The 56,665-nt window shown below is 43.5% G+C and overlaps 1 protein-coding gene across 1 annotated transcript; it reads right to left on the bottom strand.

The window, feature by feature from the left end:
• Positions 1–1,992: 1,992 nt before the first annotated feature.
• COL17A1 (collagen type XVII alpha 1 chain) lies at positions 1,993–56,421 on the bottom strand. The gene is made up of 55 exons (XM_036735765.1): positions 56,370–56,421; positions 54,329–54,373; positions 52,329–52,433; positions 51,171–51,296; positions 50,337–50,384; positions 48,933–48,968; positions 47,393–47,440; positions 46,606–46,749; positions 45,192–45,350; positions 44,247–44,318; positions 43,279–43,356; positions 42,297–42,371; positions 40,370–40,528; positions 38,101–38,190; positions 36,774–36,818; positions 34,812–35,003; positions 33,031–33,234; positions 32,204–32,233; positions 31,707–31,733; positions 30,926–30,952; positions 30,734–30,796; positions 29,700–29,804; positions 28,148–28,210; positions 27,121–27,156; positions 25,928–25,981; positions 25,411–25,446; positions 24,669–24,704; positions 23,378–23,440; positions 21,526–21,561; positions 21,153–21,224; positions 19,921–19,947; positions 18,514–18,549; positions 16,859–16,894; positions 16,471–16,551; positions 15,458–15,493; positions 14,300–14,353; positions 13,965–14,006; positions 13,665–13,718; positions 13,269–13,328; positions 12,831–12,857; positions 12,534–12,566; positions 12,367–12,450; positions 11,941–11,991; positions 11,193–11,306; positions 9,401–9,538; positions 8,815–8,880; positions 8,092–8,232; positions 7,285–7,374; positions 7,022–7,132; positions 5,744–5,890; positions 4,987–5,379; positions 4,099–4,236; positions 3,477–3,530; positions 3,101–3,181; positions 1,993–2,255 (listed from the first exon to the last, which is right to left on the bottom strand). The coding sequence occupies exons 1-55, from the start codon at positions 56,419–56,421 to the stop codon at positions 2,200–2,202; spliced, it is 4,476 nt and encodes a 1,491-aa protein (XP_036591660.1). The 3' UTR covers positions 1,993–2,199.
• Between the last annotated feature and the right edge of the window lie 244 nt (positions 56,422–56,665).

The following is a 56,665-nucleotide window of genomic DNA, read 5'->3' as shown; positions in this document are numbered from 1 at the left end:
GGGAGGCACAGTTAAAATTATTTCTAAATAATCTCTCATCTATAAAAGGAAGGGATTGAACTGGATGATTTCCAAATTTCTAAATCCTCAGTCATTCACTGAACGCCAGCTACGAGTGAGGGCTTTTGCAGGTCTGAACTTCTGCCTTCAGAAAACGCACAACACTTTGGGTTATTTCATTCTAACATATTAAGTAGTTAGGACAAATGTTAGCAGTCTGATAAAACAAGGTCGAAGTTGTCAGGTCCTTAGTTGTAGCACTTGGTTACAGTCGTGTTAGAAAAGGAAACTGACTCAGTTTTTTGGTGAAGAACACAAAATTTTGTGATATTTTGAAAAGCAGAAGTGTATCGTATCTAGAAATAAAGCTTTCTTTCACAGTAAAACTCAAGTTGTTAGTAGTTTTTATATGTTCTCAGAGCCTTTTTGTGCAAGATTAATTTGTAATAGTATCCAATGTGATATAAGAAGGTAGATTAGCTAGCTGTGTGGTGTAGTGAATTGTGTTATGGTACATAACTGCAAAGACTAATTTTTATTTAATGGATATTAGTAATGATGCTTTTCCAGGAGAATCTTGAATTAGTCCCTGAGATGCACAGGCAGACCACATAGTATATAAACCATCTAGCTTATCAGAGAAATACACCCAGTTTACCTGAGTTTAACCTGGTGATGTGTAAGGGAAGAATCACAGCAGCTGGCAGGTTTGATGCTCTTAAGTGAGACCAAGTATAAAAAGCTAATGTAGATAGAGATATAGTATGTATAGATCTTTGTCCATTTTGACTTTTAATTTTAGTGAGACTTTTGATGGATGTGTATTATTCTTGAACTAAACCTGCCCTAATTCCTTCCCACCAGATTGTCCCAAAGTAAATTAACACAGTAATTGAAAGGAATCTAATTGCTCTCTTATGTACATGCCAATTCCCAAGTTGTTAAGTAAGGCTCCCTGGACAACTTTCTTTTGTGGTACACTCAGGTAGGAGCTGGGTTCCAAGTAATTATAGATAAAAGTCTAGTTTTAAAGACTATAGATTAATTGTAATGGTATGGAAGGTGCAGTTAAAGTTATTCCTAAGTACCATGTTTGGGCCCAGTTAACACATAGAACATTATCTGTTTCACTTTTCCTGTTCACCAATAAGATTCAGCAAATAGATTGTGTACAATTGATAAACTTTAATTGGAAACTAACAATTGAAACAACTTCAACTTGACCACATACAGATGTTTTAAAAGTTTAAAAAAAATTTCAAAGTGCTTAAATTAATCTGATCCTGACAGTCTCCCCCCTCCTTTCCACCCCATACACATCCCCCCATAGTCAGAAATAGGCATTTCAGAACTGAAGCAATTTGTCCAGTGTCTAGTACTTCCGGTCCCCACCCCACATGAACTCTTTGGCCACCTCTTTTTGTCTGTAGTTTATTAATAGCCTAACATGAGCCATTAGAAATGAAGATAGACATTTGGTGCCTGGTGATACTCAAATATATGTTACTTTTTCTTGTTCAAGTAAAAACATATTCAAAAGAAATAATAAAAATTGGAAACCCTGCTTAACTGTGTGTCTCCTCCTAGAGGAGGATTTAAGTCTGTGGCTTTCTAGTGTTCTTCCCAGTAACTTAAATGGATCAGTTTTCCTTAGCTCTCTTCTCTTTGACTAGGGAGAGCAGGTAGAAATGCAGGCAGGGAACAGCTAAAAAAAAACACCTCGGATATGTTAACTGGGACAAAGCAGTGAAGCCACCCACCACCAAGAACTACTTCAAGGAAGAAAACTCCCTGTCTTTTGAACTCAATTTAAAACCATTTAAAAGTTAAGCCACAGCAAAGGTAAAGAATCCCTAGAATCATGACTGAAAGTCATAGAAAAATTTGAGTCCATGACTTCCCTTGGTTGATACCTGGGAAGCGTTTGTTGTAAACTCTCAAGTGGCTATGAAATGTGAGCTCAGTACTAAGGAGCAGATAAGTCCCCAAAAATGTTACTTAAGGTTTATTCAGCCTGAGGAGTTATCCACATGCTGTTACATGAGAGCCAAACCAGCATCAGTGAGGCAATTTCAGATTACGAGACTATTATTTCTTGACCTGAACTATCTGGTTTTTTGACTTAAGATGTCCTAAAAGGAAGCCCATCCTTGCTCCAGGAATGAGCTCAGTATGCTTTAATACTGAGTGTATGTATCCTCATGGTTTGACAGCAATGCTTCTCCTCCTCCTCCTTCCAACATAGACTTGTTCACCTGGAAGTTAGGAAGAGAAAAACATACAGGAAGATTAACTTAGGAGCACTATGCATTTGTTGTCATTGTCTCACCCACAAAGATGGCTAAACTTTTTTGGACTGGATTTGTGATTTCATTGTTTTAGGGAGTTGCAGGTAAGGTGAGGAACTGCAGGTGGGTATCAGAAGGTAATTCACAGCCCAAAAGTGTCAGGGTCGATTTAAGCCGAGATCTTACTAACTGATGCCAGTTTTGTATACGTTAATACCACATTGCTTCTCTGAGCTCATTTTAAGAATAGCAATTGTATTGTGAATACTTTTCTTTCGCCAGAATAGGGAGTTTTCTTTGTTGCTTTGAGTCAATCTCCTTGATTTTTGAACATGAAACTTTTCTTGATTCTCCCAGCTGAAAAAGCACTCTCCTCAAATTTTCTTATAGAGCTTACTAGCTTTCCTTTGTCCATTATCACCTACTATGCATCATATCTGTGTGCATGCACATCCCCTTTATCTCTTTTGTTATGGTACCTAAAACAGTACCATCTACATAGAAGGTACTTAGTGTTCATTGAATTGTACACTCCCTATGCAGAGACTTCCTTGCCAGGGGACCTTTTGGAAACTTGCTGTTGAAATTTCAAACCCATTCTTAATTCAGCTTTGAATAAAGTTCTTTTTTAAACAGAAAGATACATTTGTTAAATATTAGGCCAGATGTACCAAAGTTAGAAAAATTCTGACAGTAGATTTTGTTCAGGGTAAAATAAATCATTTTGAAAAGAAAGAGTAACACGTTTTGATAAAAAAAGCTTTGGCTGTCTTTCACCATTCAAAAGTCCCATTTCCCCAGATAGAATTTACCTTTGTCTCCCTTGTCTCCTTTTTGTCCTCTGGGGCCTGGAGGTCCAGGTCTACCAGGATTGCCAGCTGGTCCCCTGTCACCTGGAGGGATAAATGAATCCTGGTATTATGTGCGGGAGTGGCCAAGGGCAAGTAACTGGGCGGGGATAAACCCATAAGAGTAATTTCACAGTTAACTGAAGTAGTGTTACTCATGTAGTAATAATGAGCAGCCAACGTAAGGAAGTCTTTACTTTGGATTAACAGTGCCTTTTGTCTCATAATGGTGAAAAAGGATTATCAAATTTCCAGGATAGCCGCTGGAAGTGGTACCTATTTGCCATTTTTTTTTTTTAAACAGGGCAAGTGAGTGGTCCCTCCCACTCTTGATACTTACCTTGGGGCCCTGGAAAGCCTCTATCTCCCTTTGGTCCTGGAATTGTCCCATAGGCTACAAAAAGGAAACAGGAGTAAGGCACGAATGAAGTCTCCTGCTACCCTCTGCTCAAGAGAGATCTGCAGTAACGGTTTTCCTCACCCTTGTTTGTGTTGGAGGATTGTAGCAAAAGCATTAAATATAGGTTTTGTAACAGATTTTAGCTCAAATAGTAGATAAGTGGGTGAGGAGGATTTAAAGCATCCTTCCCTTAAAATCCTCTTGTGTTTGCTTAGCCCCTGAAGCCCTGGTTGGGTAAATGGAAAAGAAAACCAGTAGATCGTATAGGTCCTAGTTTTCATGGCCGTAGAAAAGAACAAAGCAAAACAAGCCCATCTCAAGTCATTGTTCTTGTCTATTGACTTCATTCTTCGGAGAAGACACCGAGCCTGAGTAACAATGAAGCATTAGTGCTAGGGGGGGGAAAGCTTGCAAATCTTTCTGATTTCAGAACTAAATACCTAAGACTTTTGCAGAGGGTAGAGAGAGGGAGAACACTATTGGCTTCCCAGGAGTCTTGGGGGTGGGGTGGGGAATCTGCACCCAGAGAAGTCCTGGGCTGTATTACCAGGGGAGCCCTTACTTCGGAAGAAGTCCATGAGGTCCGCAGTCACATTGCCGTAGGTCGCAAATACCTTGCTGATACCAGGAGGGCCTTGGGGCCCAGGCTGGCCTGGTGGGCCTTGTACAGTGTAAGCCATACCTTGTAGCAGACCCTGACCTGCAAAACAAATACTTGGGCTAATGAAAGAATGTCTGGGGGTCCTTCTGAAGACAGTCACACCATTTTATAGGCAGAGGAAGCCCTGAGGACTGGAATAAACTCCTCTCACATCCTTCGCTCCCAACATTTGGACTCCTCCAAAGGCACAAGACTTATTTACTTGCCCTTGGAAAGCCCAAGGCCTGGAGAAGTTAAACCTGGTTCTCTACTTTTCCTAAGGACATGAACTGTTTTCTGCAGTAAGAAGCTCTGACCCCTAGGCATTTTGTTTGCAAAATCAGAGCATTAGAGAATCACAGAATTTAGAACTAGAAGAGACCTTAGAAATCATCCAAACCCCTCCCCTTGTTTTACAGATGGGGCACCTGAGGCCCAGAAAGGGACATGACTTGCCCAAGGTCACATAGGTACTAGAGGAAGCAGTAGAGTTGGGCTTCAAACTTTGGTTCTCTGATGCCAAATCCAGAGTTTTTTCATAATGCCAGTATACTCTGGTGAACTATATCCCTCTCAGGTATGGCTAAGGGATTCAATCTGAAAAATGACTCCCAGTTACAGGGACCCTGGACCTTCTTTGTATCTGGAGAATTGACAAGAGCTGCCAAATAGTCTGGCTGTTAAATGACTGGGGCCATAGCCTTTTCTGTCTTACACTCTAGGGCTTACATCTCCACATGTTTGGGTCCTTGGGAAGTCAAGGGAGATGCCAAGGGTAATGAGGTCCTGAGGATGGGGGTTGTTACTCACGCTGCAAACTCTCTGACACACGCACAGCCAGTTCATTGTAATCCAGGTCCCCAGTGAAGCCTGCACCAAAAACTCTGCCTTCAGTGCCATACGTGCCCCCGTCTCCTGCTGCTGCTCCATAGCCTCCACCAGTGCCTACATCTGTGCCATAGGGGCCACCATCTCCCAAGGTTGCACCATAAGCTCCTCCTCCACCTAGGGAGGATCCTCCGTTGGATCCTCCTGCTCCCAGTGAGGAGCTGTAGGAGGTACTCCGGCTGACAGAAGAACCATAAGAGTTGCTGCTTCCCCGGCTATAGAAACCATCAGCTTCCCTTAGCCGACCATCTCCTGGAGGACCCTGAGGCCCCGGGGGGCCAGGAGGTCCCACTATGAAGCTTCGGACATCAGGACCTATTGAACAGAACACAATGATAGTAGCAGCTTCTGTCTCAGGGAGGAAGAGAAATGTAAAAGCCGTCGGAGGACTTTCTCTAAAGCTCTCAAGGCATGTTTCCAATTGTTTCCTATCAAGGAGATCACTTCTGTAGGGGCATTAACAGATGGTTCTCTTTTTCATGTGGAATCAGGATGTGGGATGGTGTGGGGTGGGGAGAGAGAGGAGTCATAAACGCCTCAGATTTACCTTGGGAATGGAACCCTAGGCTCTTAGTACAACTTCCTCTGCAAATAATGGAAGCTTAGCTGTGATGGGACTCTGACTTGTAGAGGGGTTGTGGGAATGGGGCTGGATGGAGGAGACGGGTAGGTCACCTACTTGTGAGATAGCTAATCAATTCACTCCGGAAACTATCACTGTTCTCAGCTGCATAGGTCGCCAAAGCTGCTGAAACCCCAGGAGGGCCACGGGGGCCTGGAGGACCAGGCGGGCCAGGAGGACCAGAGACCGAAGAGAGTCCTGCACCTGTAGATGGAGTACAGGAGAGGGACATTAGGAAGATGTACTGATGAGAAAGTAGAGCCTTTCCTTGACTGGTTTATGGGCTCTGCTCAACTCAAATCCCTGGGAGAGAAAGGACAAAACCCGATGAAAGGGACAGGAGGAAGGACCATCAGGAACCTGTGGATCATGTTGCAGGGAGGGGATCATACATGATTTAGGGACAGAAACAACTTCTGTGCTTCTCTTTAGACATCAGCTGAAATTGCCTGTATCATCCTGCCCCTTTCCACGTACCACTTCCCCTCCCCTACCCCCCCTTCGAGTTTCCTCAAGCTCACATTGGACTCCCCCTCAAATCCTTTGGCCACTCAGGGGTCTCTGGAAAACGTTTAGCATTTACTTATGCACTATCTCATATTGTTCTTGATGTGTTGGGGTGTGTGTGTGTGTGTGTGTGCTTTTTTCTCTTTAACAACTTTTAAAATTTCTAGAGACCAATCTATTTCTCAGTGGCTCCCAAAGTGTACCTGAGTGCAATGTTTGAGGCACAGACACTCAATAAATGTTTGAGAATTGGTTGATTGGTTTTTTCATTTCCTTCCCTGATAAAGTTGAGGTAGATCTTGTTAGAGGCTAGTGTGGGGCCTTGAAAAGAGTGCCAGGCTTCAAGCTGAAAGATCTGCAAGAATCAGTTCCTCCACCACTTAGTTTTGTTACCGTGGGTAGATCACTTGCCAGAGGTGGAGAACCTCTGGCCTTAAGGCCACCTGTGGCCTTCTAGGTCCTTGAGTGCGGCCCTTTAACTGAATCCAAACCTCACAGAACAAATCCCCTTAATAGAAGGATTTGTTCTGTAAAATTTGGACTTAGTCAAAAGGCTGCACCCAAGGACCTAGAAGGGCACATGTTGTCTCAAGGCCACAGGTTCCCCATCCCTGATTAGCCTTTCTAAACCCAGTTTTCTCCTCTAAAAATTGGAGATGTTAAAACTTGCATTGCCTAACTCATAAGATTGTTGTAAGGATCTGATTAAATATATATGAAGGTGCATTATGATTTTGAAGTATTCTAGACATGTAAGCCTCTATCCCCTATATTCTTCCACAGTCCTTTATCCCCTCCCCTCCCCAACCCCCATACCGAGGCTCTTACTCTGCAGGTAAGATGAAAGTTCCTCCATGCTGAGACTGGACCAGGAGCTTCCTGAAGGTCCTGGGGGTCCAGGGGGTCCAGGAGGTCCGATAATACCACTAAATTCAGACCCTGGAATGAAAAGGAAGAATAGGGAGTCATGATCTAGTGCAGGGGTGGGGACCCTGTGGCCTCAAGGCCAAGGCCACAGTGTCCCCACTCCTGAGGGGGTGCCATCTTCTATTGTATGTCAGAATGGTTCTGTGTTCCAAATTTAGCCTTACCTCGGAGCAGAGACAATAGGTCCTGGTAGGATGTTCCTGGCAGACCCGGGGGACCAGGGGGACCAGGGAGTCCAATACTAATCCCAGAACCTAGGAAAAGGAAACAAGAGACATATTGAACACTGATCAGATAAGGAGAGGAAAACAAGACACAGGAACGTGAAGGTAAAAGAGGAGAGGGTCACTAAGTGTCAAAGAAAAACAGGAAAGAATAATTTCAGCACATTCCACCATGCTGTTGAGTTTGCAAAGCACTTTCCTTATAACCCCATGAGGTAGGTAGTATACATATTCTCATTTTACCCTTGAGGAAAATGAGGCTCATAGGCTTATAGGGGTTAAGAGGGATTCTCACAGCCAGTAACTATTAGAGGCAATATTCAAACTCAGGCATTCTGGCTCCAAGACTTGTGCTAATGGAAACATCATACTATACTGTTTCTCATGGATAAGAAAGACGAAAGAGATTAAAGCAGAGATTCTTCAACTGTTTTTGTGTATCATGGACCCCTCTAGCAGTCTGGTGAAGCTTGTGGATCCTTTCTCATAGTAATGCCTTTTAAATGAACCTGTGGTCCTAAATTGTTCCCCAAACTCATCCCCAGCTCCACTCCAGAATTTGGGGATGATAGTTGAATTGTCATGAGGCCATGGTCCTGTACTTTTCTGAATGTCTATCTGTATCTTCCATTCAGTCTCAGCATGGAGCGGAGCAATGGGCTCAGTGTGTTCTTAGAGGTGCTCAGAATGGAAATTACCCCCATTTCTTTAGCCCCTCCTCTGGCTCCCTAAGGACAGAATACTCACTTCTCATGTAGCTTAGGATGCGGTTGGTCAGCTCTTCATAGTCCAGAGACTGTAGGGACCCATCCCCACCGGCTCCTGGTGGCCCAGGAGGTCCTCGAGGGCCCATCAGATACTGCCGAAGATACTGGCGTACTTCTTCTCCTAAAACAAATCCAAGATGAAGACATCAGAGTGGAGCCCCCTGTTTGTGGAATGAGATGAGATTGACCAGCCCAGCAACCACAACCTCCCCCGCAGGGACAATAGCGAATAGATCTGCCCGTTTGCCAGATGCATAAACTGAGACCATGGTCCAGGACTCGAACTAGAGTGTTCTCAATTCTCAGGATTCCATTCCAAGGGGCAGTGTCCCTGGGACAATATTTATCCAGATACCTGGAAAGAAACTTTGTCCTATTTGCTAAGTAGGGGGATTGATCACCACCGTTCTAAACAGGTTTTCTAATTCAGCAGAGAAAGGCCATGGGTCAGTGATATCTCTGAGACTTGAATACCACACATCATTAGCCAGTTGTTGCCAGGCTCTTCAGACCCTTTCTGAGGATACCTCCTTTGGTACAGAAAAGGTCCCTGGTCATAGTTAATGAGCAAGGGCAGGAGGCAGTAGTACCAAGGGACCACAATGGTCAGCTAGTCAGTCAATAAACAGTAAGTGCTTACTATGTGCCAGGTGCTACACTGTGCAGTAGATGGTTTCAATGCCCTCCTGGCCTAAGTACTCACTTTGTAGCACAAGCAGGATGTCTTCAGAGGAAATAGAGGAGAAGGAGCCCAAATTGTACCCAGAAGCTGTGGGAGAAATTAAAAAATTTTTTTAGTGGAATGAATTTTATTTTTTAAACTGTACCATATACAAATTCCTTCCAAAGTATAGTCGACTGGATAGACCTTTAAAGAATAGAAAAGAATCCCTGGCATTTAGCACATCGTTTGTACTTTAATGACTGCTGCTAAAGTACTAGAAATAAGTGATTTCTTAGGTTGGCTAAATATGATCCTTGCAATTTTTACTTTATGGTATTAATTTTTTTCAGCAAATTGTATTAAGAAATCCATACCATAAAGGCATGGCTTAGTGTCTGCAAGACTGCACATCTTGAGTTAATGAAGTTTTTCTGCATAAAAAAGCCTCATTAGATTTTTAGAGGGGAGGGGAGGCAGGAAATCATAGATGAGACCCCACAAAAGAGCACAGAGCTCTTTGCCAAACAGGCCAGTCTCTGTGGGCTTGGGAGAGGAAGGTACATGGAGATGGAGTGAAGAAATGTATGTGAATATGTAGGTAGGATGCAGGGGACCAGAGACTTACTCCGTAAGTAGCTCATGACTCGGCTCGCCAACTCAGTGTAGTCGAAAGTCTCCCCACCAATAGTGGTGACAGGCCCTGGAGGTCCTGGAGGGCCAGGGGGACCCTGAACTCCAGACAGGTGACTTCTGATGCTGTCACCTAAACACCAAGAAACAGAAGTGGGATGCAGCTCATCTCAGTAAGGGAGCATGGTTTCTAAATTTTACAGAGATCCCTTTCTTTCCAAAATGGAGCTCAAAACCCCTGAGGAAATGCACCCTCCTCCCCTTAGCCCTGCTGTTCTCAAAGAAGGGGGAGCCAGCAAGGTGGTTGTTCTGTTACAGATGGAGAAACTGAGGTACGGGAAGGGCCAGGCCAGAGATGTGCCCATGGAGGGGGTGGTGGTATGGAAGAATAAAGACGGATGTAAATCTTTCATCTATTCAACAAGTGTGCTTAATGTTAGTCTGTGGGTCATAGGAAGATCCTAGTCAGCCCCCTTTCTGTGGGGAGCAGACATTCTAGAGAAAGAGGGTTTGAGGAAGGGCCATCTAGTAAAGAGAGATGTGGTAATAGGAAGTATCAGGTGTGTTCTTAGCATGCTGCCTGACACGTTGTTCAGTTGTTTCAGTCATGTCTGACTCTTCATGACCCCATTTTGGGTTCTCTTGGCAAAGATACTGGAGTGGTTTTCATCATTTTCTTCTTCAGTTAATTTTACAGATGAGGAAACTGAGGCAAACGGGGTTAAGTGACTTGCCCAGGGTCGCATAGCTAATAAATGTGTGAGGTCAGATTTGAACCCATGAAGACAACTCTTCCTGACTTCAGGCCTGGCACCCTATCCACTGTGCCACCTGGCTGCTCATGCCGGGCACATTGCAGACTCTTAATAAGTGATTGTTGACTCTGTGTGTACGTCAAATCAACAAATATTAGACCAGGACCTTGGCCCTGTGCTAGGTGCTATAATATGTGTACATATGATCTTGTGTGTGGGTGTATGTGTGTGGTACAGGGGGAATAGGACTGAACAATGAGAAGGCCAGGGTTGAAGGCCTAATTCAGCTGCTTTCTAGGGGTGTGACCTTGGGCAAATCCCTGTGGCTGCAGGTATGATTTCCTCATATGAAAAATGGAAGATTACTCATACTATATACTTCACATGGCTGTTGTAAGGACAATGCCTTGTAAATTGTAAAGTCCCCTGGGCTTACAGCTATATGTATGCATGTGTAAGCTATTATTTGAGACTATGTACATATGCATGTACTCATATGTGTATTCTGTGTATAGATGTCCTAAATCGAGGTTTCTTATTGACCTGCCCATGACAACGTGGCTTCTTCAAGGCTTGCCAATGGAACACAAGTGCAGTCAGGTTCTACTGAGTTAGAAAGGGCTAGAGAAGGCCGTGAGATTGAAGCATAGCACCAACCGGAGGGATTTAGGGAAGGGTCATTATGGCGAGTCTAGTGTTGAAAGTGTTGTTTAAGGATTGGGCAAACTAAATCCTAAGAGGATCTTCATTAGAGGGATGGCCATCAGTGTAGAACTTTCTAAGCTCCAGCAAGTCATGAAACCATCTACCTTTATCTCTGAAGAGTGGTGGTAGAGAGAGGACCCATATCACAGATCCAGAGAGCACTGTAGCAGATGCCTATTTATGTGAATGGTTACTTCTATTGTCTCCCAGCTATACCCACCCACTTAGCACTGTCCAAATCACTGAGAGAGATTCAGCGTCTGGAGGACCAGACTCTGGTCCTTGGCAGGTGGCCCTGTTGCCTCAATGGGCTGGACCAGCACTCACTTTGCATGTAATCAGAGATGTACTGTTGAATCTCCCGTCCGGAGCTGCTGAGGGAACCAGGAGGTCCAGGAGGGCCAGGTGGACCTGGGGGTCCCCTAGAACTTGATGATCCTCCTATAGGAGACAGAAATGGACTTAGTCTCTCTCTATACTGGACACAGGGAGATGGGGTGGCCACTACCTTTGATGAGTTTCTGTCTTCCCTTCCCTAAGGGAGATCAAGATCCACAAAGTGACCTGGAAGGGATTAGGCTTGAGTTACCAGTAGACCCTGAGGTGTAAAAGGGTCACAGAGATGAACAGTTCTCCCCTCTTCAAATCCAGTACCTTGAGGGATGACTTCCGGAGCCCACCTGCTCCTTGAAGCCTGTTCCTAGCCCATGCTGGCCTCTTTCACCTTTGAACTCCTAAAGCCCTCACCCTCTGTACCACTAATTTAGCACTCACTGTGACCTATGCTTAGTTATCTTTTTATATTTGTGGATCGCATCCCCTAGCCAGATTGTGAAATTCCTGAGGATAGATTCCTTTGTCTTCCCCAGAGGTCTGGGCACACACACACACACACACACACACACACACACACACACACACACAGTAGATGCTTGTTGAATGCTTGTTGAATTAATTTCCTCAAAGAAATGGTCATTTGGGACCGAGGGAAACGGGAAAGACTTTTCTCTACAACTCTTAGTTCAAGTCCCTTCTTGAGAGAAGGGGTCACCTTCTCTTAAGGCAACATCCTCACCTCGAGAGGGGCTTCCGGGGATGCCAGGAGCACCTGGGACACCAGGGTCACCTAGCAGCAAAAGAGAGAGAGAGCAGGCAGTTGAAAAAGCCTCATCCTCCAAGAGCACGTCTCTAATGAGCCAGCAGCTGGATCTCAGTCTCTGACTTTCCCTCCCCTCTATTTGTAGGCTTCCCCATTGGCATGTCGCAGTGTCAGCTATTCTCAGTGGTGATCCCAATTCTCCCAAAAGGAGTGAGTTAACTTCTGAGGACCATGTTTGCCTCCTCTTCCTTTTCGTTAGCTCAAAGCTGGCTGTGCAGCAAAGACTCACAGAATGATTAAGGATCCGAAATGGGGGGGCCTGTTGGATTCTGGAAGTCCTAAAGTTCTACAGATTGTGGAAACATCCCATCCTGATAACTTCCTCATCTTGCCAACACCTACCTTTGTCACCCTTAGGTCCTGGAAGTCCCTGAGCACCGGGTGGGCCCGGTGGGCCTTGTAACGAGACTCCCAGAGTGTCTGAATCTGAAAGTCAAGGATATAATTGTCATGGGTGGTTAGCTGGATTTGGGAGAGGGGTAAATAGGAGGAAATGGCAGAGCACTAACCTGAGACAGAGAGTCCTGGGAGGCCAGGGTCTCCTGAGAGTCAAAAGAAGGCCAGGATGGTTAGATCTTTTAGCACAATCTCCCAGATGGAGTTTCCTTCCAATTCCCCTCCTTGGCTGCCCTTTACAAATCCCCATGTAATGCTGCTTTATACACACAACCAAGTATATACCTAGTAATTTCTAAGAAGTTCAAGGATCCCCACAGTCTCCTTCCCTTCTTCCCTTTTCCCACCCCCCAACCCTGCCATGGCTTAGGTAAGATAACAATCTTTTCATCCCCATCCTCTCCATTTACCTTGGTATCCTCGAGGTCCGGGAGAGCCTGTTGGAGAGAAAGCAAAAATGTTGTGAGATTGAAACATAATACCAACCAGAGGGATTTAGGGAAGGGTCATTATGGTGAGTCTAGTGTTGAAAGGGATAGGGACCTTGGAGGGTGGGGGGAGGGAAATATGCTGAAAAACCCAGGGGGTGTTACTTAACCTCCTCCCCATTCAGACATTCAGTTGCTCAGGTCAGGGCTCTGGAGGAGAAGGGCTTATGACACCCCTAACCCTTTAACTGGAGCGCAGAGCAGGAATATGGGAGGAAGTGAAAGGAACTTTGCAGCTCAGATGTTTCCCCTGAACTCCCTGCCTTAATTGCCAAGGTACCACTGAAAATGAGCTCGGCAAAGTCTTTTCCTAACACCAGGTGGGAAGGATGAGTTCACAGACAAAGGCAACATACTCACCTTGATCTCCCTTGGGACCAGGAGGTCCAGGTGGGCCAGGGGGGCCAGAGAAGAATGTTTCTGTGGAAGAGATGAATGGGCTATAGGAGGTTCAGGTGATGAGTGTTCCCTGCCATGGTTGCATGCCATGCAATCTATGCAATGGAATGTGTTCCTGGCCCAAAGCTGCCTTGACACCTCTTTTCAGCTCAATGTGAATTTCTGTTTGTTGACTTGTTGTTCTGTCTCTGCCCCACCCCCTGCCCCCAAGACCTGGTGATCCCCAAGGGTATTTTTTATTTTATTTCTCCTCCAAAGCGCTTTGTAAAAGTTTGTTCCTTTACATACCCCATAGAGTCTTAAAGTTCATAGTGCCTTCTATGAGACACTTGTGTTTCCAGTGAGAAATGGCCTTACCTGAGTCTGTAAGGAAGCTTCCAGGTGGTCCAGGAGGTCCTGGTAGGCCTTCCCCTGAGCAAGAAAAATCCCCAACCTAGGTCAAGACTGAAAGCCTTCCCAGGGATTTACTCCCAAGGGGGCAATTTGCTCATTTTCTCTCTAGTGACATTTAAAGAAAAGTGGGTAAATTTGTACACTCTGACAGGACTGGGTAAGGATGTGCTACAGAGGAAGTCTGGGTATGTTGAATGGCCATGATTTCATGGCATCTGGATCTTCTTTTACCCTCCTTCCCTTCCAAGAGGTATGAGTGCTTACCTGCTGGACCTCGGGGTCCTGGAGGGCCTGTGATGGAGGCTCCTGGAGGAAGAAGCATATAAAACCAGGGTTTGAAATATGGAGGGCAAAGAGTCATGGGTTCTAAGCTTGGCCTTGCTTCAAATTCATGTGACAAATTCATTCATTCCTTTTTTTTTTGGTACTTAGTTTTCTTATTTACAAAATTTGAGGATCTGACCATGTGATCTCTTAAATCTCTCTTAGCTCTGACTCTAGGAGTTTTCATATTACATGGATTTTGGAAACAGTGTTTTGGTCTTCTTCACAAGCCTCTCCCATCCTTCTACTTTCCAAAGCTCTCCTGGGCTAATCACCTGGTGGTCCTGGTGGTCCTGGTGGTCCAGGGGGGCCTTGCAATTGAGCAGTGTCTACAAAGAGAAGAAACCAGACATAGCTGTTGTCTCCCATGGCCCCCTTCCATCACCGTCTCTCCCCTACCCGACCCAGGAATGCAGTCAGGATGATGTGTAGTCAGGCAATTTTACCAAGTCCTGACCAGGCCCCTGGTGTCTTTTTACCTAAAAGGTTTCAGGCATAGGAACTTGGAAGAGAACCCAGGAGTCTGGCCACCAAACCTATGGCTATGCCCAAGAAATCCTGGTCATAGGCTAATTGTTATTAAGACAGAGCAGGCAAAATTAAAGACAGGAATAGTCTTCTGAGAGGGGAGGGGGTACTCTTGCCTATATGATTCGGTTGTTTTACTTTCTTTGAGATATATGGCAAAACACTGGAGAACCCTGATTTCTGCTTTTTTTTCCCTAGGTGCTCTTAAAGACCTGAGAGATTCCAAAGAGATCATCCCTTCCCCTAGAGTCACAGCCTCTGGTATTGGTAAAAACCCTGGGATTTCCTTTTGAAGGAGTTAGGCATCTTCTTTGTACTGGGGCTGTTTACTGGGGGACTTCCTGATTCAGCTGGGCCCCGTCTGAACTGCCCACCCTCCAAATAGCCCCTTGTGTCTAGGGAAGGTCATAGCTCCTACATCCCCTGTGCTCTGACTCCATCTGACTCCAGGTTTCTTGTCATCTTACTTCAGTCTGACTTTCACATGAACCAAACAGAATAAAGTTACTCACGAGGAGCAGAAGCAACCCCTGAAGAAGAACTGCTTCCAATGATCGATTCCCCTGGGATGCCTCTCTCCCCTCGGGGACCTGTTGGCCGGGAAAAAAGGATTGAAATTTCCTTCATCAGCTTGCATTGTTTTCTTTCTTTTGTCTCAGGGGTCAGAGCTGAGCCCCAAATCTGGACTGCTGGCAGCCCCTGGTTAGGATGAAATCTGGCAGAGGAAAGGACTGACAGGCTCTCTGGGGGACATGTTTTGTTTCCAGTCTATTCCTCAATAAAGGGGCCCTTGAGGCCTTCTGAGCTTTTGGTGATGTATTGTCATAACCTGCTAATTAACAACCAGACATCCACACTCTCTGGGAGCCCATAATCACTCCTCATTGTTCACAGGCATGGCATACCTTGCTGTCCTGGGAGACCAGCTGGGCCAGCAGGTCCTGCAGAAGAGGAGAAAAATAGGCTAAATTATATTCCTCTAGTCATAGTTTGCAGAACCAAAGAAAAGGCCAAGGGCCTAGAAGCTGGTCTTCTCAATATGCCCAAGAGCAATATGATCTAAAGAGCATATGATTAATGTTGGAAATATACCATAATATAGTAGCAAGTTAGGATATCCCTGATTAATTGCTTTCCCCTCAGCCTCATTGATGAAATCACAGAAGGGGTGGGTATTAGAGCAAATAAAATGTTAATGTGTTAAACAAAATAATGTATTTATCCCCTTTAACCCTTTCTCGAAGCATGAAGAAGTTTTTTGTGATGGAATTGGAGGGCACCTTGCAAAACATTTGTCCACTCCGCTGACAGCCTTTAAAAAGTTAGTTAGACAGCTCTAGAGTCAGTTGGGGCATAAAGCCGCTTCAAGGAGTGTAAGCAAAGGCAGTCTAGGAGAGAGCCATGCAGGAAGAACCCAGCATTTGAGAAGATACCACGCTGCCTTTTCCCTTGAGTCTCGATCAGAAAGCAGTGAGCATTGGGGGGATGGGGAGTTTCTTTTTCTTTTTCCGTCCCCCATTGACTATGGCGTTTTGCAGCAGGGCCGCTCACCCACTAGGAGACACTATCCTCAACAGGCTAAGAGAGTCAGTGCAGCAGAGAAAACAGTTAACCGTGGATTCAAGAGAGAATTAGCCCTAGCAATCAGGAGACAAGTGGTGGAGAGGCCAGGCCCAGGGAGCTTAGCTGAGACACCTGCTTAGGAGAGAAACTGTGCCCACCAGGGAGCAGCGTGAAAACAACATGAGTGTCCTGTAGGGCTGGATGGTGAGTTACTTGGCCTTAGTCACATGTATTCTCTATATGTATGATTCACTGCCAGGGAAGTCATCTTGGCACCTAAAGGCAAGTTATGGCCTGTAGCTAATTTCTGGTAAAGGCCAAAACAAAAAAAAAAAAAAAAGAAAAAGTTACCAACCTGGAAGGCCAGGTGGTCCTGGAGGTCCCAGGGCTCCAGGTGGTCCCGGAGGCCCTGGTACAGTGACTGTCGATGTTCCCTCTGCAGAAAGATGAGGCAATGAATGAGCAACACTCAACAAGCAGATGCTCTAAGTCCTAAACTGCAAAGTATCATCATGACTCTTGAATTTTAACGAAATACTCTCCCATATCAGGAGAACAGGTAGGAAGACAAAGCTCACTCTCTCCTTGGTCCCTGATCCAAAGAGCTCATAGTTTCATCTCATCTAACAAAACTGCCTTAGAGCCAAACATTTCTTGAGATGTATTAACATAGAGAGACATAGACAAATACATTGTAAATGAGATTAAGAAACAAACCAGGACAACCCCGAAGCCCTCTTTACCTGAAGTTACAATCCTGCCTGGAGTACCCGTATCACCTATAGGAGGGAGAGGGGTGTGGGAGAAAGAAGAAGGAAGCATGAGAGTGTTGGATTTCTGTATGAATCAATGCCTCAGTGAATCATTTTCAGTGTCTTCTTATTACACCGGAGAAACTGATCTTCCACCTATGGCCTGAACCTTCTTGCTAAAGGCATTATAATGAGCAGAGAGAGCGCTAGGGAGCATGTCCTACACTACATTAAATACCAATCTCCCAGCTGATGACTCTAAAGGCCTCAATCATCAATCTTCTCAGGCCTGAAGTGACTTCTGGAAGGAAGAGAGCTGGGGGCTTAGGGCACCAGTGTCATTCTGACAACTTCCCAAGGTGCCTTTAGGGGAAACTAGTGTGTGGTTGATTATATTCAGATCTTAAACCACCAAACTGTTTTCTTTCCAGATTGCGAATTATGGGGAGAGGGGGAAATTGGGGAGGGGGAAGAGGTGCTTTCTTATTGGACACGTTCTTGGTTTCTAAGACTAAAGAGAAGTAACAGGGCAAGGGAAGTCAAGTTTAGGAAGGAGTAGGGGATGGGGAAACTACTCAGCTGACGTTTCCTTGAGGGACTTCACGAGGACTCAGGGGACAGTGAGCAAACATGGAGTTTTGAATCGGGGACCTGGTTTTAATTCTCACTTTACTAGATGTGGGGGGAATCAGGAAAGGCCTCCTGGAGGAGGTAACTCTTGACTGGAGGAGGTAACTCTTGAGTTGGCTTTTGAAGGGAGTTAGTGATTCTAAGAAGCAGAGGGGAGGAGAGAGGGCATTCCAGGCGTGAAGGACACCAGTGTAAAGGAACAGTCTAGAGGTGGAACGTAGTATCTGAAGAACAGTGTATGAGCCAGTTTGGTTGGAAGGCTGAGTCATTGATCTGGAAAGGTAAGATGTCCTTAAATAGGGAAGGATTTTAAATGCCAAGCAGGGTCTCTTTTAGCCTAGAAACTGGTAGGGAACCACTGAAACTCTTTCATTGGAGGCATGACATGGTCAGACCTATGACTTAGGAATATCCTGTTGGCTTTATTTTATAGGCACCTATTTCTTTACATAATAGAATTTGAGGGAAAGGATTTGAGGGAAGGGACTAGTTGTTGGGGTTTTTTTTTTTGGTGGTACTTCCAACTTAGCACAGTTCCTGGCACATAGGGAGCACTTAACAAATGCTTGTTGCCCGACTGTCTGGATTAGAGATGGAAGACTCAAGACAGGGGAGTGGTGAAAAAGTAGGCTGCTTAGAGAGAGGGGCACTTTTCACTTAGGGTCAGAAAGAATGCTCTGGGTTGAATTCACTTGGATATGGGTTTCATGGCACTGTCCTAGGTCAGTGGAGGGAGTTTGAGGATGTTCCCATCTTGTTGAGCCGTGCAGTAGGAATCTTTGTCCTGTGTATGTGTATGTGTCTCTGTGTCTATGGTGATGGTGGCATGTGGATGGGGGAAAGAATGGGTTGGGAAGGAAATTACTCAAAGGGCTCTTATTGATCAGGAAAAGCTTCTTCCTTGTAGACACTAGGTGTCACTGTTGCTCCAGGTCCTGATGAGAGACAAAGACTGGGCAAAACCTTGACAACCCCAAGAGGCAGAGAATGAATGTTTAATTTGGAGACTCACTTACCTTTAGCCCCTGGTCGGCCTGGGGTCCCTGGAAGTCCTGATGAGATTAAAAAATAAATAAATCAGGAGGATTAATGCTAAATAAATAAATCACAGCATTAATGCCTGTTGGACTGAAGCTCAATGAACAAACCACCTAAGAGAGGTAAAGAGGCCCCAGCCCAGCTTCTACCTTTGTCTCTCTCCCTGGGCTTCTTAGAAGGAAACAACCCAGACTCAAAGACCTTTTTTCAAAGCCCAGCAAAGTAGTAGGGGGTGAGTCCCTGTGATAATTGCCCTGGACACAGAATCTAGGATGGGGAAGATTATAAAACATCTCTCAGCCTATGACATTCTCACTAATCTACCTTCACTGTCCGCATGTTATCCCTTTCTTTAAACCTTTCTCAAACGGAGCATGTATATTCCCATTTCCCTCTAAATACAAACTGGGCCTTTAGAGCACAATTGCAGACACAAACATCTGTGAACTACTGGCTAGCACAAGGCTAGGGAACAGACTTGTGAATTCACTGGGGGAGGGAGTTCCTGGATGAGGAAAATCTCTTCACCCGTGCAGGTGACACCTTCTTTGCAACTTATGTTCTTAGAGCTGGGGTTCTTAACCTGAGGTCAGTGAACTTGCTTTTTTAAAAAAATATATTTTAACTGTATTCCAATACAATTGGTTTCCTTTGTAAACCTACGTATTTTATTTTATGCATTTAAAAGCGTTATTCTGAGAAGTGGTCCACTGGCTTCACCAGACTGCCAGAGGGTTCCATGACACAAAAGAAAATTGAGGACGAGTCTTAAAGAGTGATCTGGGGCACTGAGAAGTCATGTGATTTGCCTGGGATCACACCGGCAGTTTATGTCTGAGGTGGGGCTTGGTTCCCTCTTGCTGGCTCCAACACTGCCTCTCAAGAGGGTCTACATAGCCTTTGTTAAATCTTTCTTAGACTTGCAGCCTGATTTTATTTTGGTCCATTACCTAGTTTCTCTTAAAAAGTGGGCATGGCCTGTTTTTTCATTTGTAGGACTATATTCCATTTTGGGCAAAGGGTCCATTAGGACCATAGTCTCCTCTTGATTTGTGATGCATATGCAACAAAAGTTAACAGAGGCCCAATTAACACCAAATAGTGGATAATCCAAAGGTCTTCTTTTGGTCGGCACCATTCATTAATGATATTCTCTTGAACAGATTTTACTTCCTAATTACTTATGAACAGGAGATAGAGACTATCATGCCCAACACACTTGGACTGATAGATATGAAAGGTCCAGGTAGGCTACATGATACAGGTGATATACCTAGGCAGGTTGGGCTGGGGGAATTGCTGTAGCCCCTCAAAAGATCTTCCAAAGTTGAAACAAGAAGTCTGAGATGGGGGCAGACTAATAAGAAGGAGACTCAGTATCTCACCTGGAGGTCCTTGGGGTCCTGTGAGGCCTAAAGAGAAGGGAAGACAAATGAGAGAGTTCTAAGTCATCTGGGAACCTCCTTACAAGAGAGCAGTTCTGAGCTGCAGGCTTAGTTAGCATCAATGCACACTAGAAACATCATCACAGGTGAACCAAAAGAGGCATATTCTTTTCTTGATTGACATTTGGCAAATTGAATTTGATTGAATCAAATGAATTGTTACTTTCAAAAGAAAGCTTGATGGCTGTAAAGCAGCCATTCAGTATCGTACTAGTGTGGGATAGAGACAGGACCTGTGATTTCACTGGTATCAGGAAACTCCCTCCTCTGGTGCAGGCCAGCATCTTCTCTGCAGGCATCTTAAAGGATTGTTGAGAGCGCTGAGAGTTTCAGTGACTTGCACCTGGCCCACAGTAAGGGGTGGAACCAGAACCTATGATTTCCTGGCTTCAAGGCCTGCTGCTGCTTCTGCACACTTAAACTAATTCTAAGACTAAAAAGAGTTGCATTTCCAGAGTCCTTTAAAGTTTACAAAGTACTTTTCTCCTAACAACCCTTTTTAAATATCATCACTGTTTTATAGATGAGGAAATGGAGTCCCAGACAAGTTAAGTAATATTCCTAAGGTCAGACAATTAGGGTCAGGGCCCTAGAACTCAAACTCAGATCTTTTGAGTCCAAGAATAGAATTCATTCATTATACCATGCTGTCGTATAATGTACACAGGCTTTGATCCAGGAGACATGCCTGAGTCATAGTTTCCTCATCTATAAACTGGTTGTTAAATTAATCGTAGTACTTTCTGCACAAGGTTAATGTAGAGATTGAGCTCAGGTGCAAACTCTGACTCAAAATCTTCTGAGATCCCTTCCCTTTATCTTGTATCATTCTTAGAATGTAAATTCCTTAAAGGCAGAAACCGTCATTTTTTGACTTTGATTTCCCCAGGGTCTAGCATAGTGCTGTGCACAGTATGTGCTTAATAAATGTTTGTGGAATTGAACTGAAATGTATTAGATTTGCAAAATAATAAAACATTACATAAACACTAAATTGTTGTTTTTATTATGTCATACATCTACATTTGCCCAAATGTCATGGACTATGGAAGTCTAGACTCAACCTCCTCCTTACCCAACTTTTTGCTGTTCTCTGCTAAGCCAAGACATGAGAAAGGGGGAGTGGTCCCAAACATAGCCTTGGCAGCAGCCACTCATCTTTGCTCTATTACCTGGCTTTCCTCCTTCTCCCGCGGGTCCTGGTGGGCCACGGATTCCAGGCATCCCTGTGAGACCTTGTTCACCTAGAAAGATCAGGGGGTCAATTTGTGAATGTTTCTCCTTAAAAAAAAAGGAAGGTGACCATTCTGTTCCTACCAACTGACCATCATCCCTGTGCTCATGTCTTTGCATAGGATTTGTAGATTGGATGTTCAAGATGGTAGGTGGAAGACAAGAAACATTGGATACCAAGTGTAGTGCTCCCCAGGGCATATTTCACCGTGGCACTATTTATTGTTAGTAATGAGCTTGTGTATTTTAGCTTCCAGTACCTAAAGGTGATTGTTTTTATTGGGGAGGAAAGCAGTAAAGAAAGTGACCAACCTCTTGGGCCTTGGGGTCCATCTAGGCCAGCTGGACCTGTTCAAATCAACCAAAGTCCATGTTAATTCTGGAGGCATCCCAGTTGATTCCTTACTTATACCATCCCTAAAAGGACCTAGAAGAATACTAGGCAGCAGATGTTTAAGGAAAAAATAGAGATGTGACCACACATCTAATCCAAGTGTCCCTGTAACCCTTTTCTAGATAATCAAATGGATATAGTAAGATTCTCCTCATCTCTTTCCCATCTTCTTGGGGTATAGCTATCCCCCACACTCTGACTCTAAACCATCCCTTGTGAAACAGCCATCAGTGGCTCCCCATTGCCAGCTCAAAAAAAGTACAAATTCCTTAGGCTGTTATTGAAGGAATTTTTGAATTTAGCCCCTACCTATCTTGGTTTCTTATACATTTTACACTTTGGTAAAAATGGATTAGTCAATATTTCTAAAACACAGGTTGACCTTTCCCACTTCTGCACCTTGCCTCATGGTATTTCTCTCATTTCTCTCTCTCTCTCTCTCTCTCTCTCTCTCTCTCTCTCTCTCTGTGTGTGTTTCTGTCTCCATCTCTCTGCCTCTCACTCTTCCTTTTCCTCTCTTCTTCTCTTTTCCTCTCTCTTTTTTCTCTGCCTTTCCCCCCTCTCTGCCCATCAAAATTCTCTCCTTCCTCCAAGCACCAGCTCAAAAGCCACTTCCCCATGAAGCTTTCCATGGTTCTTCCTCATCCATTGCCACTCACAATCTTGCTCTGGTCCATTTTCCCAGGCTCCCAGCATTCCCCTCCATGTATTCTAGAACCTAGCCCAATGCACAGCCCACCCTTTGATGCTTTACGGATCTTGTGGATTTTCCCATGTGGATCACATGCCTCCTGTAACTTGCCGCATGATCTTTGAGAGCTTCTGTGGCCAAAAAATACACTCCCTTACAATCAGTGAGATGAGCCATGGTACACACAAAAACTTAATACATGTTGACTTGAGCCCAGTGTGATCTCTCCCTCTTCTGAACTCCTGTGGCATGCTACCTCTCGTGACATTTATCACATCCTTGTGTGTATTGTATTTTTTTGTGTGCCTGATCTCTGCCATTAAACTGTGAACTCCCTAAAGGCAGGAGCTGCATCTTATTTGCTTTCACAGCTTCTTCAGTGAAGCTGAGCACACTACTGGAATACCCTCAGTAGATATTTGTTGCATGAATGAATACTCTCTATCCTTTTCCTCCTTGGTCTTTTTATCATTTATCCATTCAAAGTACTATCAGGGTCTGCAGCTGAATGTTCTTGATGCCCAAGGGTTCTTGTCCCTCTCTCCCTGCCCCCTTGGCCAGCCAGGACAGCTCAGGAATGTAATGAAAAAGATTAAATCTGGGGAAGCTGGTAAGGTTAGCTCAGGGGACCTTTTTTTACTGGATGGAAGCATCGAAAGCTCCAAGGGTTTGTTCCATCTTCTTTTTCTTCCAGAAGCAGAGAACTCAGAGGCAAGATCTCAGTGTCTGGAAAGGACCAATCCCAGCACAGAAGACTCTTGACCTTATCCCCTAGTGCCCAGTGATATGCTGTGAGAAGCCCCCACAGGAACATCACCAGCATACTGAGCCCTGGTTCATGGGAAAACCAACTCTTAAGAGACAATCAAAAAGAAACCATCTGTAACCTGGAGCCAGGCCAGGAGATTCAGAGACAGAGACAACGGTAGACCAGAAATTAAGGAGCTGAAACTCATTAAACAAACATAAACATATGTCAGAAAACACAGTTCTGTGTTCATGTACACACATTTGCAGGTGTGCACATGCATGCAGACATAGACACCAGGGAGAAATACCACATCTCTCCTGACACTCACCCATTGCTCCTTTAGCACCAGGCTCACCGGTTGCACCAGGAAGACCTCTTAAGCCAGGTTCTCCTACAATAGAAATTCACAATGAAAAGGAGAGAGGATAAATTGGTCAGATACTTCTGGGGCTCCTCAGCTGGTAGGATCACGCCCTTTGCTTTCCCTAAGAGAGACCCAGAATGTCGATCAACTTCCTGGAATGTCTATGGAAAGGCATTTTCAGACCCGGCTCCCTTGGTGAACAAATGAGCTCAAACAGAGCCTGCTTGGTCCTCTCTGAGCAGCAGGCCCCATCCTGATCCTCAGGTGCTCATCAAAGGAGTTTTAGCTCCGTAGAAGGCAAGAGAAGCCATTTATAGCCAAGGTAGCCATGATTCCTTTCCCTTTTTAATCAAAGACATTGCAAGATGCAAGTGACTGAGAGGCAGAGTTCAATGACTGGCGGAGCTTAGTCCCTAGGGCTTCATTCTCCCTGACACTCATGGCACCGCTGGTCATGTACCAAGCGCTTATTAAATGCTTCCTGTTTGTCCAGCACTGGGGAATACAATGAAAGGCAATATATGGCCCCTGCCCTGAAGCAGCTGGCACCTTCTCTTGAGGGAGACAACATTCAAATAACTGCACATGGAGGATATGGGCAGAGTAGATGTACAGAGCAGTGCTCTCGGAGGGAATGCTCTGGGAGGGGGTTGCTGTGGAGGTAGGAGGTGAAGGGGCACCCGGACTGCCCCTTAGATAGATTAGGTCATAGGATGCTAGAATCAGGCAAGTAGCAAAGAGGATAGAGGGAAATCCCGTACGCAAGGACTGCCTTCCAGCCCTCTGTCTCCCTCTATTTGATTTCTTTGTCCCCACTATGATAGCAGAGACCTCACACATTAGATAAATTCAATGTTGGTTTGCATGCTAAGGGGTTTGGGTGTGACAGCAAAATTAGAAATTCCCTAAGGCAGAGATCTTGATGTGTTTGTTTCTGGATCCCTTACATAGCCTGTTGTTGTTGTGTTGTTTCAGTTGTGCCTGACTCTTTGTGACCCCATGTGGGGTTTTCTTGGCAAAGATAACAAAGTGGTTTGCCATTTCCTCTTCCAGTTCATCTTACAGATAAGGAAATTGAGGCAAACAGGGTTAAGTGACTTGTCGAGGGTCACAAAGCTAGTAAGTGTCTGAGGTCAGATTTAAAGGTCAGGTCATCCTGACACCAGGGCTTGCCTAGCTGCCCAATAGAAACTATATAGCCTGGTAGGTGTTTAAGATTTATTGAAGTGAAGTTCATTTGCTAGGCTGCACTGACCTGTGAGACCTCGAGATCCTTTCTCACCAGGGTCGCCTAAAATGGAAATAAAGGAGAGGAAAGTCAGTTTTTTGCAGAAAGAAATCCCATTAGACAACAATCTTAGGCTTCATTTAACGTTCAAGAGCAGGGACAACATTCCAGCACTCTTCAGAGCCACATTCTGAGCCCTGGCAGGTTAACTTAGCCTTGGCAGGTTAGCTCAGTGTTGGCTGAAGTTGTAGGTTTGGTCTCTTGCTGGCCTATGAGCTTCTCAAAGAGAAATTATCCCCTAACCCTGGCCACTGATTGAATTCTGATCCCAGCTGCAGACTGACCCCGTAACTCAGGCCTCAAACTGACTACTAGCTCTGATGAAACAGTGACCTTTACCCCTTGCCTCATAACCTCAGCCATATATTGACCCTTCATTCAATTTTAAACTGATAAAGAGGCTGACTCTTTGTCATGATCATAAACTAACCACTAACTTTAGCCTCAAAATCACCCCTAACCTTGGCCACAGACAGACCCTAACTCTGACCACAGATGGTCTCTAACTCTGACCATCTGTCTTCCATATGTGTACCATGATCATATAAGAGGCTTATGCTAGGTACATCTCATTCTCTCTCCCCCATCCTTTAAAAACTTCTCTAAGCTTGACTCCATTTGGGGGTAACTATCTGTTATGCCTGTGTAGGGAAGATGGCATATTTCATACAATGCAATGATCATTGAGCCACGTCATGGAGCAGCATACCTTTGGGTCCTGGGGGTCCCAATGGTCCTTTCTCACCTAAGGAAGAAAAACACACTTTGGCATTGACAGGGCTGCAGAGAAGGTTATTTTTACAGAAAAAACTGAAAGGATGTTAGAGGGACAAGTGGGATCAACTCCTGCACTTCTACAGACATTGTCTGTCTCCTCCTTGACCTCACCTCTTGATTCTCTGCAGGACCCACTCATTAACCTACCTGACTGGAGTCTCCACCACCACCCTTACCTGAACCACCTAGTCCATACTCACAGGATCCAAGATTTAAAGCTATTAGGGACCTGAGAGTCAGCTTGTTCAGCTCCCTTGTATGATGAGACCAAGTCCTGAAGAGGACTTGTCTATAGTTACCCAGGTAAAGTGGTAAAACCAGAATTTGAACCCATACCATCTGAATGTAACTTAGCATACTTCCTGTTATACAAGGATGCTTATCTCTAGGCTTAATGAATAGCTTCACTGGGCTTGCCCTCTCCCTTCTATAATTCTTCACCAACCTACCTTTGGGACCAGGGAGTCCAGCTTCACCTCTGAAGCCTTGGATGCCAGAAGGACCTGTAGAACCAGAGAAAATCAGACAGGCATATGATGGAAACAGATTGGATAAGTGGAGTAAGTGTGAGAGAGGAGTGCTCCCTATGGTTGCCAGAAGGACCTGTAGAGCCAGAGAAAATCAGACGGGTTTATGATGGAAACAGATTGGATAAGTGGAGTAAGTGTGAGAGAGGAGTGTTCCCTGTGGTTGCCAGAAGGACTTGTAGAACCAGAGAAAATCAGACAGGCATATGATGGAAACAGATTGGATAATGGAGTAAGTGTGAGAGAGGAGTGCTCCCTATGGTTGGGAGCACTGGTGACTGGGAGGATAGTGGTGCTTTCAATAGTAGCAGGAACTGGGGACTTTGGAAGAAGAGAACTATGTTTTAGACAAGTTGAATTTGAGAGGCTTAGAGAACTTAGTTTGAGATGACCGGAAGGCAGCTGGTGATATGAGTTGGCAGGTCAGAAGAGAAATTAGGGCTGTATATTTAGATCTGGGAGTCATCTACATAGAGATGATAATTGAACCCATGGGAGCTGATGATACTATCTCACAAAGTGAGATAGTGTGGAGGGGGTTGAGAAGAGGGCCCAGGACAGAACTTTGGGGGATGGTTAACAGACTTGACCTGGATAAAGAGTTGGTAAAGGAGAATGAGTATTTATTAGACTAAAAAGCATTGTACAGGGTGTCCCAAAAGTCTTAGTGAAGATTTTAAGCTTTAGGAGCTTAAAAAGTCTGCATTGAGACTTTGGGGACACCTTGTATAAAGGTGTGCTTTTATTTGTTGGCAGGTGCTCTGTTCAGAAGGACAGATGAATATTTTTCACAGTTGAAGATTTATGGAAGCAGATCATATATGAAGTGCTCTGGACTCCCAGTGAAAAAAGGACAACTCAGAATGGAAAGAGCAATTTGAACAGATAAAATCAGGGCTCACAAAACAGCCCAAGGCAAAACAAAACAAAACAAAACAAAAAAACCAAACCCATTGAAACTTGGGCTAAAATCCTCTAGAAATCTCTGCTATCAGTGCCATTATGGTTTTGTTTGTGTGTTTAAAGTATTTTTTTCCCTCCTTAATTAAATTTACTTTGCCTCAGGTTTGCCTTTTGTTGTCCAGAAACAACTCGGCAAAGAGAGGTCTACTTACCTGAGGGGCCCTGAGGTCCTGGGGCACCGATGGAACCTGGGAAAAAGAGGAAGGGAGAAGGTTGTCAGCAAGAAATTGGATCCTGATTTGGGCATCAGATACCACAGGAAACCCATGAGGGCTTTGGAGGAAGGCCTCCCACTGCTTGATGGTTTTGTTTTGTGTGTGTGTGTGTGTGTGTGTGTGTGTGTGTGTGTGTGTATGTGTGTGTGTGTATGCACACTTCTGTGCACCACAAAGGCTCAAATTCTTCCTCAAACCTCTAAAGACAACAGGATATGAAGGTGAAGTCCTTCTCTTCTCTGGAGAAGGAGCCTGATTGTTTGAGCAAGTTGTTCTGTGCTGAATGAATAAATAAATGAATGAAGATTATCCCTGACTTTATACACTGGAGGCAGAACAATTTGGGCTCAGGAGAGAGGAGAAGGAAACAGAGGTGATATAGAACTACACCCCTTCTCTATCACTTTATCTGCAGGCAGGGTCTATTCCTGCTTGATTGGCCTGGGCAACCGGTTAAAGCTAGGATGTTTCCCACCATCAGCATGGGATTGTTTTAACCTCACTGATTTTCTGGGTGATTCACCATTGAAAGGCAATGACCTGGCATTTGCAGGCTCAGAGGGCCCCATGTAGGTTGACAAGGAAGGGTCTCAGTTCTTCGGTTTTGGTCTAGGGGCTTCTCTTCTCTGGCCCTCTGTTTTTTTCTCTATAAGATAATGTGATTGAACTAAATAATCTCTAAGGTTCCTTCCAGGCCTATACTTCTGTTGTAGTCTAGACAAAGACAAGGAGGACATCTGACAAAGCCTTTACAATCATTCTGTCCAAAAGACAACTATTGATTCTTCTTGCCCCAGCAATTCATTTTGGTGGAATTCTAGTTGGCTAATTCTTTTCTGCCCATGGTTCTCAGGATTGTTGCTCTGGTCCCTAAGAACTGATAATGACACTGGGGCCTTGTGGCATTATTCCCTGGACACTGCTGTCTTTCTAGATAACTCAGACACAGAAGTCTTGTGCTTACCTTTGGGACCAACAGAACCAGGGACACCAGGGGGACCTTGAGGGCCTGGATTACCAGCAGCACCTGAGGAGTAAATCAACCAAATGAATGACTTGGTGACTTTTTTTTTTAGCTTGGCTTTCCCTGAATCTAATCCTGTCATTTGGAAAAGATATTTCTACCTCCCAGAATCCCCCAGGGCCCATCCGGTAGGGGAAGGGGGAAGATTCAGTGGTTTGAAGAGTCCAATAGCTATGATGAGGGAACCCGGCTCTGGTACTGCAGGAAGGAGCCTCTTGCTGTGAGACAACTGGCTACTTGGTAATAGGTGGAGCAGTGGATGAAACATTAGACCTGGAGTCAGGAAGAGCTGACTTTGAATCCTGTTTCAGACAATTATAGGCTGTGTGGTTCTGGGCAGCTCATTGAGCCTCAGTTTCCTCATTCTAACAGGAGGATGATAAATAGGACCTCTCCTAAAGGGTTGTTATAAGGGTCAAATGATATAACATGTAAAACATTTTGCCAACCTTAAAGCAATTAATTCCTGGATATTATTAGTTAGCAGCTGGCCCGGTACACTCAAAACTCTAACCCAGGCTCCTTTTTTTTGCCATATTTCTGTCCCCTACCCAGAGGGAAAAAAACCCCAAAACCAAACCCTTTATAACTAACCACTTCCTTCCCTTCAAACCATGAAACATTTGAAGCTTTTTGTGGGGAACTGAAGTCTGGAATCCTTAAACGAGGGAGCGGCAGAGCCTTCTTGGCTCTGATTGACTAGAACTGATCATTCGCCAAGGCAGGAGCATGGTCCTGAAACACTTTCCTCCCTCCCCGAAACCTCCACACTGTGGAGACACAATATACTGAATTCTCCTCCCTCCCATAGACTTCTGAGGCATAGCAATCAGGAAGGTTTTAGGTATTTTTTTTTAATTTGCAATTCATCGATCAATCAGCATTTATTAAGTGCCTACTCTATGCCAGGCATTGTGCTAAGCACTGGGGATATAAAGAAAGGCATAAGATGGTCTCTGCTTTCAAGAAATTCACAGGCAAAGAAGGCTGGAGATATAAGTTAGATGACTAATTCCAATTCATGGAGATTTCTCCAGAATTTCCAGTTCCTTTGCAATGGAACAGCCTCAAAGTGGATGGGCTGGTGTACTTTTAATCAAGAAATATTGAAATACTCTAGTGCTAGTTTTATGTCCCTGGAGGCCCAATGAGCTGCTTTTGTAACCTCCAGACAAACTCCAAGAACTGTACCTGCTCTTGGACTCCTGAGTCATACCCTTTCCCAGCTTTCACCTACCACGTTGGCCCTTGACCCCGACTTTTCCCCCTCACAAAAATCTTGTTTCCTCTCTCCTCTTTTTTCCCCTTCCAGAGATCTTTCTTTATGGGACTGGAGCAGAGGAAAATGTCTTGGAATTAGAATTTCTGTGCCTAGATGGTGGGGAGGGTGATGGGGGAGAATGAGAACATCTCATCCCTCTCTTCATCCCACTGTACTTATACCACTGACTACATCCTCAACTTTCCTGGGTTAGGAATGGTTTCCTCTTACCTCTGTCTCCTTTCTCTCCAAACCCAGGGGGTCCTGGTTCACCACGAGGCCCTGTTGGACCTTCTTGTCCTCTCTGACCCTTGAGTCCCTCCATGCCAGGTTCCCCTACAAACAAGAATGCTCAATCATAAAGCTACCAACCCATAGCCACAAGACTGATGTACTTGAAGTCGGTAATTATGGATTTTGAGAACTGAAAGGAATTTTGGCAGTCATGTTCCACCTCACTGTACCATGCCAACAAGTGGCCTTTTGTCTGAAGACAAAGGACGGAATGCCCCCACTTCTTGACATGGCCCATTCCATTTTTAGATGGCTCAGTTTGTTAGGAAGTTGACCTAATTTGACTCTTTGCAACTTCTATTCAATGCTTTTGATTCTGTCCTCTGGGGCCAAACAGAACAAATTGGATTCCTCTTCCATGTCACGGCCATTCAAATACTGGAGGAGAGCTGTTGTGTCCTCCCGAGGCTACTCTTCTCCAGGCTTAACGTCCCCAATTCCTTCGGCTGAGCCTCATTTGACATGAACTCAAGGCTCTTGACCATCCTGACTGTCCTCTTCAGGGAGCTCTCAAATTGATCAATTTCCATCTTAATCTGTGGTGTTCAGAACTGCACACAGCACTCTAAATGAGGTCTGATGAGGGCAGCTTATGGAGGGACTATCTCTCCTTATTCCTGGAAATTAAGAATCTTCTAATTGGGCTAAGCCCGAGATTGCATTAGCTTTTTTTGGCTACCACATCACACTGTGGATTCAAATTGAGGCCTAGGTCCAACTCCTGTCTCCAACACTTAACAAGCTGTGTTACCCTAGGCAAGTTAATTGATCTCTCTGAGCCTCAGTTTCTTCATCTGTAAAATGGAGATAATACTTGTACTTACCTCACAGATTTGTTGTGAGGCTCAAATGAGATAATATATCTAAAACTCTTTGTAAAACTTTAAAATACTCCAATGTGTCAAGTTGTTTTATCATTAGAACAAAAGCTTTAGAGGGGAAAGTAGGAGGAAAAGAAAATCAGTTCTTACCTATACTGCCTTTCTGTCCCTTTGGTCCTTCTGGGCCTGCATGGCCCATAGCCCCTGGGACACCTGTGGATGCATAAGAATGGTTAACCCTCTATTTGCTCCACTAGTGGCTGGAAGCTGGGAGTGAGCAGGGCAAAATCCCAGACATAACATTACTGGGGCTTGGCAGGAAAGTGGCCATTGTTTACACACCTGGAAGTCCAGGAAGCCCTCGGTCTCCTGTAAAAGCAGAGAGCAAAAAGAGAAAACTATTAGCTGAGGATTAAGGCTCATATTTCCTTACAGGACAAACAGAGAGGGTTCTGAGCCTTATCTAAACACTTCTCCCTCTACGTTTCTAGCTAAAATTTCTTTAATGGGCTCTTAGGTGCTGCCCTCCAGAAACCATAATTTCAGTGGGAACCAGCATCCATAAGGAAGGCCTTGGGAAGCAGAAAATTTCCACCTCATTGCCCTCAATCTGGGGATGCCTGGGATCCTGAGAAAGGACTAGAGTCAAGGCCAGTTTAGCAACAGGAGATTGGCACTTTTCATCTCTTGACCCCCCTCCCCTCCTCTCCAAGTTCCAAGGGCTGCTGGAAGTTGCCAACAATGGCTTGAGCCAGTGGGTCTCTGAAAGTGGTCTGGAGATGCTAGGCCCTGGGGAGTCCCTTGAGGCCCTTTCTAAGGGGTCCGAGAGGCTAAAATTATTTTTGTAATAATACTAAAGAATTTTAATTTCTTATATGGTAAATTTCAATAGCTATAACCCACATAAACAAAAGCTCTTTGGGGGGAATCCTCAATAAAAAGGATCTTGACACCAAAAACTGAGAATTTATGTGCTAAACCAATGTTCCATCCTTCAGAAGGTCTCGGTTAATGTTGAATGATGATGAATAAGTGTGGTGTTATGTAAATTTCCTAAGATTGCCTGTCTAATTTTCCTAAGCTATCAATTTCCATCAAAACAGGAGAAATTCTCCCCACTTACCTTTTGGGCCTTGAACCCCCATATCACCTGAAAGACAAAAACACCAGCATTATGAGATTAGGTCATATTAGAGTGATATCCATTTAATATGTTAATATCAAATCTCTTAGGTATAAAATTTTGATTTTAAAATGAAGAGATTTGAGTTTTATTCTCAGTTCTATCATTGACCAATGGGTAACTTTGAGCACCATTCTGGGTCTCCCTTCCCTCATCTGTAAAATGAAAAGCCTAGAGATTATCTATTCCTCCCAACCCTAATAGTTTAGATTATATAATACAGATATATTTAAACTGTCTTGCTCTTCAGACTTAGATCTGAAGTGAGAAAAGAGATGAAAAAAAGAGAAAAGGAGGGGCAAAGGGGTTGCCAAAGGAGGAGAAAGTAGGGGAAAGGGGAAAAAAATTTTTTTAAGCCAAACAGAAAATCAAGCACCAATCCCAAGTAGCATTTCCCCAGAAACAAGAGTCAAGGGGAAATGATCTATTTGTAAAACCTTTTGGTCCAGGGTTTCCTCTGAGATTTCCTAAAATAGAAAGCAAAGCTTGAATTAATGTCATGTCTTTTTTTTTCTGTTTTGTTAGCCCTAGAATAAAAGGGAGACATTGGAATATAATGGAGAGACCACAAGACTAGATCTAGAGTCTAGTCAGATGCTGTCACTAATGAGCCATAAAATCTTGAGCAAATGACTTCCCCTCTGTCTTACTTTCCATATCTGTAAATACATCCTACCTGCCTGTAGAGCTGTTGTAAAGTTTAAATGAGATAATGTATATATAGATGTAGTCATAAAGCTCTACATAAATATGAATTACCATCCAATAGAATGTAAGATCTTTGAGGGCAGGGACTGTTTCATTTTTGTTTTTTGTATCCCTAGCACCTATTGGGGTGCCTAGTACACAGTAGACATACAAAAATTATTATTGCTTGATTGGTAACAACCAGAGTCATAACCTGGGTGCCAGCACTGGGGGTAGTGATTGCACTTCCTTCAAGGTTTCCAGAGTATAGCATGAGGAGGCAACTGTTCCTAATTGCCAACCCCAAGGTTGCATTTCATGGGACCTTGTTTGATCTCCCAGAGACCCTAGTTCTTATGGAGGGGAAGGGCTGGGACTCTTTGGGGATGGATCATACCATATCATTAAAACTACACTCATGGTAGAATTGTCCGTTATACTACTACCCATCTTTACCACTCCCAATTTATCCTAGGTTCAATTTTGATTAATTAACAACTCAATGACAATGATTCATGTTTGGCTCTGAGGGTCTTGACTCCAACCCCTGTTAAGTTCCCCCACCGGCTCTCCTCACCTTTTTCCTGTTCTATTAGTAGCCTGTTTTTCACAAATGCCCAGAGAGCCTCCTGATTGTGGCTGTCCAGTTCACCAGTCCCACCACCAACTTGGGAGATAGCATAGCTTCGATCTTTGTTGACCTTCTCTTCATGCCGAAACATGCTAGTGTTGATCTTCTCCAGGTCATCCACTCGAGCTCTCAGCTTCCTCACCTCCTCCGCTGTACAAAAGGCAGACAGAAAAAAACAATCACAGGAAGAAGAGCGCAGCTGTATTTTACAGGTGTGGTGAACATCAAACCTAGGTAAAGCATGTTTGAAGCATCCCACAGAAAGGCAAGTTGGGCTATTGTTACTAGACAAATGATCTTGGGACAAACGTTTACTAGTAAGAAAGACCTGAACATGGCACTGAAATCCTGGGGACTTCAGTTATGGGGGCAGGGTCACCGGGCAGTAAATCTCCATGCTTTGCCCTACCGCCTGTATTTTGGCTGGGACGGATTATACCAAACCAGAGAGGAAACAAGGCATTTTGTGGAAAGAAGACTGAGCTACAAGTCCAGGCCTGGACTCAGTGAATGCGATGTTACTTCTCCGGATCTTGGTCTCCCCAACCACTAAATGGATATAACACCTGTTCTGACAACTTCAAAGAGTCCTTTGAGATAATGGAAATGGAAACATTTTGAAAAGTTTTTTTAAAAGGACTGAAAATGCCTGGCATTGTTTACTGCTGTTGCTGCTGCTACCACTTCTTGTTTGGTTGTTTTTCAGTTGTGTCTGACTCCTTGTGACTCCATTCGGGGGATTTTTTTGGGCAAAGATGCTGGAGTGGTTTGCATTTTCTTCTCCAGCTCATTTTATAGATGAGGAAACTGAGGCAAACAGGGTGAAGCGACTCGCTCAGCGTCACACAGCTAGTAAGTGTCTGAGGCTGGGTTTGAACTCACAGAGATGAGTCTTACTGACTCTAGGCCTGGCATTCTATCCACTGTGTCACCTAGCTCTACTACTACTACTACTACTACTACTACTACTACTGCTACTGCTACTACTACTATCACTACCCCCTCCTCTTTCTCTTCTAGTTCACTCTTTGCCAAACCCTCCTCCTCTTCGTCACCTGACACATCGCTCTCTTCCTCCCCACCTCTATTTTCTACCCTCCCTATGTGCTGTCTTCCTCCTTTAGCATGTAAGCGCCTTGAGGGTGGGGACGGTCTTGGTGTCTTTTATTTGTATCCCCAGCCCTTAGCAGAGTGCCTGGCACATTGTGAGCAAAGCTTAACAGGCGTTTCATCTACATACCACCACACTAGGTCAAATAGCAGCGGCCTGGGAGTTGGGGGTTCTGGATTATAGAGCCTGGTCTATTCTCATTCACCGTATGACTTTGGGCAACCCCTAAGGTCAGTAGGTGACTTGGTGGATAGAGTGTTGGGCCTGGAGTCAGGCAGACCTGAGTTCAAATGTGGCCTCAGACACTCACTAGTGGCATGACTCTGGGCGAGTCACTTAATCTCTGTTTTCCTTAATCCTCTGGAAAAGGAAATGGCAAACCACTCCAGTGCCTGTGCCACGAAAACGCATGGACAGTATGGTCCACAAGGTCACAAAGAATCAGACACGACTGCACAACGACAACAAGGTCTCACCCAATCCTAAGATTTGATGTCCTTTGGATTCTAATTATGCGTGAGCAAGAGATGAATATACATATGGAGCCTTTCCCACACCACAGTCTTCTTGCTGCTGGTAGATTCTGGAAACTGCCTTTGTTGTTGTCACCTCTTACCCAAAGCAATGAGTCCAAAAAGCAATCCAAGAAGCAACAGCCAGGCCAGGAGCAGGCCTAACAGCCACTTCCACCAGCTGCAGCAGGAACCACAGGGACACCAGGCAGGGGCAGCCCCGAAACCTCCACCACCGCCTCCTCCTCCTCCTCCTCCTCCTGCTCCACCGAAACCACGGTCATCTCCCTGGATTTCTAGGGCAGAGAAGAATGGAGGCCTGTTGAACCCAGGTTGCTAATGTCCTATTATAAACCTTTAAGTGCCTGACTTTCCATGTGCCAAAAGAAAATTAAACTAGGTGGATGGGGGAAGGAAGAAGGATAGAGAGATATTCAGAGAGTTCCTGAACTGTTTAAAGATGTGTTGGCATATCTTTCAGAGAAGAAACTGATATAGTAGAAAGACTATAAGATTGGGAATATGGAGACCTGGATTTGAGTTCCAAGTCTGCCATTTATTAGCTATATAATCTTAGGAGAGACCTTTAGCCCTTTGATCTCAAGCTCCTCATCCGTAAAATGAGGCTAACCAAACCTTCCTTGCTCACCTCACAGAGTTAGCGTGAGACTCAATGATATTGCACAATTCTATGGTGCCCAAGGTTTATGGAGCACTTTCCCCATGGCAACCCTGTGAGGTAGGAAGGGCAAGTACTAGCACTGCCGTTTTATAGATGAGGAGACAAAGCAGAGACAACACGAAATGATGTGCCAAGGATCAAACAGATAGTAAGTGAACCTAGACCTCCTTATCAACCAGGTCTAGTGCTGAGTCTACAATTCCACCACGTGGCCTTGCACGTAGCCAGAATGGGATTACTGATGTGCCAGGGCCTTTTAAACTGCAAATCACTTACAAATGGACTTTAAAGTTATCATATGTTTTAATTAATAGTGGTAGTTGGCATTTAGGTGGCACTTGAAAGTTTGCTGAGCATTTTACATACAATATCTCGTTTGATTCTTGTAGAAGCCATATAAAGTAGGTGCTAGTATCCTTCGTATTCCATAGATGAGAGAATAAAGGTTGCAAGATGGCAAGTGACTTTTCCAACTCCCAGGGTCTTTAGTGACTCAGCCCCCTTTGCAAGGCAGCTAGTCCCAGCCAGGACTGTTTACAGCAGTCTTGTACCAGAGGCTACCAAGTGGTACAGTGGATGGTGCTCTGGGCCTGGATTAAGGAAGACCAGAGTTCCAATCTTAGACACATAGCAGCCATATGTGTGACCCCAGAGAAATCACTTCTCTGCCTTAGTTTTCCACAACTGGGAAATGGGTGCTAATAATTGAGCCTAGTGAGAATCATGTGATTATAAAATAAAAGCACTTAGCACAATGCCTGGCACAGAGTAGGTGCTAAATAAATGCTTATTCCCTCCCTCTCCACACTAGTAAATGACTGAGACAGGAATCATACCCAGGCCTTCCATATTCAGCTAATCACACTTTGCCTCTGAGCAAATCCAATTCAACAAACATTGGAAAATAGGAAAGCACTGGGGGAGGAGGAAAACAAAGCCAAAAAGAAAGTGGAGCTTATATTCTTTAGATGCTTTAGATATTGCTTTTTCAAAATCCACATCAGAGGGTTTTTCAAGCCCCACTACATACATGGGGACTCGAAGGTTAGACCCATGAGTTACAGCGAGATTTTTTTCCTTAGAAGGGACTCTGTGTTTGAGTTTCATATGGGAGGGTTGGCAGGGGGTCCCTCTGAAGAGTCATAGAGGAGACCACACTCTCTCTGCCACCCTAGTTTGGCTAATACTCCTATTACCCCTTTCCCCCAGGCTTGACTCTGGGATCTGTAGTCTTCATTTAAACCTGTGTCTTTGTTCAAGTAACTATTTAAAAAGCATTCAGAGACCATGAGGGTCATTATCTAGTCCCTTAACAGGCAATTGCTCCTCCCCATATTGTGGACCACTCCACCAAGGAAAGGGCATGAAAGATGATCTCTCCTACCTGCATAGGTGGCTTTGTCCTTGGTGGATGCAACTTTCAGGCCTCCTAAAATGGGAAAAAAAATCATACACGAAGGTTCTATTGTTTTATTCTCACGTGGAACTAGGAAAATGCTCACAGAGCACAAACATAAACAAATATATCAACAGTGAGTCAGCTGGACTTTGGAATGTACAAAAATTTGAATGAGATGGGCTGCTTCATCTACCTTTATGCTACCACTGAAGCGTGGGGTTTGCTAAACCAATGACTAGTGTGAAAAAGGGGAATGTTTAGCTTCTACCCACATATAAAAGCCCACACATTTCTCTCGTACCACTTTAAGCAGCAATATTAGAACTCAGAAAATGAAAATTACAAATGATGCTTATATATTGGCTAAAATAGTTGGAAGAGATTCTAGGATATAAGTCCTAGATATAAGTCCAATACTTTTCCCTGGTCCCATCAGCAGTGCTATTGCGGGTACTAAAAGAAGTCACACTGTGCTTCCTTTGAAATGTTACCACTTCAACTTTTCAGTACCACGTGGTCTTTTTCCATAATCAAGGCAACTTGGTGACATTTTATTGTATGGAGTTTTTTTTTTCTTTCTCTCTTGGTTTGGACCCATGATTTCTTTAGTGTGAGTGAAATCTTGGTGTGGAAACTTCTTTCAAAACTCAGGTTGGAAACTCTTCTATAACTTAGATTCTTAAAGAGCTATATGTGTGTCTTAAGAGGTTACTAGTATGAGTCAGATCAGGACTCTCTTGAAGCCAAGGTTGGACCTCTATCCGCTAGGCCATGCTTTCTCTTTACATAGTATATGTACATTGTACACCTTACACATGTAGAAACGCAATAACCCAAATAGACACTAAAGCAGAAAGGAATTTGCCACTATGAAATTTACCAGTACAAAATGTGTTTTGCTATCAGGTTTGAAAATTAGTGCTAATCCTTCCTTTTTTGCAGAGATGGAGGGTTATGGGTATGGAATGTCACATATACTGCTAGATTCAGTCGAAATATTTATTGGTTTCGCTGAATTGCTTTTCCCCCCTCTTTCTTTTGTATTCTGTTACAATGGTTAATTAGCTGGGTGGGGAGGGAAGAGAAGTGTATTTGGAAATGAAAGTGGTATAAAATCAAACAATATCAGTTAGTAGTTAAAAACAAAGAAAGAAAATGATCAGGCAGCAAGATAGGGACAGGCGATTCCAGATTGGAGAAGGGGGAGAAAAGACACTTCTTGTTGGACAGCAGTAAGACTGGGCTGAGGGCCAGGCAGGTGGAGCGCCATCTGACCAGAGTATTGGCAGCCAGTGAACAGATCTGCTCTTACCATTAGCTTCAGACTTGAGACAGGAGTCAGAGATATAGGAAGATGAGACTGCTTGCTTGTCTTTTTTCAGAGTGTCTTCTGAGAATGAAGCTGAAGGAAAATAGAACAGTGAATGTCAAATACGTGAATATCCAAAATACCTGTGATTTTTGGCAGCACGGGAAACTCCCTCCATTACGAGGGTGGCAGTCGGGCTGTGATCTATGTGAGTCCTAGAGCACTGTTGGAGGCACTGACCAGGGCTGCAGGATAGAAGAGTCAGACTCAGCATTTGAACTCAAAGCTTGCTAACTCTAAGCCTAGCATTATATCTGCTCTGTCAGGCTGCTTCCATGATGGGCAAACAAATGTGCTTCATTTTCTGTTCTCTGGGAACTACCTTCTCTTTCGCTATTGTATTTTGGCCTTGGTCTTAGGAAGGTAGCAGCTACACAGGAATGGTGAGTGCTCAAAGTTGGCTAGAGTGGCTCAAAAGAGTTCGGATATTTGCCTGTCCTTTTCCCCTAAAAGAATGGCCTTGCTAAAGTTCAAGGATCCTATTCATTGGGTCTTAAAGTTATTGACCCTCCCTATTAACTTAAAGCAGTGTCCCCAACGGGATCTCCAGGGAGCTGTAGAGTTTTTTTCAAGGGGTCAGTGAATTGATATATAAATCCATAAATAAGTAAATGTAACTTCCATAGATTGAATAAATAATACATCATATGTATTTATTTATTATGTCAAAGCATCAAAGACTCATGATTAGGGGGCAGCTAGATGGTACAGTGGATAGAATACTGGGCCGGGAGGCGGGAAGAACTGAAATCTGACCTCAGACACTTACTAGCTACGTGACTCTGGGCAAGTCATTTAGCTTCCATTTGCCTCAGTTTCCTTGTATGTAAAATGAAGATTATAATGGCACCTACTCCCAGGGATATTGGGAGGATCAAAGGAGAAAATAATTGTAAAGCATTTAGCACAGTGCCTGGCACATAGTAAGTGCTATATAAATGAGCTGTTACTATTATTTTATAAGCATATTTCATAATAAATGATTATTAATATATATAAACAATTATTAAAATAAATAAATAAAAATTATTATTTTACTAGTGTAAGCAGTCTTTATGCTGAATAGAACCTGTCTCTAATTTATAGCCATAAAGAAGCTCCCCACGGTTATATAGCTAGTAACGGTCAGAGGCAGGATTTGAACGTAGGTCTTCCTTGACTCCAAGTTCAGCACTCTCTTCACTAGATTACATTGCCTCTCACATATTTATGTGTGTGCACATAGATGTATATTCATATTGAGAGATGCTGCTATTTTTCGAATGTATGCAGATGCTCTTTGATTAACAAAATATAAATTTATTTGAAAATGTTACTGAGTTTAGTATAGCTTTGCATTATATGTTTTCTTAATCAGCAGAGGCCAATATTGTTAAGTGATGGGTCCACAAAAACCTTTTTTTTACATAAAAGAGGTGCTAGTATTTGAAAAGGCTGAAAATAATAATAGCTCATATTTTATGTCATTTTAAGGTTTGTAAAACATGTTACACCCATGGGTTCCTTGGCTCCTCACAAACATCCTGCGAAAAGGATGCTATTATTATCCTTCTTTTAAAGATGAGGAAGGGGCCGCTAGGTGGCGCAGTGAGTAGAGCACCAGCCCTGGAGTCAGGAGGACCTGAGTTGAAATCCTGCCTCAGACACTTGACATGCTTACTAGCTGTGTGACCTTGGGCAAGTCACTTAACCCCAATTGCCTTGCTTTCCCTCCTCCAAAAAAAAAAAAAGATGAAGAAGCCAAGGCTCAGAGAGGTTAAGGAATTTCCCCCCTGAGTCACACAGCCAGTATGTGTATGGGAAGGAATTGAATCCAAGTTTTCCTGACTCTGTGTCCAGCACAATATTCATTATGTTATACAGCTTCTTTGGAGCCCCAAAATCACACTGTTAGCGGCTGGCCACACTGGGAAAAGGAGCTGAAGATTTTTTTTTTTTGCATGGAGGAAGGCAGGGCAATTGGGGTTAGGTGACTTGCCCAAGGTCACACAGCTAGTAAGTGTGAGGAGCTAAAGTTTTTATGCTTATTCTATCCAGTTTTTGTACCCAACTTAGATCCTATGACTGCCTCCAAGCCGACACTTTTCTGTTGAACGGGATGCTGGCAGCTTTGTTATTAGAGAGCCCACAATAGTCCATACCTTTGGGATTCCTATCTCCTGGATTTCTCATTTCTTCCCCCAAACGCCATCCTCAAGGGGTCTGCACTTACTTGTACTGAGCCCAGTGGTGGAAGCAGTGAAGACCTTCCCGCTGTCCTTGGTCATGATCAGCAGTTCCATCTCTTTCTTGGCTGGGGCATTGTCCTTCTCTAGCAGCAAGAACTTACAATCCTTGCGTAGCAGGTCATCACTGTGGGAACTGGTGGTACCTCCTGGAAAAGAGGCGGATGTGGGTGAAGATGAAGAGAGGGAAGAAGAGAGGTCATTGAATCAACAAGCCCTTATTAAGTGCTTACTATGTATGGACTCTACATAGGCGACAATATGTATATGTGTGTGTGTATGTGTATATACAAGATATATACAAAGTGGATGCAAGATAACTTTAGAAGGGAAAGCACTGACAGCTGAGGGTCCAGTGAAAGGCCTCTTTCAGAAAGTGAGGCCTTAAAACCAGGGGTTTTAAGAGGGGAAGGTGAGGAGGAAGAGTATTCTAGTGATGGGGACAACCAATAGACAGGCATAGAGAGAGGAGATGGAGGTATGCCGGTATGGCTAGACAGAGGGAGTGTAGGGTGATGATAGGCAGGAAGTCCAGGATGATAGGAAGGGGCCAGATTGTCAAGAGCTTTAAATACAAAACAACAGAGTTTATATTTGTTCTAGACATAGTAGGGAGAAGAGAGAGGAGGTAGAGAAAGAGAAACCAAAAAGGAGAAATAGAATGGGAAAGGAGGAAGATGGAAAGGAAGGCCAGGAGTGATAGAGGGAGAAGAGATATTAGCTTATGTGTACCTAGGAGTCCTCTATTCAGTAACAACAGCATTGATATTAACGGTAATGAAAAAAATAATAATAGTAATGTGAATTTATATCATGCAAAACACTTTATAGTCAGCCCATGATAAGTCACTTAGAAAACCAAAGATGACCCTAGGGAGCCCGTGGCCAGCCTGGACCTCACATAGCTCTGTCAGCTTTCTAAGACGCTGGGCTAGTACACCACAGAGCTGGCTACTCATTTCAAGATTTAGGGCCTCTAACAATTGGGCAAATGACGCAATTCCCGACATCTAGAAAGATCTGGTTCAGGAATATATGGAAATAGCCACCGGTTAAACACGTCTTGAAGCAGGTAAAGGCTGTTACATAAACTGGTGAGGTCAAACACCTTCTGAGATGTATTTATTCTATTCGCCCTTCCCTCCTTAGACTCCTGGGATGGATAATTGACACTTGAGAAGGGTTCTACAGTGTTAGAGCCTACCCCTCCAAAGCAAGGACCCCAGGGGTAGGAGAGGCAGGATCTATGAGTGCCTGAAGGCTGGCAGGTGAGCTTGGGGGAGCCAGGTTGACCATCTAGAATAGGCCTGGCCCTGTTTCTCTTTAACAAAGTGAATTAGCTAAAGCAAGACTTCTGCTTATTGGCAGATAGAGGATCATTTAATGTCTCATGTATTAGTAGTATGTCAATATGTCTTGACCATACTAACATACTAGTTGGCATATAATAAGTCCTTTAAAGTTTGTAAGTTAAACAACCCAGTGATGTAGGTACTTTTTTCTTCTTTCTGTCCAGACCTATGACCTCTTCAGTGTGAGGAGCTCCCTGGTAAGGAAGCTCTTCTTGCTAATGCAGATTGCTAATTGGTCTGCAATTTATCATCTTAGAGATATATGGGGTCACTGAGAGGTTAAATGACCTACCCAGGTTTGTACTACAGGTATTTTATCCCCATTTTATGGATGAGAAAACCAAGGCTGAGAAAAGTCAAGAGACTTGCCTATGATCATATAGCTAGTAAATCAGAGGCAGGATTTGAGCCCAGGTCTTCAGGCTCCAATATTAGCAACTCTATGCACAATAACTTGTTTTCTACCCAGCCTACATGGAATTAGGTTATGAGGTTAAGGAGTTAATATCCCTCTACTCAAGTGGGACCATTCTGTTCCATCATAAATCTGTCTTCTGGAGACACTTACCTGCAGAGGTGCTCACTCCAGTACTTACAACAGTGGGAGACTGGGGCATGTTTTTCTTTACACCATACACTATAAGAGATGAACCAATAGAATAAAGATGAGTGTGCAGGCAGGTGGCTATTCTAGTCCACCTGTACCTGAGTAAAGCCCAACAGAGAGACTAACTTGAAACAATCTCGCTGGATGAAAAAGTATATAAAGAAATCAATTTCTCAAATACATACGGTTATGAGAATGGACTAAAGATTGTGTACTCAGGTGCCTCAGCTTATATTTTCTCCTTTTATCACAGCCCTACCTGCCCTTCAAACCCAGCTCAAGGCCCCCTCCTCCATGAAGCCTGCTCTGACTACTCCATTCTCCTCTGATATATGTACCATTTCTTTGAGCTCATATAGCAAGACACCTCTTGCAACTCACAGTTGAACATTTAACTGGGTGCTGTCTTGTATTCTTACTTTTAATTGCTTCATACCTTTGAGTCTTGTCTCTCTGGCTAGATTATAAGTTTTCTGACGGCAAGGATTCATTTTCCCACTTTTCTGTATTTCCCAGAGTGCCCAATAAAGGGCTGAGTATCTAGTAAGTGCTTCACAAATAAATACTTTTTCATTTTGGCCAACGCTTAAATAAGGATTCTGGGCTGATGAGACCACTGGTCTGGCTTGTTTATCTTGGAATTTACAGAGCAGACCCAAGTTGGGCTGCTAGGTACTTTCGTTCTGCTGGGTATAGACTGAAGGGCTGCCAGCTCTGCTTTGTACAGAACCCCTTGCTGAGCTCCTTACACATATCCTGGCATATGATAAGGTGGGTACCCTCAGAAGCGTTTCCTCAATTGCTTTCAGGTACAGAGTTTTTTAAGTTGGAGAAATGGAGAAATTTCAATGGATATTTGGGCCTGTCAGTGAAGGCACTGAAGCTGGGATGCATACACGCACCCTCCTGCCCCTGAACTCCTGCCCCGGCCACTAACCTGTAGAAGTGGTGGTGGTGGTTGTCCCATGAGCCAGGGTGGAAGAGCTGGGAGCCAAGTTGTTCTGGACGCCAAACACTATGAAAGGAATTTAGAAGAAGAAGTCAAGGAGATGTGAGGTGATTGGGGGGGATCTTTGCTGTGTCCTGCCTCCTGGGAGAATGAGTGGAGAATCAGAGGAGGTGATAAAAATCAGCAGGTGGTTGACAGGAAGAGAACAAACTAGTTGGGAAGCAAAGGGATTTGATGTGATTTTATTGTCCCTTTATTGAGATTAAGAGTAAAAGTCATCTAGTCTCACCACCTCATTTGGCAGATAAGGAAATTAAGGCTGGAGCTCACACAAATAATAATCAGCAGGGCTGGGATGTGAGTGCAGCTCTTCTGACTCCAGGACCATCTCTCTTCCCACTACGCTGTGATGCCTCCCAGTGAAAGGTAACACAGAGCTGTCTTTGAATACCCTTCTCCCAAGCTAGGGCCTTCAGAAACCAACAGATTCTCTCTCAGCAATGAACTCTATGTAGAAAACAAGCTTTGCCTAGTTAGAATTGGAGTCCTAGCTTCTCTTTCATCCTTTTGGAAGCAGATTCCACCTGTGCCTTCATATTTCCTTCATATCTTCCTTCTAGGCCTAGGTTAGGTTCAATGCATAAGGGGTTCATTGGCAGGGACCCCGCTTCCACTTTAGAACCATAGATTTCAAGCTGGCAGAGACCTTAGATGTCATAAGATCCAACACCCTCATTTTTCTAACGAGCCCTGAGAGGCTAATGGACAGCATAGAGGTAGGTGTGTGTGTGTGTGTGTGTCTGTGTGTGTGTGGTGGGGGAGGGGGTCAGTCTGGGCCAAGGAGAAATGACATACTTTTTGGGAACCATTGATGGATCCCTGAGGAGGAGAAAGTTCACTTATGTGTTGAGCACTTTGCTTCTAAAAGTCATAGTCAGAAGAAGATGATCACTGACCTGAGGAGCAGGTGCTGAGCCCAGGGTGTAGAGTGGGTGAGCAGGAAGCCATATTGTTGGGAACACCAAACACTGAAAGAGGAGGCAATGATTAAGGTTATTAGTTGATCTAGTTAGAGACTGGCCCAGCGTGGGACACGTGCCAAGTCTTAGAGGAGACAAGGGGAAGCTTCAGCGGCCTCATCTGTAAAACGGGAACATAATAGTAGAGACTGGATGATCATTAACCAAGGATATTTGGAGGGAAGAGGTTCTGATACCTCAGGTCGGGGGTTGGATTAGATGACCTCTTAAGCCTCTTCCAATCCCCCTGAATGGACTACAATTCCTTTAGTCTGTAAGCCTATCATCATGGAAGAACAGGAGCAAATAATACTTGGGACTTTTTTCTTAAAAAAAAAAAAACCAAAAAAACAGCACACCAAAAACCAGATGCTGTGCTTAAAATCACAGACTCAAAGCTTTGTTTGGTGGTTTTACTTTGGGACATAGCCACAGACCTGGAAGGGACGTCAACAGAACATCTGGCCCAGCTCCCTGCCTTAAGCAGGTAAATTATAGCATCCTCTTTTTACAGATGAGGCAACTGAAGCTCAGGGAGGTTAGGGAATTTGGCCAAGATCAGAAAGCTCAGAAGGAGTGGAAAGGGCATGAGGTATCATCCTGGCTCTTTGGTTAGTTTTCATTCAGATATATCTCTCTCCTGCAAGGTCTTTTCCAGACCTGGTAGAAATATAATGGGTACTCAATGAGGAAGTCTTAAATCAAAATTAATCCATATATAGGAACTAAATTTTCTTTGGAAGCATCAAACAGACATATTATGAGACTGAGGGACTTGGGGAGTTTGTCCAAAATGTGGTAAATTGCTCAGGCAGCCAATCAATCTTCAGAATAAAAGAAACCCTAGAAGATGGTAAATGAGAGTATGTATTGTTACTGTACCTGATCCTGTTGAATAAGCATTGGTATTGAGGAGGGAAGAACTCTGGGCTGCCATGTTGTTGTGATAAGCTCCCATGGATGAACCAGCAGGCAAGGTGGAGGACCACATGTAGGAGGGGAGGTTAGCATCCACAATGGTTGTATCATAAGTGCCTGATACTGGGAATTGCACAACAAACATATGTCAGTATTAAAAGAATCAAACTTGCCTCCTAAATCTCTGCCACAGAATGACGAATCATTCTCTAGGACCTAACAAAATGCTCTGAGAATTTTTTTTTGTCTAGAGTAGGCGTTCCTAGCCTTTCTTGTGCCATGGATCCCTTTGGCAATCTGGTAAAGCCTATGGAATTCTTCTGAGAATAATATTTTTGAACATATAAAATAAAATGTATAGGTTTACAAAGGAAACCAACTATATTGAAATAAAGTTAACAAAATACATATTTTTAAAAATGAGTCCATAGATTCCACATTAAGAATCACTGACCTACACCTAGGATTTCATCACGGGGTGGGGGTGGGGCGGGGATTTTTGGTTTGAGAGCTCCCTCATCTTTAACTTAGAGCATTAGAGATCTGTCTGAGGTAGAGGTTAAGTGACTTGCCCATGGTCACAGAGTCAAGATGTCTGAGGAAGAACCTGAATCTTGGTCCTCCTGACTCCCTTTCCCTACTCTACCTCATTATCTCTCCAAAAGTAGGCATTTATAAACGTTTGCTAATCTGAAACTGCTTAAATAAATCCCTTCCCTTCCCTTCCCTTCCCTTGACTCCCCTTCTCTTCCCTTGCCTTTCCTTCCCCTGCCCCCTTCCCTGCACTGCTCTTCCTTCCTCCCTCTCTCCTACCCTCACCTTTATTTGAAGTAATGTTGCCTTTGATTTGCCTGATAAGTTACCTGCACAGAACCACAGACAAGAGCAGTCCTTCATGATAGGTGATACTAATAATAACTAATGGCTTCTGCCCCTGTAAGCCCTGACATGTATTTAAGAGTAACAAAAAGTCCTGCGCTAGACACTAGCTCAACCTTGGCAGTCTGACTGCTTTCTTAAAAGCCAGAGCTGTCCCCACATGCCCAATGCAGCATGGTGTCAAAAGGAAAACAAACCTAATCTTGTCTAGGGTAGTCTGTGATGAGGGAGCCTGGTGGCTAATTCTTCTTTTGAGAAATGAAATCTTTAGGTACTAGGAAATGGGCCAGCGATCTAGGGGGAGCTGTTTGGCCAAACGTTTACAAAGGACACAGCCGGCATTTTTTGAACATTGCAGAAAAGAGAAGGTACTTGATGCTCTTCAAGGTATAGACTATATTTTGAAAATTCATGTCAGGGCCCGGAGAGCTTTCCTAGGCTAAGACAAATCTGCTTCTTTTGCTGACAGTCCGTTCACCTCAGCTTCTCTGGCACTTACCTGACTGAGAACTCTCGGTCACCATCTTGGTTTCCACCGTAGCCTTCTTGGGGATGGGGAGTGTGTTGGAGGAGTTCCGTGTGGGACTCACACTAGCTGATCGGCTTCCCTTGAGCAAACGTTTGACATCATCCAATTCTGTCCCTGGCCAAGAATCCAGAAACCTTCTCATTAGTCCTAAGGCTCTTCCTTAACCCCAGCTGCCATAGGGAATATTTGTTATATGCTGACTGTTTAGGAGGAAGGCACTTAGGGATCCACAGGAACATTTTTGGGATGTCCTTTGAGTTCTGCATTGAGCAATTATTCGGCGGGTGGGGGCCAGACTTGTGATTTCACTGGTATAGGTAGCACCTAGTAAGTAAACTCTCTCTATCAATGCACCCTCAGTATTGTAGTGTTTCCTGGACTCATTTGAAGGTGATCGAGAAAATGGCTAAGAAGTAAGGCCCAAGGTTTCTCTCATTCTCTCTCTCTCTCTCTCTCTCTCTCTCTCTCTCTCTTCCCCCTCTCTCCTTTCCCTCTTTCTCATTCTTTCTCTTTCCCCTCTCTCATCTCATTTTTTCTTTCTTTCTCTCTCCCTTTTCATTTCTCCACTCTTTCCTTCTCTTGTTCTCTCTCGTTCTATCTTTTGTTGTATCCTCTCTCATTCTCTCTTTTCTTCTCTTTCTCATTTTTTTTCTATCTCTCCTCCTCTCACTCTCTTATTATCTCTCATTCTCTTTCACGTTCTCTCATTCTCTCTGTTTCTTGTTCTCTCTCTCCAGTAAGAAGCTAAACAACTCACATCGGGTAGATGGGGAAGCACTTTGTAGCCGAACACGAATTTCACTCTCTGCAAAATAGAAGAGAAGGAGAAGGTCAGGAAGGGAAAGAACATGATGAATCTGGTCCTGCAAAGAAAGTGATGCTCTGGGAATCCCAGTTTCCCATGAAGCATGAACATGAAATGGCCATTAGAGGTAAATATTTCCCCAAAGCTCTTGATGCAGTAAGAAGAGAAACTCTGTTTATTGGCATTCACAAGGGTTCAGGACTTTCAGGAGATGCCCCAAGGTCATGGGGCCAGGCTCAACTAAAATTCCCAATGGACAAACCAGCTCTGGGACAGGGGATCAATAAGGACCCTATTTGAAATGAGAATGAGCAAACTTTTTAGGGCTTGAAGAAGAGCTTACTCTCCTACTTCCTGTGTATTAGAGAACCTTAAAAATGGGTTTGTTCACATAACTGTATTTGTAGAGAAACAGCATGGAAACAAAGCTGTATAATTTCTTGTGATAACTGTCACCTGGTTATCAACAGGCTCATTACATTTGGGACATTTAGCTATCTGGAGCACCCGCCCAAACTTGTGAGATCTATAAACCTCACGACATGTTTGGGTTGCTAATGATAATCGAGACCCCACAGCAAATTTTCGTCGGTTGTCTTTGGAGAACATCGGGAGAGGCAATGGTGTAGTTTGTTGAATGATAACTATGTTTATCTAGTGCTTTAAACTTTACAAGATACTTTATTCAATCTTAAGAGGGGTGAAATGACTTGCATGTAATCGTACAACTGGTAAGTCTCAGAGGTGGGATTCGAACCCAGGCCTCCCCAGCACTCTGTCTACTATACCATGCGGACCCTTATCTAAAGCCTGAAAAGGGTTGTATTGTTATCATTCTTTTCATGCTGCTTGTCAAGAGCAGTTTTCTTCAGCTGATTTAAAGGATATGTTCCCTTATGATTCACCTGCCTCTTAGGAGATGGTGGTGAGATTGATAAATTACCGTAGAGAGTTCTTCCCATGACTAATGGGAATAAAAAGAGAGTATTTTTCACCATCCGAAGCATGAAAATACAATTAAAACAGATGGCCAAGAATAAGAATAATCACAGCTCGCATTTACATAGTCACTTACAGGTTACAAAAGGGAATTCTATGTAGAACAGTAACCCTGGTTTGGAGTGCAAGGCAGCAGCTATGATTCTAAGCTCCTCGAAGGCAGGCCCTATATCTAATTTCTCCTTCTACAGAAGGCGTTGCACATAGTGCCAAACCAATGTTTGTTGAATTGAATCTTGAGATTATCCAAGGCAGAGCAAACCCTTTACATCTAGATTTTTGCTATTCGTCCAAAGCCTGTCCCACAATGCTTGCTGAATTAAACCCCATCTTATCGTGAAGGAGCAAACAGACAAAAAAAAAGATGACCAGAAGATTGTAAACTTCTTGAAGACAGGGATTGTACCTTGCTTTTCTTTTGTATACCCCAAATTTTTTGGAAGAGGGCTGGGCACATAGTAGGAGCTCATTGAATCTAACAATTTTAGCTCACCTCGAGTCTGGCTCCGTCCTCTGGTGGAAGAAGATCCTGTGGGGAAAAGACATATCTAAGAGAAGCCACAGTAAAAATTTAACAATGAGTACTAGGCACATTGCAGGGAGTGCTGGCTTGTCTAGGTAGGAGCCTTGTGTAATGCAATGTATATAGTGGGGAATAATAGCTGTTATTTACACAGCTCTTTTTAAACTTCATTTCATTTTAATAGGGTTACAAACTTGTTTCTCTCCCCTCTAGTCTATCATTCATTCAGCTGTTAAAATAAATGTTTTAAATTTATTTTTTATTTTTAGTTTACAACACTCAGTTCTGCAGGTTTTTGAGTTCCAAATTTTCTTCCCCTCCTTTTCCTCCCCCCTCCCCTCCAAGACAGCATGTAATCTTTATGGGTCACAAAACAATTCACATACATTTCGTATATACATACTCATTTACATACTCATATACATATATACATACTCATGTAATCCTCACAAGTTTGTCTATCACTTATAGTCTCGGGGAGATACCTGAGTCTCCGAGAAGTTAAGTGACCGGCAAAATGATCACACCTCTAGCTAAGAGCCAGGGTCAGTCTTCTTATCTCCAAGTCCTATATTCTATCCACTCTCATACACTGTTTTGTCTTACTTAAGGAATGCTGTCCACGTGCAAAAGTGTTAGGGAAAGTTAGCACTTACCCAGTTAATTTAGTTTGTCTAGAAGAGGAACAAATTAATTATGGTTTTGAAAAGTCAATTAGGGGACTTGAATTGTACAGGTTAGCAGATTACAAGGATCGAATGAATTAAATAATAATAATTGCCAAGTTTTCCCTTTGTTTTTCTGTTATTTGGTATTTTTTTCTGCTGTAAGCAAAGAAATGTGAACTTTCCAGCATTACAAGAGCATCATTAATTAATGTAGGAGGACAAAAATGCAACAAAGGGTAGAAAGGTATTTAAGATTGTGTTGACTTCTGGAAATAGTCTAGGACTTTGCAAACCAGAAAAATATGTTAAGCTTTGGAGCAAGGTCACTTTAAAAAAATCAGGGGCAAGGGATAGGATAGATATTGTTTGGGGTTTGGATGGTCTAACCCACTATATCTCATTACTAAGACTGTCCTATTTATCTTGTTTTTGAAAAAAAAAATCCCCACATTCTAGTTTGTCCCTTGTCTAAGCTTTCTGTAAATGTCCGACTTCATGATGGCAAGTGAGTATGATTGACTATCCGTGAAGACGCTTCAGTGAGCATGACATTTAGAATAGGTTACTGTATCTTCAGGGAACATTGATGGTGGAGTAGGGTCAGGGTGCTTCAAGAACAGCCATCTAACATATAATGTTTCCTTCCTATGGCAACTTCTTATGGCCATGACCTCCCATTTCCACTAGAAATAATGGTAGAACATACCAAATTCTTTCCGAGGGTATTCGGGAGAAGAATTCCCACTGGAGCTCCCTGAGGAAGAATCAAAGATTTAACATAAATGTGAGTATGGACAAGTAGGGCTTCTGAGATGCTTACTCAACATAGGACGGTACATTTTGAGAAGAAAATGAGGAACCCTTTTCACCATCAGCTCTCAAAGGAAAGACAAGTGATAGATAGACTTAAAGAATAAATGATTACTATTTCCCATTGGATTTGGTTGAGGCTCTTCATTCTAGTTGCTAATATAAAGTTGGTTCTGCCATTGATAGGAGTTTCAGGCAAAGAGGTCTTCATCTTTGTGATGGACTTCCAAGGAAGGAGTCATGCTTACCACCCCCCACCCCCATCCCCCTCCTCCACTCCTCCATTCCCTTTCATGCAAGTTCCTTCTTTCTTATTCTTACTACAGTCACATCAGCATGGAACCCAAGTGCTTGATAAGAGACAAACAGAGAATGGGAACCTTGTTGAAATGGAACTCTGAACCTCACTTTGTCCTAAAGTACTGACCAAGGTAACCATCATATCTCACTTGTAGCTCAGATTTCCCATGTACCTCAATCCCTACATAGTATGTGGCTAACATTGAATCTATTATGTTAGTATTCTCTACATAAGGAATTAACATTCCTAATAAACCATGTAATAGGATATAACCAACTGGATGTGAGTCCATAAAGTATTTGACAGAAGAGAGAAAAAGGGAAAAGGGAGAGAGGGGAATACAGATGATCAGCGTTCCATATGTGGCAAATGCATGAGGCTGACGTAGCAAAAGAGACAGGCCAACTCTAAAGCCTATAGTACTGGTACCTTCGTAGGTTGCATGGCGTGTGGATTTTCTTTCAAAGGTGGAGCCTGGTGAATTGGGGAGTGTAGAGGCAGGGGACTGGGCCCTCCTATAGCTGGAAGTAGAGGCATTCCCTCTTAAACTTCCACCTATGAATATAAAAAAGATGGACTTTTATAGTATTCCTGCAGAAATGAATTTAGCAGTTAATGTGTGTTCTCAACCAGATTCAATAATCTCAGGCTATGTATAACAAATAATCTTAATAAAAGTACAGAAAAGGAGTCAGTGAATGCCTTTGATTGTTTCTTAAAGGAGGAATTTCCACATTTAGTGGTGAAATGACATTTTTACCCGTATAGAGTTGGTGTTACTGCACCACCCACTGGGGACCCATGAAAGAAGCGAGAGTCTGTAGATGCATGACTAGTAAATTTCTGGAGCCAGCAATAACCCAAAGTAGGGACAAAGAAATCAAAATTTGGAAAAAATTTGATGGAATTCAAACTTAGGCCACTGTCCAGTTGAACACCAATACATGTAGACATGAATGTCATATTCCTCAATTAAGTAAAGCTTCCTTCTTCCCGCTAAAGGAAGAAGTATTTGGACCAGCTTATTTCCAGGGCACAGAATTTCTTCACAGTGTTCTTGTGGCTCAATTTTTTGCCTGAAAAAGATTGTTTCCCTAGGAATGAAGGGTTCCTATGGGAAGCTTGACCAGTGGAGTCTGCACAATGCTGTACTCTGATAGCCCACCATGAACCCAACATTGAAGAGCCTTTCATGGGCTGTGGCTATAATTATTGCAGATGGTAAAACTGGAAACTATTTTAAAAAGTGTTGTACATACTTGAAAGGAGGTGGCTTAGAGTTGGGTGACAAGGAAGGGAGGTGAGTTAAGTGGGCAGGCAAGCACTTTCTCCATTAAGCCCTATTAAGTATTCATGTTTACATTGAGATTTTGATGTAAATGATCACAAATACTGATTATTTTTAAGCCACACTCACTTGGGGTTATATATTGTCTTAATGCGCCCCTTCCTTGAGAAGTTGGGTATATGGCAGAAGCTGTTATCAATCTCCTTGTACACACTGCTTCAGTGTTCCCCCTCTCCAGCTTCTCCTGCCTTGGATTTCTACCTCTGCTCCTTTAGCCCCTCTGCCAGTACTGTACTTACTGGAGTTTATGTAGCCACTGCTGCCGTGGGTTAAACTGTGCTTCTCCAGCCTACTCCCTCCAGTGAGAGAAGACGTTTTAGTATATCCATTGCTGGTTCCTCCTTCTGCCAGAAGCAAGAGCTAGATTAGAATTTGGGGTTTGGGGTAAGGGAATGAAGTAGAACTCCTCTGCCCCAAGGTCATCCCTAGAGAATCTTGACCCACACCCAGCATTCCCTTTGCTTTGATTTCCCTCATTTATGTTTTTGTCTTTGTACCTCTACTCCAGCGATTCTTAACCTTTTTTATGTCATGGAGCCTTTATGATGAAACCTAAGGAATAGGCTATCCCAGAATAATGTTTCAAAATGCATAAGATAAAATATAGAATTACAAAAGAAACCAATTATATTAAAATACAGTTATCTAAATATTTAAAAAAAAAGCAAGTGTACAAGCTGCAGATTAAGAAATCCTGCTTTAGTACCTAGCATAGTGCTAGCATATATTAGGTGCTTAATGTATAGTTTTATAAATGAATTATAACTTATTTGTTATAATTGTATAGTTACACAAGAAACTTGCATAATCTTGTGATTTTCAAGCTTAAAGATACCTTGGCAATCATTCAGTCTCATTTTACAGATGGAGAAACTGAGGCCAAGAGAAGGGAGTGGCTGCTGTTATTCTTTAGTTGTTTCATGCCTCAATGCAAAATTTTCCTAACTAGCCTGTAAGCCCTCTGTGCTTGGAGCTCATGTCACCTCCTTCTTGCATCTCCCATGTCATAGACTGGAGCACTCTGTGAAAGCTCAAAGAAATTAGTAGCAGCATGAGTCCTGCCTTTGGTTTAAGAGTTAACTAGCCTATTGGGATTAAGGATTTTTTAAAATTTTAAACCAATGTGCCTCAGGACCAACTATATCTATTTTGCCATTCACACTAAAATCATAATTCAATGAACATTTTAAATATTGAATTTAGATGTGCCAAGAACCTTGGATTTTGAGTCAAAGAATCTGGTTTTGTGTGACCCTAAACAAGTCAGTTCACCTCTGTTGATCTCAATTTCCTTATTTCTAGAAAATGAAGAGGTAGGACTAAATGGTCTTTAAAGTCACTTTTAAGTCCTAGGAGACCATGATCTTACTTTAGCCAAAATCGTGAAAATGCCACAGTATGAGTCTTCCTGTAGGTCATTATACAAATATGCATTAATATTGTATCCTTTCCCAAAGATAATTTATACCAGGATGATTGTGGCTGCCTAGGTCGACTGGTCATTGCAGAACTCAGAAGCACATTTCAGGCACTGTCTCTGTTACATGACTCAGCTTCTCTCAATTTCCGCTTACTTCAGAACATCAGTGATTATGTCTTAATCATATTTGTATACCACACAGTGTTTGGCGTAGGGTCTTCAATTGAATAAATGCTTAAAAATTGAATAAATGCTTGCCTAATTCAATTAAACTGAATTGAATGCTTGTTGTTGGAATCATTGGTGACTACTTGCAGGAAAACCTTCTGAGTCATTTCTTACTATCACTTCAACCTCCCCCAACACCGTTAACTGAAATAAATCCCCATTCTTATGGCAGGCAAGTGAAGGACTGAGTGCAGAGTGATGTATTCAGTAGACGCTCACCTATCTTAATAGCACCATGACGTCTTCCTTTTGGCTTGGGGGTAACAGTCTTATTATTGGAGTTACAAGTTTTTCAGTTTTAAATTGGTGTGCTCTGGTGCCAAATTTATCCATTTTAAGACATTAACATTAAAATTATCATGCAAGCAAGTGGGAGGATGGCAAGGACTTCACTATTCAGATTTATTTCTTTAACCCCAAACACTCCCATGTGCTCTCAGACAAAAAGCTTGCCTCTAGGTGTGTATAGATATACATAAAAGTCATTCAGGACTTCCATGATGGCTATGATTTTAGGTATGCCAAATCTGGAATTATGTTCTCATAAAAATTGTGTGACGGTGGCTAGTACACAGTAAAACAGCTACTTACTTGGTGGTAAGGATGTAAGTCTTGTGGTTACTGTTTCAGTGATAACTAGGGAGAGAAAAAGAAAGAGATAAAATGGTTTATCCCACAGAAATTTCCTTCCAACCCTGGGCAAGTTGAGGCGGGGGGCAAGCAGGATTATCACCTGCCTTAGTCTGACTACAGTACAGCCAACTTTCACAGTACTGTTTGCTATAGGTCAGAGATGTAACTAGAAATTCTGGCAGCTGGGGTGCGCACACGTGTACGTGTGTGTGTGTGTGCGCGCGCGTAGTCTGTCCCAGTTAGGTACGTTCAGTCCTAGGACAAGGAGAAAGGGGCAGGATGATGGAGGAAGATGGCCCGTTGAGTAAGGAAGCCGTGTCGATGACATTTTTTGGGGCTGGAGGCTCAGTGGGGGAGAGGAAGTGGGAGGCAGTAACCCTGTGCAGTGCAGGAATGACAGACCAGAGTTCTACAAGGAGGAAACAGCCTTAGTGCCCTGGGAATAAGGGCTGGTTAACCACTTTAGTAATGGCTCTGTGTGTAGCACTTATGTTTGGGGAGAAGATATAATTTGGCCTGTGGTGTAACTGAATCTGTGTTATAACACGTCATGTTACATTAGGGTCCAGCTGTTTGGGGTACCTGTGTTTTGTTCTCCTTGGATGTTCTGTCAATGTGACTCATAGCAGCCAGCAAAATAAAACATCTCTGAATGAGGTGTTTAAAGCCCCTTATTCAACAATGGAATCCTATGCTATGCGGGTTTGGCATTGGAAAAGGCCTTACACCTCTTCCCATGACTCACTCTGCCTCTCCAGACTGCTCTGAGCTGCCTTGGCTTAGGCAGGAGGTTGGCACAAAGCCTTTTGTTCCTTTTGCTTCCTCGAGACTTGGAGGCATGAACAGGACACAGCATGTTTCAGCTACAGACAGTGGTGTCTTTAGGGCACATAAATCACTGTGTGCCCTGCCCCCAACATCTATCCAGGAGAAATCGGGTCAAAATGAATAAACAGCACAACCTTGAAGGGGAAATGGAGTCCCAAGAGGGGAATGTACAAAATGAGGGAGGGTAGTGGGAAGTGGACCGTTGGCATCTAAGCCTCAAACTTGCCTCTTTCAGTGATGATTGGGTATGTGTGTGGGGGTGTCTATATATCAGGTCTTTATAAAACTGCCAGTGATTGGAAGCTATCCTTTCTCCATCTTCCTCTTCCTCCTCCTCTTCTTCCTCCTACTGCTGCTGCTGCTACTACTACCATTACTGCTACTAAGTGGTTAGCGTTTATACATCACTTTAAGGCTTGATTCTCATTTGATTCTCACAACAGCCCTGTGACCTAGATACTATTACTTATAGATGACAAAACAGATTGATAGAGGTTATGAGCCTTGCCCAGGGTCCCGCAGTTAGTGACTAGCAGCGTCATGCTGCCTCAGTTGTTCTAGTAGGAGCATGAGATTATACGAATAATAGAAGCAGCTTTTAAAGCTCAGCAAGATGGCTCTCACAAATGGTGACTAGATTGCAGAAAGGGTTTGAGTGCTTTCCAGAAGCAACTCATTGTAGACCTCCTGGGATTCCCTGATATACATTCCACTTCCACTTAAAGAATCTGGTTCCAAAGTGGATAGAGTGATGGACCTTCTGGGAGGAAGACCTGAGTTCAAATCTTGTCTCAGACACTTAATTGTCTGGGCACCCTGGGTAAGTCATTTAATTTCTTTCAATCTCAGTTTTCTTGTCTATAAAATGGGGATACTAATAGCATGTACTTCACAGCATTGTTGTGAGTATCAAATGGGATAACACGCACAAAACACTTTGTAAATTTTAAAACATTATTTAAATTTAAGCTATTTTTTATTATGCTTTCATCTACAGATATTGGAAGATCACAGAAAACAAGAGTTTTCTATTTGATTTACTAAAGGAGACCTTTAAAACAACCCAGAGCATTTCATTTGTTCTGTTTCATGGCATTTCTATGGTATGATCAGTGTTTTCTCTGTGGGATGTTGGCCATTAGAGCATAAGCTCAGAATCTGCTGGTCTTGCCTCTTTCTGTGACTTCAGAGCCTTCTCTCCTGCCTTTCTTGGTTCCATCCATATCATAGCCACCTGAGAGAGAAACAGAGAAACCAGGAAAAGTCATTCCTTTTATTGTTACTCCCCTACTCAAGAACCAATAGAAGCTCCCTATTGCTTCTAGGATAAATCTCAAACTTCTTAGATAAGTGGTAAAAACTCTCCACCATTCAGCTCCCACCTACCTTTTCAGGCTGATTTCACATCATTCACTTTCTTATACACTATGCTGAAGCCAAACTGATCTACAGAATTCCTTTTCCTAT

The sequence above is a fragment of the Trichosurus vulpecula genome, chromosome 8, assembly GCF_011100635.1.
Source record: "Trichosurus vulpecula isolate mTriVul1 chromosome 8, mTriVul1.pri, whole genome shotgun sequence".
In the NCBI taxonomy this organism is placed as follows: Eukaryota; Metazoa; Chordata; class Mammalia; order Diprotodontia; family Phalangeridae; genus Trichosurus; species Trichosurus vulpecula.
The sequence above is the reverse complement of the archived record's forward strand: the minus strand, read 5'-3'. Positions and strand labels throughout refer to the sequence as shown.

Bases quoted from the DNA above. Each gene is read 5' to 3' on its own strand.
- COL17A1 (XM_036735765.1), bottom strand. From the start codon at position 56,421: ATGGATGGAACCAAGAAAGGCAGGAGAGAAGGCTCTGAAGTCACAGAA. The intron at 51,297-52,328 runs GTAAGTACAGTA...TTATATTCATAG, and splicing joins CAGTGGCTACATAAACTCCA to GTGGAAGTTTAAGAGGGAAT. The intron at 4,237-4,986 runs GTGAGTAACAAC...TTTGTTTTGCAG, and splicing joins TGTGTCAGAGAGTTTGCAGC to GTCAGGGTCTGCTACAAGGT.